The sequence below is a fragment of the Panicum virgatum genome, chromosome 9N, assembly GCF_016808335.1.
Source record: "Panicum virgatum strain AP13 chromosome 9N, P.virgatum_v5, whole genome shotgun sequence".
Taxonomy (NCBI): Eukaryota; Viridiplantae; Streptophyta; class Magnoliopsida; order Poales; family Poaceae; genus Panicum; species Panicum virgatum.
This window is the reverse complement of record NC_053153.1, coordinates 46,692,614-46,764,702: the sequence shown is the minus strand read 5'-3', so window position 1 is coordinate 46,764,702 and position 72,089 is coordinate 46,692,614. Positions and strand designations below refer to the sequence as shown.

Sequence of the window (72,089 nt, the reverse complement as noted above, 5' to 3'; positions counted from 1 at the left end):
CGAGAGTGTTGAACCGGATTCTTGGCAATTTTTACGGCACTTTCATTATCACAAAGGAGTGGGATCCTATCTAGTTTCACACCAAAGTCCAAAAGGGTTTGCTTCATATATAGGATTTGGGCACAACATGCACCGCCCGCTATATATTCTACTTCTGCGGTGGACAAAGCCACGGAATTTTGCTTCTTACTCGACCAAGAAACTAGAGAACGCCCAAGCAAGTGGCAACCCCCGGAGGTACTCTTGCGATCCACACGGCTTCCGGCAAAATCCGAATCCGAGTATCCCAAGAGATCTAAGCTAGCGTCTTTGGGGTACCACAAGCCTATGCTAGGGGTGTGCTTGAGATACCAAAGAATCCTATTCACAGCCAAGAGGTGTGATTCCTTTGGGTTTGCTTGAAAACGGGCACACAAGCACACACTAAACATTATATTAGGCCTAGATGCGGTAAGGTAAAGCAAAGACCCTATCATTGAACGATAGAGGGATTGATCAATCGATTTACCGTCCACATCCAAGTCGAGATGCCCATTGGTAGCCATGGGTGTCTTGATTGGCTTGCACTCATCCATCTTAAACTTCTTCAAGATATCTTTAGTATATTTTCTTGATGGATGAATGTCCCTTCCTTCAATTGCTTGACTTGAAAACCAAGGAAGAAGGTCAATTCGCCAATCATGGACATCTCGAATTCCCTAGACATCATGGTAGCAAACTCATGGCTTAGTAAATCATTAGTTGAGCTAAAGATAATATCGTCAACATAAATTTGACAAATGAAAAGATCCCCGTTGACGTCTTTTGTGAACAACGTGGTGTCCACCCTCCCGATCTTGAAGCCTTGCATGATTAGGAAGTCACGAAGCCTCTCATACCAAGCCCTTGGAGCTTGTTTGAGCCCATAGAGTGCCTTGTGCAACCTATAAACATGATTATGATTCCTCGGATCTTCAAACCCGGGAGGTTGCTCAACATAAACAAGTTCGTTAATAACGCCATTTAAGAATGCACTTTTCACAGCCATTTGATACAACTTAATGTTATGATGTGAAGAGTAAGCAAGAAGGATGCGGATAGCTTCAAGTCTTGTGACCGGAGCAAAAGTTTCACCAAAATCCAAACCTTCGACTTGAGAAAACCCTTTTGCCACAAGTCTAGCTTTGTTGCGTATCACCACCCCATGTTCATCTTGCTTGTTTCGAAAGACCCACTTGGTGCCGATGATGTTCTTGTCTTTCGGAGGAGCTTCGAGGACCCAAACTTCATTGCGGGTGAAGTTATTCAATTCTTCTTGCATGGCCATCACCCAATCCGAGTCCTCAAGCACTTCCTCTATGCTAGTGGGTTCAATACAAGAAACAAACGAGTAATATTCGCAAAATGAAGCATGCTTGGAGCGAGTTCTTACTCCCTTGGAAGGACTACCAATGATTTGACCAATTGGATGATCCTTGGAGATGCGACCATGCTTCACTAGCGGTGCTTGCGTGGATGCTTGTTGGGGTGGATCGTGGGTGACTTATGCTTGTGGTGGAACACTTTGCTCTTCTTGTTCTTGGACTTGGGGTGTTGGCGTTGGCACATCTTCTTGAGGTTGTGTATCATCTTTGTCTTGATATTCATCCACTTGGGGTGCCATGGAGGTGCTTGGTGTAGATGAGGAAGGTCCTCCCACTTGATCATTGCCTTCATGCACCTCTTCCGGCTTGATATCCCCAATGGACATTTTCTTCAAAGCTTCATCAATCTCCTCATCACCTACATTTTCATAGCCAACAACCTCCTCTTGGGAGCCATTAGATTCATCAAACTCCACATCACATGTTTCTTCAACTAACCCGGAGGTTTGATTGAATACTCTATATGCTTTGGAGTTTGATGCATAACCAAGAAAGAAACCCTCATCACATCTACTTTCAAACTTACCGAGCCTTTTCTTCTTATAGATGAAGAATTTGCAACCAAAGACTCGAAAGTAGGATATATTTGGTTTCTTCCCGGTGATGAGCTCATATGGAGTTTTCTTGAGGAGTCGGTGGGGATACACTCGGTTGGATGCATGACACGCCGTATTGATTGCTTCCGCCCAAAACTTCTCGGACGTGCCATAATCATCCAACATTGCTCTTGCTAGAGTGATGAGTGTCTTGTTCTTTCTTTCCACCACTCCATTTTGTTGAGGCGTGTAGGTGGCGGAGAACTCATGCTTGATGCCCTCTTCATTGCACCATTCTTCAATCTTCATATTCTTGAATTCGGTGCCGTTGTCACTCCGGATCTTCACTATTGGGGAGTTGTACTCCCTTTGAGCTCTTCTTGCAAATGTCTTGAAGATTTCCGGAGTTTCACCCTTATCGCCTAGAAACATGACCCAAGTGTAACGTGAAAAATCATCAACAATTACTAGGCAATAGAGGTTACCACCAATGCTCTTGTATGTAGTTGGACCAAAGAGATCCATGTGAAGTAGCTCGAGCGGCTTGGAGGTAGACAACATCGTCTTGATGGGATGATGTGTTGCAACTTGCTTCCCGGCTTGACATGCTTTGCATAATTTGTTCTTGTCAAAGGTAACGTCCTTCAAGCCGGTGATCATCCCTCTCTTGTGGGCTTTCTTGAGGTTGCTCATGCCGATATGAGCAATTCTTCTATGCCAAAGCCACCCAAGAGACGACTTGGTGAAGAGGCATGTCATGGTGCTTGTTTGGTTTGAAGAGAAATCCACCAAGTAAATGTTGCCATGCCTAAACCCCGTGAATACCAATGACTTGTCTTTTTCATGAGTTACTACAACACCATTCTTGTCAAAGGTACACGTTAGTCCAAGATCACACAATTGAGCAATAGAAATGAGATTAAAACTAAGTGCTTCTACAAACAAGACATTAGAAATAGATAAATCTTTAGAAATTGCTATTCTACCCAAACCTAAAACTTTTCCCCTTGAATTATCACCATAGGTGACATGTTCATGATCTCCGGGGTCTTCAAGAGTGGTGAACATGCTATCATTGCCGGTCATGTGTTGAGAGCAACCGCTATCAAGTACCCAATGTTTTCCACCGGCTTTGTAGTTCACCTACACACATGAGAATTCACTTTTGAGTTTTAGGAACCCAAACAAGCTTTGGGCCTTGCACATGTGTGACAAGAGCTTTTGGGACCCAAAGTTGCTTGGGGAGCTTCTTCTTTGACTCCTTAGCAATTTTGCCAATGAATTTGGCCTTCACCTTGCCCTTCACTTTACTCAAGAGAAAATGGTTATTTTGAAACATTGATGAGTAATTCTTGGGTAAATTAGGAAGAGGACGTGATGGTAAAGTGCACTCCCTAGTGTGGTGCCCGGTGACTTGGCAATGTTGGCAATATGAACCAACTTCCTTGATGAAGCTAATCTTGATCTCCGGAGAAGGAGTAGTAGCTATGTTTGGCTCCGGAAATGAACCAAGACCTCTCTTGCCATAGTCACGGGCATTGTTGAAGAGAATCTCCTTGTGGATGTATTCTCCTCTTGAGAGCTTCTCCACACTACTCTTGAGGCTTGCTACTTGATCCATCAATTCCTTTTCCCTAGAAGGAGCAAGCTCGGGCACAATATTAGTGGTATTTGCATTAATGAGTAGGTCATCACATGAAGTAGAAGCATTGACCTTTTCAATAGTTTCATGAGTAAAGTTCTCAAGACTTGGGTCAATTGCTTCATAGGCAAATTCAAGTTCTTGATATTTGTGAGCCAACTCCCTATGCTCTTGTTTAAGCTTTTTGTGGCTCTCTTCAACTTGCTTAGCAAGTACAAGTGACTCATTGTGCTCTTTGAGCAAGTCATTGTACTTGCCAAGCAAGTCGGAGTGGGCAAGCTCTAACTTGGCATGAGTGCTCTCAAGAATTTTGACTTTGCCCTTTTCCCTCTTGATGACGGATGTATACTCATTAATGAGATTAGTGAATTCATAAGGGTCAAGCTCTTCATCACTATCATCTTCACTTTCCACCTCACATACCTTGGTGTTACCTTTTGCCACGAGGCACATAGGAGGCGGAGGTAGTGGTGGTTCTTCATTTGTGAGGGCGATGGTGACGATGTCTTCTTCATCACTTGAATCTTCGTTTGATGAGACATCGGTCACCCACTCTTGTTTTTCCACCAAGAAGCTTCTCTTGGTGTGCCCTTTCTTCTTTGGAAAGAGTTTGGTCTTCTTGTCATGGCTCTTCTTCTTCCCAACCTTCTTGTTCTTGTTCTTCTTCTCATCCTCTTCATCATCGCTTGAATCATGGCGATGTTTCCCTTTGTTGTCCTTCTTTCTCTTGTCCGGCTTAGGGCAATCGTGAGAGATGTGACCTTTTCTCCACAATTGTAGCATGTTTTGTACTTGACATCTTCCCTAGGCCGGAACATCCTTCTTTTGGGGTCAAAGTTGTAACCCTTCTTGTTTATCTTGTCGCTCAAGCGTGTGAACTTTCTCATCATGAGAGCAAGTTCCCCATCTTCATCATCATCGGATGAGCTCTCATGATGATCTTCTTCTTCATTGCTTGAGCTAGATTCTTGCTTGACCATCTTGAGCTTGCGGTGCTTGTTGGCCTTGGTTTTGAGAGCAATTGACTTGCTTGTTGTTGGCTCTTCGGATATACCAAGGATACCCATTTCATGAGCGCGAATTTTGCCCACAATCTCTCCTACTTTCATTGTATCAAGATTCTCCTTTTGAAGCATAGCATTGATAATGTTGTACTTGGGCTTCGGAAGGAGCATGAGAATTTTGCGGTTGATGGAGCCACTGTCAATTTTAGAAACTTCAAGAGCATTAATGTCCTTGACAATGACACTCAAGCGAGAATACATATCATTGCAATTTTCATGAGCAACCATCTTAAAAGAATCATACTTTGCTCTAAACAAGTGATATTTTTGTTCACGGATTTTTGTGGAGCCTTCATGAATTTCAATTAGCTCTTTCTATATATCACTTGCTAAGTCCATGCCATTTACTCTAGCAAAAACTTCCTCACTAATGGCTTCGAAAATTGCATTTCTAGCCTTAGCATTCCACTTTAGTTGTTCGGTGGTGGGAGTTCCGGTGAACCCGGTCTTAGTTGCCAACCACACTTCGGGGGCAATCGCATCAAGGTATGCGGCCATGCGAACTTTCCAATAAGCAAAGTTCTTGCCCTCGAAGTGAGGCGGCGAACCACCCATCTTGGCCATAGCTCTAGGCGGTGAAGCCTAATGATCCAAATGAGCAACGAGGCTCTGATACCAATTGTAAGGATCGATGGACCAAGAGGGGGGTGAATTGGGCCTTTTTCAAATTTCTAAGATAGTTAAAACAACCTTAACCTATGCAATGCTAGTAAGGCTCAATTCACCAACCCGCTAAACAAAGCAAACTACACAAGCTAACAAAGATATGAAACTAAGCAAGGTAGAGCTAAGCTATGATCTCTAAGGTCAAGCACATGAAAGATTGCATGAAAGTAAGTGCTTGAAATGAGAGAGAGTGCAAGAGACAACCGGATTTTTTCCCGTGGTATCGATGTGTTGGCGCACACCCCTAATCCACGTTTTGACACTCACTAAGAGTCTTGTCACCTCCCATGTCACCGAGACTTGGGCGCTCACTAAGAGTCTCCGTTCACCATCCCGGCGTGGTGGAGCTCAAGCCACGTACAATCTTCTTCTCCGGGCTCCCACAATCCTTGGCAAGCTCCGCGAGAAACACCTCGATCACCAAGATCGCCTAGGTGATGCCATTCACCAAGAGTAACAAGCTAAGGCCTTCACTTGAGCAAGAACCAATCACCAAGAACGGATGCACACAAGCTTCTCTCTACTCAAGTCCTTAATCTTGCTTCTTGATTGATTGAATGAGCAAGTATGTGAAAGATGAAGCTCAAGGTGGTTCTTGACTATAGTATGAGTGTATGGATGTTGCCTGGTGTCAAGAAGTGGCAAAATGACCCATTGGTGGGGTATATATAGGCAGCTCACACGAACAGAGCCGTTGGAGAAAAGCTGCCAGAAAACTGCGTAGCGCCGGTTAATCCGACGATCCTCCAATAGCCAGCATCGGTTTAACCGATGAATGTAAACTGCCCCTTCTGAAAACTAGCCGTTACAACTTGGGCAGATTAACCTACGTATCATCGGTTTAACCGGTTAGTGTAGTTGTCCACTGATCAACTGAAAAACCAAGTCTCTGGACAACTGCACCGACGTTAACTCAAAACCATCGTCGGTTTAACCGGTGAGTACAACTTCAGAAATCCTTGGAAAAAACCATCTCACTGGTCAATTGCACCGACGTCTCAATTCAAACATCGTCGGTTTAACCGGTGTATAGAACCTTGAAATACCCTGGAAAAACCAACTCTGGACTAATGCACCGACGTTCAATTCAAACGCGTCAGTTTAACCGGTGTATTGACTTGTCCAGACTCTGCTGACTTCGTTTAACTGACGTATAGAAAAATGTGAGCGTCGGTTAAACCGGTGTTAAAGACTTTTTCTGATTTTGCCTTTTCTGATTTGAGTCTTGAATGAAATCCAAATATTCTTGACATATAAGTTGAGAACCACTTATTTGAACTTCTAGGAACCTGAGTGACCATAGTGTGCATCCATTTTTGATTGACCATGTCCATGCTCAAGTTACTTGGCCTTAACCCCTCTTAATAGTGCGATTACTACAAAACTATAAAACCTATACTAACCTAAGTGTCCTTCTCAACCTTATGACACTTAGGACTAGAAAGATCCTTAGTCTTGACATATAATTGAGTTGAAAACCGAGATCGCCTTTTTGAATAATGAAATTGAGGGGCCTCTTTTGACATATGACCAAATGAGCGATAATGATCTATTAAGCTGCACAAACTCATTAGTCACAATAATGGTTGTCATTAATCACCGAAACATACCTTGAGGGCCTAGATGCTTACACCCTGCCGAGCAGCTAGCTGAGCCAAGAGCTCACAGGGGTCCGGATAGGCACGTGGAGGTCCCGGACCCACCTGCGGGGGTCAGGGTCCGCGGCCACAGGTGCTGAGCATTTCCACCTCTGGGACACGTGGTGACACCGGACCCGCTTCCCGCCGGTGAGATGGAGTTGGACCCCAGGGGCCCGGCTGCTCAGCTCCTTAGGACGTAGTTATGGATAACTATGCGAGTCTTAACACAGCAAGAGGGGGTACCCTAGTCCAGAGATACCGACAAACTGGAAATGTTCCATTGTGACAGAGCATACTTGTTTGCTATCAGAAGTTCTTCCCTCGCATCGCAATATATCATGCAACTTTGTTGCAAAGCAAATATATGGGTTGATTATGGACAACCTAAATTATGAGTCAAAAATGATTGTTCGACACATTGAGCAGACTTATCAATACACCATTAGTTATTTGAAGGCATGGCGGGCTAAACAAAGGGTGTTCGAGATGCGGTTCGGCACATACGAGGCATCATATGATAACCTACCTCGTATGTTATCCCAGGTTGCTGATAGAAATCCTGGAAGCTTTTATGACACATACCTCGTACCAGCCGTAACTAGAGGGCAAAACATTCTGCAACGAGCCTTCTTTTGCATAGGTGCTTGTGTTAGAGCATTTCAGTGTTGTCTTCCGATGATCTGCATTGATGGCACATTTCTAACTGGAAGGTATAAATGTCAGATACTCACCGCAATCGGGGTATTGGTTCCGCTCGCATTTGCATTTGTTGAGAATGAGAACTTAGACAGTTGGTATTGGTTTCTTGAACGAGTGAAGGTTCATGTTGTTGCTGCACGTCCAGATGTGTGCCTTATTAGTGATAGGCATGCAGGTCTGCTGCAATCAATACTGAAATTGCATCGTGGAACTGCGACAACGCCTCCATTATGGCCCGATGTCCAAAACAGGTGGTGCATTAGGCATATGGGTGCAAACTTCTATGACCACTTCAAGAACAAGGATCTTAAGAACATGTTTAAGAGGTTGTGCACCGAAAATCAACAGAGAAAATTCAATGCATTATGGCAGATGCTTAATCAGTTGACTGCAGAGCTAGTGAAGGTAAGGAGAGGCTAGGGATTCAATTGAGAAGCCATTTTCACACTGGATTCGAGGTGAACCTAAGTTGAAATGGTCATTCCTTTATGATACCATCGGAATACGGTATGGTATTCAGACAACGAACCATGCAGAGTGTTTCAATATGGTTATGCGTTCTTGTCGTGCCTTTCCTCTTGTGGGAATTGTTGAGTTCATCAAGTATGGGTGCATGAAGTATTTCAGAGAGCGTTACATGGCTGCAAGCATAAACATCAGCAAGTCCCAAATTCAGTTTTGCACAAGAGTGACACAATATATGCAAGAGAAGATTGAAAATGCCAAACTGCACCGCGTCATATCGACAGGTACAATGGAGCATAGATTTGAGGTTCTATTCAAGGATAGAACTGGTCGTGGTATCCGTAGAGATAGGGTGGTACATGAGAGTTTGATTATAGTAGATGGCAAAGCCTTCTGCTCCTGCATGAAGCCTAAGTTATTGCATTTGCCATGCTCGCATCTCATTGCGGCATGTGTAGAGTCTGGGTTGCAGCCAGGAGTATTTGTTTCACCTTACTTCAGCAAGGAAGCAGCTGTATCCACCTGGGGACATGAGATATACGGGATTGGAATAGTGGGGCCTTTCATTCAGGATAATGAGAATAAGATGTTTATTCCTGATCCAGCCACTAAGAAAGGCAAAGGCCGCCGTCAGACACGTCGTATTCGGAATGGTATGGATGAGTCCGAAGCAAGCAAGGCACAAAAGCGTTGCAGCTAATGTGGAGCATTGGGTCACAACTACAAGAAGTGTCCTCGGAATGCACTTCACGATGCTGCTGACGTCGGTCCTTCCGAAAATCCCAGAGATGGAGCACCTCCTACGTTCAGACGACCATCGGCGAGAATTGCTAGTGGAAGGCATTCAGTTTCATGATCCACAATTGTATCGAACATATCTGTAATATGTAGTAATCGTGCGTCTAGTTTATATGGAACATATCTGTAATGTATAAATATCGTGCGTGGAGTTTGTATCGAACCTATCTGTAATATGTAGTAATCGTGCATGGAGTTTGTATCGAACCTATCTGTAATGTATAAATATTACGCGTCCAATTTGTATGAAACATATATATATACCTATGTGTTCTCATATATTTTTGAATGCAGGTATGGAGATGGACTCCTTGATAGACCCAGTTATCGACTCGAGCCACAGGTCTTACTTTGCAGCAGTTGAGCACCGAGCCCTAGAGGTGCTATGTCCTCGTCCACCCGGGGAGGCGATCTCTATACACCACGATTGGTGTGACAGGTATGTAATGAAATATTATTGTTTATCACTTATGTATTCGTCGGTATTCCTTTGTTTCGACAATTTTATTTATTGCAGGTTATGTGAGGCCGATCTACTGACTCTGGGCCGTCTTGTCGAGGGTGGGCCTATTCAGCTCGACCGATCCCTCCTGACGGCGCTCGTTGACAGATGGAGGCCGGAGACACACACGTTCCACCTCCCGTGTGGGGAGATGACTCCTACACTGTAGGACGTGGCCTACCTCCTCGGCCTCCCTGTCGTCGGGGAGGCTGTAGGTCCGCGTGTGGTTGCAGCCTCGTGGAAGGATGACCTGGAGGCCCGTTTTGCCCTGGTTGACCGCGTGGAAGAAGCAGGTCCGATCAACCCTCACCCGCGAGCAGTAGGTCCTTCGAAGACCTGGTTCCTACAGTTTACAGTATGTATTCATTGCATATTTAAATTTAATTGTTACAATTCACATGTCGCATTGTCAGTTGAAACCATTAATCTTAATTGTTTATGCAGCCTGCCCTGTTGGCTGCGGATGCCGACGAGTACAGTGTGACCAGATCGCTGGAGGCGTACCTACTTTGGTTGTTTGGTTACATCATGTTCAACAACACTCATGGCAACTCGGTCGATAGGATTCTCCTTCCGTATGCACGGGAGATTGCGGTTGGAGACGAGGACGTACCGGCCTACAGCTGGGGCGAGGCGGTACTTGCAGCCACTTACCGTGGACTCTGCAACGGCTGCATGAAGACACATGGTAACACTATCCTGGCAGGGTGCCCACTACTGCTACAGTTTTGGTCGTACGAGAGGCTGGCCGTTGGTCGGCCCATGGTCAGCCACGAGCCTTACCATGGGGCCATGTACGGCGACGATGAGGACGACAGGCCCACTATGGGAACTATCTGGATGTGGCGTCAGGTACGTCCGCAACAAATCTAATTTTGTTATTCATTGTTACATGATGCATTAGCGCACTTTTAATTTTACTTATTCGGAATGCAGAGGTTCTGGGCGCATGCGCAGGTTAGACGCGCATATCCTGAGTTTGTTTCGGAGCTCGACATGCTGATGCCCGAGGACGTTGTCTGGGAGCCTTACAGCCCAGAGGCTGTGGCTACCCGTGCACCAGCAGGCCTGTCTTCGCACTGCTCCGTGAATGCGAGCCTGTGGCTTACTACAGCCATCCTGGTTTATGACATCGCAGTTGAGGCATATTGCCCTTGGAAAGTTAGGAGACAGTTTGGGCAGCGCCAGGAGTTTCCGGTGCCCACCGAGTTGGAGCGTGTCAGTCGCCAGGACCACAGGTAATTATGAATGAACTTGGCTCATACATTCGAGTCGAATCTAACGATTCTTCGTGGTCCACTTTTGTAGGTTGTCAAGGAGTGGCTTGTCGTGCTCTGATGATTGGCTCACCAAGATGCAGCCATGGGTGGACCAATGGGAACAGGCAGACGAGCACTTGGTCCATCCAACAGGACCACACACAGACAGCTCCTTTAGGGCTTACCTCACCTGGTACTTACCCCGGACTCGGGCTCGTCTGGTTTATGTTGACACTCACCCACAGCCACACCAGGCGAGGCCTCAGGATAGCTATGCCCGGCACCACGTGGAGGCACTAGCTGGCGCGGTGAGTCTCTTGATCATATTTGCATATATATATTAATATTCATAAGATAATTCATGTGTTTCTAACTGTTCCTTCACTGAATTGATACAGTTTCGCCTTTGCAACATGATGGAGACGGACTGCTCGACTTACCTGATGAGGTACGTGCCGGATCCCCAATGACCCAGTTTGAGCAGACAATGGCATGGTCGAGGCAGCGTGACCAGTTGCGTCAGGTAATGCACAACTTGGGAAGCCGTGTGCAGTATGAAGACAGCCACGGGTCGTCCCAGGCCTCGTAGTCATTCCTGTGTCCGTCGACCGTGCACGGGCCGACGTCGCAGTTCTTTACAAGTGCAGGTAACGTAGATATCTCTTTAAAATTAGATCAAGTATTCCTACATATTTACTAATATCATAAACAGGATACGATCCAGCTACTGCGTTCGGCCATACTGGAATGTTTAGAGGGACAGCACCAGTTGACGAACCGTATCTAGGGATGGTACTGGGGCCACAGATACCGGCCTACACAGGTTAGTTTATGTTTCGTATTTTGGTTTCTACATGTCATGACGAAAGACACGAGCGTACGCTAACATCCGCATTTTATGCGTAGGATTCTACCCCGATGCGGTCACCGGACCTTCTTCTTCCTCCTTTCGACCTAGTACATAACACTCTCTCAATGCACTCACTAATTTACCACGCAACATATGTTGGTTTACGTTTATATGTTACGCAGGGTTTGTTTCGAGTACGTTCGTTGCAGATAACGAGGGTTTCACCTTAGACGAACTCGACAGCCTGACTCCAGACTCACCTGGCGCGCACGGTGACCCCGATGTCTTGGGGTATTCACAGCTAGGAGGAGCACCACTTGGGTTCTCTCAGCAGCAGACACCGCAGCCCCTTTTGAGTCCTGAGCAACAGGTGAGGTCTCCGGATCATCACACCTACTCTGAGGGTCATGTCCGTGCCCAGCAGAGGGCTAAGAGGGTCCGACGCCCTAGGGGTGGTTAGATATATCTGATGTTTATATCTCTGATGTTTATTTGTAATGAGATAGCTGTGGACCGTTTATTTATATCCGATGTTTATGATTGTGTTAGTTTACTTGTCATTTGTTTCTCTAGATACTATTGATGTGAACTTGTTATGTTTGTGGGTTCCATAATGCTCGTGAAATAAGGAAAGTTCTTGCGAATTTTTTCCGTGATTTAATAATGGACAAGTTAGGTGCGGTAGGAGTTAGTGGCCGAGATTCCGCCGACGATGATGACGACTACCGCATACAGTGTAAACTTTGTGACACGCTCGAATAGCTCAAAATAGGAACCATAGTGTATCTAGCTGCGAGTACGAGATCACAGGTTGCCACTGCTCAGCACGGCGATCACGGGTTTCCCAAATGTCGCATTCTTTGCCCAGACATACGTGATAAAAGACGGCAACCAATAGCAGTGTCCTTCCACCATTTCAAAAAGATGTGACAACACGGCAACCACACCAGCTCACCTTCAAAGCAGTCCCTCTGGCGAGGACGACGGACCTGTCATTCTACAGTGAAGGTCTGCGGCGTGTAGTGGGGAAGGTGGCATCTAGGCGCGATCGACCGAGCGGCAGCAATGCAGTGCTGTGAGTCTGCATGCACTTAGATGCTCTACATGCACAGAGATGCATCGAGTAGTCATTTCGAGAATCGAATCTAGCCTTTTCAGTGTTAGGTCAGCTAGCCCCTTCACTGTATTGTCATGTAGGCTTTTTAGGTGCATTTACACTCCACACTCCAGGTATCAGACTTTTGTGCGCCTATAAATACTCCGAAGTTTGTGAACTCCCAGCAGCACTCAAACACCAAAGCTCATTGTATACCCAATGTCTGGAGGTGGGTCTAGCGGGAAGAATTACTACGGTTTTGGGAAAGAAAAAGGGGGAAGAAAGGGAGACCCCATAATATGGGAGGGGCCTCTTGGACCTGATTCCTTTCCGGAACTAGTGTTTGAGTTTCCGCCACAGCACAAGAGTGAATTCACCAATGAAACTCCTCTTCGACAATACGATAATCGTAAAGAACCGTGGCCAAAATGCAGACATGGTGAGGACTGCTTAGTGCAGATGTGCACCGACGGGATGGATGACGGTCGACGTTTCTTTAAATGTCCACACGCATGGGTAATACTCGATTGTTTCATTTCTTTATCATCAATGAGACACCTTACATGAAATTTGTTTTGCCGTCTCCCGATGCTCCAAAAAACTGTGGTTTTACAAGGTGGGTCGATCCTGCACCAATTGATTCTGTTCAGGAGTTCATCGAGTACCTCCAGATAAAGATCTTTGATCTGGAATGCAAGGTGAACCATTATGAGGAAGTGAGCGAGGGTAACAAAGACGAGGAAGATGATGATACCAGCAATGCTGCCGGTTCACAGGATGAACCATGCACTATTCCTTACTGCAACTGCCCTTGTCACAAGAAGAAGGGCCCTGCGCCTCCGGCACCACTGCCTGCACCACCTGCAATGGGTGGATACTGCGAAGAAGGCTCAACGCAGTTTGTTACGTGGGGGTACGGCTACTAGGACTACCCTAGTGCTAGTGACATGCTGCATCGTTGTGTTTGTTGTGTGTTGTTTTTTAAATTACCTAAGGCATGTTAGGTTAGTCCAGAATCTGTTTACCGTAGTTTGCAACGGGTTCTGCCATGCCACTGCATGTGTGATATGTGTTTCATTACCATTGTATTATGATGTAAACTTGATGGTTCACATTATGTAATGCATTTCTTAGTTTTTATTTCTTATCGTTATATTAATTAAATGTGTGCTTTTTAGTATTCTAGTGATATGAAAAGCTCCGAAAATATTAAGGACAAGTTCAAAGATTTCATAGATTCCCGGCTACAACTGTAAATTAATGGTAAAAGTTACAACACATAGAGTCAAGCTCTCAACTGAAAACATAAACAACTAATTGCAGTGGCATGTGCACGCGACAAGGTAATTTCTTGTTGCATCTAAACCTACCATGTCTTATGGAATGTAAAATGCCGAGATTATATGGTACTACTCTACCGAGTGCACCGGGGATATTTGCCCTTCCTAATTGCTTCGGGCCCGGCTTCCTTCGCACGGCGTGCCCTCTCTCGCTTTCTCTCCCTGTCAGCTTCACGTTCCGCCGCCACCTTACGATCCACCTCCTCCATCCTCTTGCGGATCTCTTCTTACTCTTTCTTGCGCTTCTCCTCTTACTGTTCCTCGTGCTTCATTCGGCGCCAACGTTCTGCAGCCCACCTTGCTTGTTGTTCCACAAAGTCCTTTGCCTTCTGCGACTGCACGGTGTCGAACCACTGCATAAAATCACAAAGAGGCGGAGGAGACTTTGTCCAACAAAAGTTAGAATCATAACTCAATGTTAGGTCACAAAGAAAAATAGCGTATGTTGTCCTGCTACCTTGGCCCGGTCTTTGCCGTATCGCTTAGGTGGATCATATTCGTAGTTCTCACACATAAAGAACCTCATGCCGTAGTCATCTCCTAAAACCTCAGATAGCATGAACTTGCATAACGAATCGCAGAAGCACATTGGCACATCAATTCTTTCAGGTACGGTGGCTTCACACTTGCTCCACAGAATGTAGGTTGATCCTGACGAAGACATTGACGCTATAGTGTGCTGCGCCAAATGGCGAACAATGATTTCAATAATGCACATATCGTATACTAAATCGATGCGTGAAAATATAGGTACTGTCATAATTCTATTGTCTTATGCTGCAATATCAATAAGGTACTGTCATAATTCTATTCTAATTCATAATTAATTTAAAAACAAGTCTGTAGTAGTACTCAAATTGTAATACTAAACGAGTGTTCTAAAGCACCAAATCTAATTCAGCTAATCCGCTAGTTACATTAAATTGTTATACAATATCAACGGATTCATACGGAAGTTACCGGTAGATCACAAGTGCGGAATTCGGCAGAGCTTCGCCACTTTTCTTCTCCTCACCCCTCTCTTTTTTTCTGAATTTTTAGGCTCAAATGAAAAGGGAATGGCGGCCAGGGCTTATATAGGGCGACAGGCCCCTGTCGCCCCTGGGGTGGGCGACAGGCCCCCTCCCCCGGGCCAGGGACCTCTTTGCAAATTCCAAAAAAAATTACATTAGGGTCCTGTCGCCCGTGGCTTGGGCGACAGGACCTCTGTCGCCCCCCATAGGGCGACCGGGGGTATTTTTGAAATATTTCAAAAAGGACATATATTTTTGAAATTTTAATTTTTTTTAAATATAAAAAAGAAAAAAGCGCGATAATCCCTAGCTTCTTTTCCCTTCGAGAAAACATTACGGAGGTTACTGAGGATGTGTGGCTGGGCTGCATTAATGGGCCATATGAGGAGGTTACAGGTTTGATTCCTTACCTCCTCAATTTTTTTTCATTTTTTAACGTATTTTCTTTCTTTCCTGAATTTTCTATTATTTTTCTTGTTTTCCTATTTTTTCCACATTTTTTATTTTTTCCTGAATTTTCTATTGTTATTTTTCTATTTTTTGCATACCCAATGTGAAGTTACATTACCATTTGTTCTTTAATCTTAAATTGAAAATATCATTAAATTGTCTTCTATTTTTCCCATAGAGAACATTGACATTTTTATTTTGTTTTCTGTGATAAATTTGCTTAAATGTCATTGTTTGGGTCGAACTGTGATAAAACATCATGGTTTTTAGATTTGGTAACCATAACAGCAAATCCATGACGTTCCCAACAAATGTCATGAAAAATTCATCATAGATTGCATCTGTTCGTTTGGCTTGTAAGTCAACCAGCCAATAGCACTGTTCTCTCAGACTAAATCAGCACTAGCCACCAGCTACTAGCCAGTCAGCAATACTGTTCTCTCATAACAAATCATTTGCTAGAACGATGTGGTATACTACTGTCTTTTAATCAGTTGACATCATTCTGCTACGAACATGGAGAGTTGGTGCAACAAATGGAAATCTAGGCCAGCTGGCTAAAGCTTTTAGGGAAAATAAAGATTGAGTTTAAGGCCATGTTTAGTTCCCAAAATTTTTCAAGATTCTCCGTTACATCAAATTTTTGGACACATGCATAGAGCATTAAATATAGTTAAAGAAAATAACTAATTACACAGTTTAGCTGTAAATGATGAGATGAATCTTTTGAGCCTAATTAATCCATAATTGGACACTAATTGCTAAATACAAACGAAAGTGCTACAGTAGCCGAATCCAAAAAATTTCACCAGCTGAACACACCCTAAGAGTCTCTGCTTGAAGCTTATGCCATGAACGAACAACTAATGTCAAGACAAGCATAGCAGCAGATTCTATGCAACAAATATCTAGGGACTAAGCCCTTGGTGCAAGTCCAGTGGAAGAGCGGAAATTCTCATTTCTAGGCAAGTTCAATGAAAGTCAAGAGAGAGTTCCGTAAATTTGGAACATTCCACATAAAAAACGGGTCACATGTGAGATTTTGGAAGGATACTTGGCTTGGTAATAAACCTCTACGACATCAATATCCTCAATTGTATAACATAATTAGGAAAAAATTGTATAACATAATTAGGAAAAAACAAGATACGGTGGTTGAGGTGCTTAGTACACCAAATCCCAATCTAACCTGTCGTAGAGATCTAATAGGCAGTAAGTTAGTTATGTGGAACAATCTGGCTTCGCGTCTTGCAACGATTGCTCTTACTCACGAAGATGATGAATTTAGGAGGAACCTAGATTTGACGGGTGTTTTTTTTTGTGAAATCACATTATCGGGGTCTAATCAATGAGAATATTTCAAATGTGAATACAGGTCTTTGGAAGTTGAAAATCCCACTCAAAATTAAAATTTTCCTTTGGTACCTTAAGCGCGGTGTAATTCTCACAAAGAATAATCTTACAAAATAAAACTGGCAAGGCAATTAACAGTGTTGTCTCTGTCATGAAAATAAAACGATACAACACATGTTGTTGACTGTCGGTGACGGAGGTAGATATAGGTACCTCCGTGCCGAGTAAGGTCCCCGTATCTGGGTGGCTACCATGCTCGGTGACTCGGCATCAACTACCCGGCACACAGTGACTCGGCTGCCTGACGAAAGGGTCCTCTACGGATCAGGATGGAGACTCCAACAAGGTGCTTGCGTAGTCAGAGATCTTAACCGACCTACTTCTTTGTAACAACCTTAGTAGATCAGATTTCTTACTTGTACCTCACGGCTCCTGGCCTATATAAAGGAGGCGTGGGTAGACGCATAGGCAAATCATCCAAACTCTCTCTCTTTTTCCATGTTCATTGTAAACTCCAAAAACCCTAATTCCACACCAAACACAGGACGTAAGGTGTTACACTCATTGCGGCCTGAACCTGTCTAAACTCTTGCATCTTCGTGTTACCATCAAGCTCTTGGTTCTGAGATCCCCTCTCCTAAAACTCTACCGCCAGGTACACCCTGGTGGACTTGCCGGATAAGCAATGGTGTATGCAGCATTTTAAATATGCGATGGCTTGGCCTATGGTGTATGCAGCATTTTAAATACCGCCAGGTACACCCTGGGGAGATGCGATGGCTTGGCCTACGGTGTATGCAGCATGGGGCCTCTCCAAATCTCGCAATATTTTAAATATGTTTGGAAGCGAGGGGGAGACTCGAGACGGAGGAGAGAGCGATGGGAAAAAATAGAATGCGAACCGGTATCCTCTCGTAATCGGTGGCAGGTGGGTAATTTTTTATCTAAAAGCCAATGAAAGAAGGGGGGAGAGGTGTTTTTGATTTGTACTATAGTAAAAACTGCTTTTGGGGAAAAGCACAATTGCCTCTTAAGCCCTTTGAGTTTTGGCTTTTGGATGCAAAAGCTATAGCCAAAAGCTCAACCAAAGGCACCTATATCCTTTTGGGTTTCAGACTATTTTAGATTGGGTGCTGTTTGGCATAGGTCGGAAAAGATTCAAATTGTTGTATCACCTTAATGTAACTTCTTGAAATCAATAAAGTTTCTTTTTTTTCAAAAAGAAAAAACGAACGAACAAACTGCAACGCTGGGGCGGCTGGCTGGCCTCTGAAACGTGAGCCATAAAATGGGTGTCGGAAAGTTAGGTATTCTATAACAGTCTTGTTAGCGCCCGGACGTTTTGCTGTTTTCCCTCTTGTTGTTCTGCTCTTCCTGAATTCCTTGATTGTTCAGAGTTCTCCGATTTGTTCTTACCGCTGCATCAGATTTGTTACAACAGTTTAATTTAAAATCAAATGGTAAGAAGATTAATGGCATCGATATGCAACGCAGAACGTTCTCACTTCAAAAATCAGTCCGTCATCGACACAGTACAGAGAAACAATGTACAGATAAGAGAGCATTCTACATCCACGTCACTAGTCAGCTCCTCTGGTGTGGCAAGCAGGAACGTACAGCTACATGCGTCGTCACCATGATATCATCAGTCGCAAGCTCCAGGAACCTCTGGTGCTGGTTCAGTAGACGGCGGCTGGGCGTCGTCGTCGAGCTCCCTGAGCATGGTGACCACCTGCAGCATGTTGGGGCGCTTGGACGGGAAGTCGTCGACGCACTGCAGCGCCAGCTCCAGGAACCTCGCCATCTCCCTCTCCTCGCCGTCCACGGCGGCGGCCACGAGCTCCGGGTCGACGACCTCCCTGCCGGCGCCGTCCCTGACCTTCATCTTGACCCAGCCGACGAGGTTGGTGTCCCCGAAGTCCTCCTTGTCGGTGGGCCTCCTCCCCGTGAGGAGCTCCAGGAGCACGACGCCGAGGGAGTAGACGTCGCCCTTGGCGGTGCACCGGAAGCTCTGGTAGTACTCCGGCGGCACGTACCCTGGCGTCCCGGCCAGCGTGCTCACGCTCAGGTGCGTGTCGAGCGCGCTGATGAGGCGCGCCATGCCGAAGTCGGCGACGCGGGCCTCCATGTCGCCGTCGAGGAGCACGTTGCTGGACTTCATGTCGCGGTGGATGATGTGCGGGATGCAGTTGTGGTGGAGGAAGCAGAGGCCCCTGGCGGCGCCACGCGCCACCCGCTTCCGGCGCGGCCAGGGCAGCCGGAGGGCGCGGCCGTGGAGCGCGTCCTCGAGGCTGCCGTGGCTCATATACTCGTAGACCAGCAGCCGCTCCTCGCCGATCTTGCAGTAGCCCAGCAGCGGCACCAGGTTCCGGTGCTTGATCTTGCCCAGCGTCTCCATCTCCGCCGTGAACTCGCGGTCGCCCTGGTAGCTCAGGTGGATGAGCTTCTTGATGGCCACGCACGACCCGTCCCGGAGCGTCGCCTTGAACACCTCGCCGAACCCGCCGGAGCCCACCAGGCTGCCGGCGGAGAACCCGTTCGTCGCCTCGATCAGCTGCGTGAACGTCAGCCGCCGGAGCTGCCGCTGGAACGTGGCCACGTTGATGCTCAGGGCCTCCTTCTCCGCCTTGCCCAGCTTCCAGATGGTCGCCGTCCGCGTCCCGTCCTGCAGGCTGCTCAGCATCCGCGCCTCGCGCGCCTCCCTGCGCCGCGCGCGCGCCACCACGACGCACGCCGCCGCCAGGCCGCACGCCGCCACGCCGGCGACCAGGGCGCCCAGGATCGCGCTCCACAGGGCACGCCGCCTGCCGGAACGGCTGCCGTCGTCGGGCCCCGCCAGCGCGGAGGATGTCGCCCTCAGCGGCGGCCCGCACGGCAGCAGCGGCATGCCGCACAGGCCCGGGTTGCCCGCGTACTGGCTCGCCGGCAGCGTGCTCAGCTGCCCGCGCTGCGGGATCTCGCCGCTGAGCTTGTTGTCCGAGACGTCGATCTGCACCAGGAACGAGAGGTTGGAGAAGGTGTCCGGGATGCCGCCGGACAGCGCGTTGTGCGACACGTCGAACACGCCGAGGTTGCTCAGCCGCCCGAGCGACGCCGGGATCTCGCCGGTGAGGTTGTTCCGCGCCAGGTCCAGCACCTGGAGCACCACCATGTCGCCGAACTCCTCGGGGATGCCGCCGGAGAGCGCGTTGTACGACAGGTCCAGGTACTCCAGCGTCTGGTACCTTGTCCAGCCGCTTACCGCCGCGCCGGAGTAGAGCCGCGTGAAGTCGCAGCTCTTGAGAGTCGGTATCTGCAGCAGCCGCTCCGGCCGGATGCCGGCGAACTCCAGCAGCCCGCCTACGCCCTTGCACGAGTTCCCCACGTTGCGCACGAACGCCAGCGTGTTGCCGGACAGGATCCCGCTCAGCGGCGTCGACCCGAGCTGCCGGCCGAGCCGCCGCGGGATCTCGCCGGTGAGCCGGTTGCTGTTCAGGTCCAGCCACATGAGGCTGCTGCAGTTGCCGAGCTCCTTGGGGATCACGCCCTCCAGGCTGTTGTTCGCGAGCTGCAGCACGGCGAGCCGGTACAGCCGCCCGAACTCCGGACGGATGGTGCCGGTGATCCTGTTGCTCGTCAGCGACACCCACTCGAGGCCGGTGCAGTTGAACAGCTCGATGGGGATGTCGCCGCCGATGAAGTTGTTGTTGAGGATCAGAGTCCGGAGGCCCCGGCATTGCCCCAGCTCTGCCGGGATCCGACCTTCTAGGCCGTTGAACCACATCACCAGCTTCTCGAGGCCGCGGAGCTGGCCGAGCTCCGGCGGGATCGAGCCGCGCAGGTAGTTGATGCTCAAGTCGATCACCCTCAGCAGCGAGCAGCTGGCCAGCCCCGGCGGGATCGTGCCGGTGACCATGTTGTCCGGCATCCGGAGCTCCTCAAGCGCCGCGCCAGGCGAGCAGAGCTCCAACGGCAGCGCGCCGGAGATCTTGTTGCTGCTGAGGTCGGCGACCCTGAGGTTGGTGCAGGAGGTGATCGTGCCAGGGAGAGAGCCCGAGATGAAGTTGTTGCTGAGCAGAAGGCTCTCGAGCGACGTCAGGTTGCCGAGCACGGCGGCCGGGATGGCGCCGGTGAGCTTGTTGTTTGCGGCGTCGAGCAGCCGCAGCGCGTGGCACGACGACAGCGACTCCGGGATCGGTCCCGAGATGTTGTTGATGGACACCTTCAGAATCTGCAGCGAAGCGCACGCGTTGCCGATGCTGTCCGGGATCTCGCCGGTGAGGTGGTTCGACGAGACGTCGAACACCTCGAGCCCGGCGATGCCGGCGACCGACTCCGGTATCGGCCCCGTGAGGCCATTGTACGACAGGTTGAGCGTCCTGAGACCAGCGCAGCGCGACAGCGCCGCCGGGATCGCGCCGCCGAAGCGGTTCTCGGACAGGTCGAGCAGCGTCAGCGTCCCGGCGAGCGACATCCTGGAGATGTCACCGGACAGGTTGTTGCCCGACACGTCGAACGACTGGATGCTCGGCGCGCCGGCGAGGAGCGACTCCGGGAACACGCCGGTGAGGTTGTTCCGCGCCAGGCGGATGTCGGTGAGGTTCGGGTAGCCCGCGAGCAGGTCCGCCGGAAGGACGCCGCCGAGGCCGCCGTAGGAGAAGTCCAGCGTCCGCAGCGCGTGGGGAAGGCTGAGCAGGTCGGCGGCGTCGGCGCGGAGCGCGCCGTTGACGGACAGGTTGAGGTGCTGGAGCGTGTCGATCGCGGACAGCGCGGCGAACGACGCGCGCCCGGCCACGAGGCTGCTGCCGGCGAGGTCGAGCCGCGTCACCCTCCCGTCGTCGCAGCCCACGCCGCGCCAGCTGCATGGGCCGTCGTTCCCGCTCTGCTGCCAAGATGAAAGGGCTCCTCCAGGGTCTTTCTGGATGGAGGCCTTGAACCGGAGGAGCGCCTCCGCGTCCGTCGCCGCCACCGCCACTGGCGTAAACACCGACGGCGACACGTAGATTGAGGATAGGAGGAGCAAGACGTGGAGCATGTCCATTGTTGGGATGGCAGCTGGGCGACAATGGTGGGGAGATCAGAGGCGACAGATCAAGTTTGGTCTGTGCTTAGCAGCATCAAAGGTACATGGTACAAAAGGAGTGAGAAAGGGACACACACACACACACACACACACAGAGAGAGAGAGAGAGAGAGAGAGAGAGAGAGAGAGAGAGAGAGAGAGAGAGATGGCGAAAAGCAATTGTTTAGTTTGGGGATCAGTAGAATCACCAATCGCTGATGGATGCTTTAATCTGTTCTCTCTTTAGCTTATGTTGGTGAGTTGGCGTTGGAGCTCCTTTCACTTGGTCAAGGAAACATGCCTTCTCAGTGCCAATAACACAGCCAGGCAACATGACAAACCAGGTGCAGGCTCATGATACAATGGCTATCTTTGTCTCAACAATATCTATGGCCCAAAATTATTTAGGCGTAGAACAGGTAAATACCAGTCGTCTTTCCAAGAGACTACCAGTAGGTACCGGTATTGTCCCAATTTTGATGTACTGTGTAAACAACAATCCGGTAATTCGTAGAGGAAATTGAACTCTAGCTTGTCAATCTTGTATGTTACCTAAGAAACTTCCAATAATACTAAATGCTTATAATTTTTTGGCTTTACAAAGAAGAATAGATGCTATTTCCATCCGAATAACATGCAAGTGTATTTGTATTGTGATGTACAAGTACAAGAACAAAGGATCTCCGCTAAAGGCTTATTTTCAAATATTTTTGTGACGCCAAAACTGCTTTGTTTGCATTGGGATCAACAACCACAGGGAGTAATCATGTGTGTGCATGAGGAAGGGAAAAGGAGGGGCCTGTGTGCTCCATGCACTTGACAAAGTGAAAAGCAGCAAATTCAGTGGTCCACACCACCGAAACAAAAGGGGAGAAAATGTTGGCGATGATAATGCCTGCTCTGTGCTGCTGGTCCTCACATATAAGTTAATCACCACCCATTTTTCTTAGTTAGGGCCTTTTGATCAATCATAATGCATATTTTCTTGCATTTGTAAGCTCGTAAGTATATTTCATTACTAGGTGATTTCCCGCGTTGCTGTGGAATTTGAGAGAGATTTTTGAAAAACTATAATAAAAATATAATAATTCTTTGAATAAAACGCTATAGAGAGCAAGTAGTAAGACAAATAAGTACTCAGATTGAGTTTGCTAAAAAACAAAAATATGATAATTTTTTATAAAGAAATCTCTTATAAATGGTGCATTTGTAGAGATTACGTTGAAAACCATATGAGAAATCTATTGGATGAAAAATAATAGATTTTTGAGTTATTCTTTGGTTAGAGAAGAAAAAAATGAATAAGATATGCATTTCATGGATATAAGACGTGCACGAAGTTGATTGGATGGTTACAATAATAATGAAGGTGATGTGGATGATTCAAAGAACAGAGAAATAGTTATAAATCCTTATGGATCTCAATAGTGATATGTTGACGTGGCTGAATGAAGTAATTATATATATTCTAATTACTTTTATACATAAATAAATTATTATAAATTAATGCTAGTGGATTGCATGACATGTTGATGTGGATAATAAAATGATAGTTTTGTGGGTTTTAATTGCATGTGATAGTGCATTGCTGAGTTGGATAGCTTACATGTTAAGAGAAATCTCTAGTGGGGACCAACTATATGGGTTTTATAGATTACTGGAGTAGTGGACACCCCCCTGATTTGGTTTACAAACTGTGAAAACTAGTGTTAAGTGTGGTAATGCATTCCTTAATACTGCATATGAGACCATATGTACTAGGCCCCATTTACTACACATGAACATTACTAGTAAAGCCTTTCATGAATCATATTAATATCCCCTAATCCTAAATGGAGTGTTAGTAATTTTTTTATCAAGTTAATTTAGGACAAAGTGAGTCCAATATCAAGCTGCGGATTTACAAGCTCGCTTACTTATTAATAATATTCATAATAAAATTTACTTGTTCTTGTATTATTTCTATTACATATTGGGAAATATTATGCTTAAGTACAATTTCCTTACTTGAAAAAATAGTTTAGAATTTAATGATTTTCAGTAATTTTAGTCGTCCCGCAACGACAAAACCATTATCAAGGCATGTCAACATCATTCGGTGCCACAGTCCTATGTAGTGCATATATCATTGATCAATGTGGGTAGTGATGCAGCAACGGCATATGTTCTTTCATGGTGGGTATGATGGTGGTGTAGATAAATCTAGGATGAAAATGCTACAAACTACAATAATCCACCTGGACGTGCATGTGTAATATTGTACACTTGACATGTTCCTAATTGTACTATAAAGTAGATATAGCTAGAGGATTTGTGTCTCCACGAGTGCTCAAGGTCATTTTCAGCCTTTCGCGCGCCCCACGTGTAATCATAATTATCGCCACAACCATTAGCGTTGGCAAATCCAATTTCCAATGTGGGATTGCAAACTTTATTTGTGATGATTTGATGCTGGGGCTGATTGATGATGGGGAAGAAACACACCTATAATTTTTGAGTTGATATCTGCGTCACCCTTTAGCAAACATGAGCACTGATCTAATACCAAATTAAATACTGGGGTTTATTGCACCCCTACAAAATAATACCAAATTAAATACTGCTGGTATCTTATTGCTATATTTTTATGTAAATTATGCTGGTACTTTTTTATATGCTGCCATCGATCTGATGGTGGAGGCATCCCAAATCGGCTGCTTTACAGTGCAAATGTATCATTACGAGTGAAACTTACATCCTTGCAATAATATTCAACTGGAGACTGATCTTTTATTTATAAGGGTGCTGCCGTGGTGGGGTGGCGCCGTGCTGGGGTGAACCAAAACCCCCCCAAAAAGGTCCATTATTAGATATGCATCCCTAGAATTATAATTTGTTGAAGAGATTAATTAATTAGTACCACATCTTATAACAAGGCAAGAAAAGACCTATACGCAAAGTAAGTCTTCCACATGGGTGAAATGAAAACAGCATCACACAAGAAGCTCCTACGAAGCTCTAAAACGGCTTACACTAAAATTGAGGAGCCGAAAAAAGTGGCTTCTCCGGCTTCTTCTCCCTCCCCAAGTATTAATTGTCTATAGAATTATCTAATTTACCACCGAGGAACCATTTTACCAAACATTTTGAGAAATGGCTTCAGCTTCTCAATAAAAATTGCTTCACAATTGAAGCTGAAACTGAAGCCATTTTAGGAGGAGCAAAGACCCTACCAAACAAGCTCTTCATTTCAAAGATATCTGAATCTTTTTTTAAAAGAGAATTTTTTATGTTCTTTTTGGCAGAAAATTTTTAAGAAACACTACGCCTCTTAGTATTTCCCTGTGAGTTTTACGGAAACCGACAAGGAAATTTCAATTTTCCTATGAGTGTAGGAAACCGACAAGGAAATTAGCATTTCCCTGTGAGCCTTCGCGGTCCCGTCAATAAAATTTCTCTTCACACAGAGAAACTTCGGTTTCTAGTAGTGATTAGGTATTATTACATTTAATTTGACGAAAATTCCCCTAAGTGATGACGATTGATAACAAAATGAAAGTGGAATCACTTTTAGGTCATAGAAGAGAACAATATTTCTGAGATGCAATATATATCGAAATGACATGGAAGGTTAATGATGGATCCCTTCTCCGCATGCATGCCTGATGGGCTCACACTTCGCACATTCTCCTTTTTCCGATGCTCTCTAGTGAAAATAGCCACAAGATGCCCTTAACTTTTTATGAGCCTGCATAGTTTACTGCTGCCACTCATGCTAACCTTTTCGATTGATTATAAATGGCTAAAACACCTTTGAACTCAGCATCTGTCCACCCTGGCATGTGCAGGTTGATGCTTTCGTTCCAATGCAGATATTTCTGTTACTTTTATATATGTGACCGTGATGAAAGGGACCTGCTCAAGTCTATGAGTTGAACAGAGTGCCTTTTTAGGACAGTTTACACGAAGTTGTTACATATTTACAGTCATGTTTAAACATCAAGTACTAGAAAAAACACATTGTGTCACAATGTATACTCGATTATTGCACGCTTGGATGTACATGCTACGAGTAGAATAGATTACCAAAAGCAAAAAGGAAGCATTTGCTTTATTACCTTGCTGGCTATGGTCAAACAACACTATCATAATTTCTTTTACAAAGCTAACCCTTTGCCTCAAGGTTTGTTCCTCCTATAAGCTACATTACCTTTTTTTTCCAACTTTTTAGCTAACTAGCTTGGCATCTCAAAAGTTCCAATCTTAACCTGCCTTAGTTATACTATGGCCCTCGAGACAACCATTTTTTACCTATATCATGTCTAATGTGTTGTAAGTTGTAACATGCAACAATGGATTATTGGATTATTGCTTACTTGGTCGACAGCAAACTTAATTTGATAGCGTGACCTCTGTATGTCGTTGATAAAAGTATAGATTGTAAACATCTTTTCTAACTTAAAAATTAAAATACGATAGACAAACATGCAAAGCCTTCTAAATTTCGATCTGTACAGAGATCACTGGCACTGGCTCATATCCAATGTGCTTGCTTAATTTGGCCATCAGACAAGATGGATCTGTTCCCTAAAGAGATTGAAAGTGAACCTGCCACTAGCTATATACATTATACAATTACACTTTGCCTGATGTGATGCGTAGTAGTAAATTTTGGGGACCATGATTTGTGTCTACAAACCCATCATTTCTCTGGGAGAAGCATGATTTGGATCTTGAAATGTCGGTTTGAAGTTCCAGTTGACAAATTGCGTATAGTGGCCAGGATGAAAGGAATCGAGTGCTCCTAACCTAAGAGAGGCCTAAGAGAGGAAGGGGTGAATTAGGCAACTTAAAACTTGAGCAACTACAATAGTTCCATATTTCTCTTCCCCATCCTTGTTCTTTTGGAGAAAGGAAAAAAAAACCCTCTCCAATAGTTCCCTATTCTGATTCCTCGTCTCCTAACAATTGACCTATTCCCCATCTTTGTGCTCAAAAATAGGCACCACATTGTGACTCCCAATCCCTTTTCCAAGTTAAGTATAGGAAACTCTTGGAGATGGTCTATTTTTTTTCCTCCCCATACTATTTTGGGAGTTGGTAAAAACCATGATTTGGGGAATAAAAAATGGGTAACTCTTGGAGATGCTCTCCAACTAATTTGCTATTTGCATTGTATCCTCAGGCAAAGCACATTAGCTAAGGTTTCATCGGATTGCTACACGGCTTAACAGAAATAACGGAACACCCCTCCAAACAGATCGAATTGCACTAGAGCTATTCCTAGACCTAGCGATAGAGACGAGCTAGAGCGTTAATACAAATCATCAATTGAAGCAAAGGATTTTCCCCAGGACTAGTACGCTAACGAGCTCACATAAATTTAAATTAAAGAAAGCTCGGGCGGCCGGAGCGGCGGCGGCGAGGGTGGGCCATCCGTGGCGAGATCCGGCCGCCATGCGCGGGATAGGGCGTGGAGTGGCCATGGAGCAGCAGCGGGCGGAGGACGCGGGTCGGCGTCGGTGTCGGTGTAGGGATATGGGTAGGGAAACAAAAAATTTCTACCGCATAAACCTGGATTACTGCAGTTATTGATCACAAAATTACCACTAGACGCGCTGGTGTGGAACTTTTGTAGCGCGTCGATGTAGTCGAACAGATCCTCGTCGGAGTGTCACTCATCCTTGTGCCGCAGGTGCAGCACCTCCACGGTATCCACGCTTACGGGAAGAAGCGTCACACTCCGGACTGCTAGGTCCTCGAGGGCAACCGCAGGCATAGGCACGAGAGGAGGGCGGCCAGCAGGGAGGGGCGGCGGCCAGGAACAGGCTAGGGTTAGCCTTGGGTGCCTCACCCCTTTGCTTATTTAGCCCATTGGGGCGCCCCCTAAGTGGGCTCCCCTTGGGCCTCCTCTTGGGCGCCCCCTAAGTGGGCTCCCCTTGGGCCTCCTCTTGGGCGCCCCCTTGATGGACTTTTCTAAGGCCCATTAGTGCACCTAAGCCCAGTCTAATTTGAATCTCATCCTTATTAGGCTTATTTCCCTTAAGTGTGTGACCCTATGGACTCACGCGTGAATAGACGTGACCCGAGTACTCTTACTCGCCCCAATAGCAGACAACGGCCTCTAGCAAGACATGTCAACTCCTATGCGCACACAAAGATCATATCAGATGAGCCGACACAATGTGATATATATACTGTTTCTTTTGCCTCACGATATTTGGTCTAGCTCTAAGCTGACCTCTCTTTCTCGATGCCATGATTTAGATCCTTGATTAACACTTAACCCTAGCATGGCCATGCACTTCTTGATCTGACTCACTCGAGAGGCCCAGAGATATTTCTCTTTGGTAGAGAGGGGCAAATCCCATATTGATTAACCATGCCTCACAACATGCTTCCCAACAAACCTAAAAGCTACCTTTTTGATTGCCCAGTTACGGAAAAATGTTTGATAGCCCCTAGGTAAGTCGATTCACATCTTGAGAACATGCGTCAATCTCAGGTCTAAGGACAAAGCATACACGTTGCACTTGTTGGCTCAGTCCTGCCACATGTCTCACATGTGCCCACATTGTTGGTTTGACATCTCCATGTCCATGACTTGTGAAACCTAGTCATCAACCAATACATGTACTAGTCTAATGTTCATGTGTGTCCTCACATGAACTCCGACCAGAGACACCTTTTATAATAACTATACAAGTAAAGAGGCTCACAAACAATTCACATAATTGTTATTCAATACAAGTAACCAATGTTGGATATTCAATGAACACAATACAAATCATGGATATTATGGAATAAAATCATCTCTATGGTTGCCTCTAGGGCATATCTCCAACAGTCGGCAGCCGCGGCCCGGCGCCTGATGGGCTCGACAGGCTGCTTTTTTTGTTTTTTGTACTCTATTAATAGAGGCAGGCACGAAACTGCCTCTGAAAATGCGTCATTAACAGTGACATTTGCTCAGAGGCGGTTGGCTCTGCCCGCCTCTAAAAATCAATTTCAAATGCCTCTGAAAAGATTTATGTAGTAGTGCAAGGAACTCTCTATACAAGTTTCTTATCAAAACTGTCGCCATTGTTCACTTTGAAGTATTAAGCAAGGGTCGTCAAATTAGAACCAGGGCGCGTCACAACATCCTCCAGGTTCTCAGACTCCTCATAAGGAACAAATTGCGTGCCCGGCAAGTGCAGTTGGAGCTGCAATACAGATGGGTAAACACCAAAAAGTGGGAAACCAAAAATCCTATGCACAGCCTCGGGTGGTGATATATATCTCGCATCCTTGTATTGATGAATCTCATTGATTACTCCATATTGCTCTTGTTGATTGGCCTCAACTGAGAATGAAGCACGGTCATGTTCTTTATACACATACTTATACATATACATAACAACTTTGATGTTTGAGCAAGCTTCCACATTAACGTGGCAGTTATATCTCATTAGCAGTCCAGGATTGTATGGCACAACCCACCTGTTATCCAACTCTGCACCCCTAATCCTGATGCGGCGTCCATCATCTCTCCTCCTGTATAAAGGCTATGAGTCGGTACCTTACTGTGTTGCATCTTGAAATTGCCTAGGATAGTGAAAGCGGCACTCCCCATCCACCATACAAGGGTATTTCCTATTTAGAACGCGACATGGTCCATGCAGCATATGCTTGATGACTAGACCATGCAACACCGGGTACTTGTCCTTATGTGGTATCTCGACCGAAATAACTTCATCATATGTTTCTGGTAATTAATTTGCTACCACGCCTCATGATCAATAGAAAGTGTTCAAGCGGTAACCCTCTTTTTTTGAATTCAGTAACATGACAATATGTTGCAACTTATCCAAAATAATGTTTCTTGATAAATAAATCTTTGAAGTCCCGTAACTTTGCCTTGTAAACTCATGACACCAGGTCTAGCCGATCTTGTGGTGTCTAGCCAGGTTCAAGATTGGTCATTATCTCGTCCCAATAAGGATTGCAAGTCATTGTGAAGAATTAATCAGGCTTCCCAAAGCACTGCACAATAGCCATGGCATTCAAAAATCTTTGTTGCATATCGCAATCGCAACCCGAAAATGTTCTTGGAAGAACGATTCTCTTACCAACCTTAGAACCTTATGTCTCTCCAGCATGAATTACATCAACCAATCCCTCCAATGGAATAAACCCTAGCATGAGTTCCTATTCTTTCTTCTAGTGTAGTGTGTAATTATTCAAAAAATAGTAACCATTGCAAAATCAATTATGATTTTCTCATCTAGTATAGTTTTGCCCTTATGAGTTTTTGGTGTTTGGGACTAGAATATCAATCAAGTCTCATGGACTACATCTTAACATATATGTCAACTATCCATTGTTGGAAAAGGCGACCTCCAAACAACAGGACGTTCAAAATACCCCTTCTAATCTACAGTTTGAACACACACCACTCCGTCAGGGTCACATATCTGGGTTGTTGAGTTGCCTCAGCAACCCTACTAATGGATTCTGCTTCCTGTATGTCATCGTCAGCCTCATCTAATTGATTATCAGCAACATTTACATTGTCTGCAAAATTACAAAATAATATTCACTACATTTCCCGATTGTTACAGAACAAAGAAGTAGCATAAAATTTTGCATACCATGATCTACTTCAGTGGTGTCATCCATGGGTTGCACATGAGCATCATCTGGTGTCTGTATCGTAGGTGATTCACCGTATTGCATGAATTTGTTCCACCCGGTTCCCCTCTTGGGTGGTATATAGGGTAGGACAATGGGTCATAGCAACCATAATATGCTTTGATATACCGTGGCATGTCTCCTCAGGAGTATACAAGCACACTCCTATCAAAACTTCTTTGTGGATCATTCCCTTCCATCTAGATAGCAGCAACTTGTGATGCAATTGGTGCATTATACCTTCGTTGGTAGGTGTGATATCCGTGTTTAGTTAAATACAGTAGTTATCCAAGTTTGGAAAAGCACCTACTCTATTGAAAGTCTGAACATATGGATTATCTTGTAGTATGCACAGTATATTGCGGATGATGTTGATATCCAGGTCAGGGGACCATTTTGCTCTATGTGCCAATGTCCGATCTTCTGTATCATAAAAGTACAGCTACAAATGTATTGGACCATGGGAACCTAGCACCAAGTGATCCAGTCGATGGTACAACCCTCCTTGAACTCGAAATGTGTAAATGCCCATCCTTGTTACAGTGCTAACCCGCCGATCAAGTGTTACTCCAAGACTTGTGAAGGAGAAATGAGAGTTGAAGTACCATATATGTTTTCAGAAATACTTTGCATCATCATGCACTTGACTTGTGAACAATCTTTTTAGTTCGGCAGGGACCTTCGGTATATGTATGTTTACCTTGCCTTTTCTACAACACAATCCTGGAGGCTCATTGTCGGCGATCGATCTCGATGGTTTTCACCGCCAACATTTCACCTGATTTCATGAAAGATAGGCCATAATCATGTCAAATTTACTAACTCCAATCAGTTCCAAAAGTTTGGGTGCATATTTGAATGCAATAACAACATATCAAAAATCGAGCCAAAACGGGTAGTTTCCAGGCCGGCCGACCTGAGCATCGTCGACCAGCATATCAATTGTGGAATTTCGACATGAAACTCTACCAGAGTGATCTTGAGGATAATTCCAAGCCAGCCCAATAGGAATTTACTCAAAATTCACAAGTTAAGACCAGAAGGCTTGAGTCCCAAAGCACAAGGGAAAGACAGGCCCACAATCAGTGACACAAGCAGTTTTAAGCCCGAAACCGCCTTCAGGGAGAACATGCAACTGTTGATGAGCGTGATGGTGCAACGGAGGGCCCAGGCCACCCAGCCTCAAACCACGTGCAAAACGGCCAATCCTTTTACATCAACATCCTAAGAGGAATCCAAGCCATGTACCAAAAGGTCGGTGCCAAGTGGCACAATCCCCAGGCCGCTCGGCCTAGGAGAGGATGCCCGACCCCACAAGTCAGCCTCTGACGATCATCTTTCACGTGGAAAATAAGCAGCCGACCTGCTTCACGTACAAGTGAAGCTTGGGGCAAGAGCCGACCTCTAAGCACTATAAAAAGAGCTCCACTCCTCATTTGCAAGACATCACATCTTGGAGAAGAAGAGTCTAAAGTTTAGTTCACTTCCTAGAGTAGAATAGGGAGAGTGTGAGGTGAGAGCTCTTGGTGGAAGCCGAGCTAAAGGAGCATAGTCGAGTTCTCTCGACCTTACTCCACTTTTGTAAGCCACCTCAGAGGAATATATTTTTCCGAGTAAGTTCCTCGTTTATCTTCAGTGTCTTGCTAGTTTTACTTTTTACTTAAGTTACTTGTTCAGTTACTTTCTTTGATCTGCGGGATCCTGAGTCTGCGCAAGTAGCAAGTTCTACTTATCTGAGGTTACTTTCTGCCTAAGTACACGGTAGGAGTAAGTAGCTCGATAGTTATAGGCATGGTGCCTAAGCTTAGTTAGCTATCTCAGGATGTGTTCCATCCCACGACACCACAGTGGTTGGTGGCAAGTGGTGACAGCCTTGTCCATCTCTCATAGTCCACCACGTTCTTGTTTTTTTATAGTAGTAGTTGTCGACTGACGCCGGACTCCCTTCTCACCCCTTTCCGAGTCCTTCTCTGAGACTACCGAAGTAGATCAAGTTAGTAGTCTAGCAGGATAGCTGAGTATTAGGTAGTCTATCTGAAGTTAAACCCACTACCGTTGTACCTCTTCTTCCTTGCCGGGTCCGACTGAATCGTTCTAGACTACTAGTCGCGTTTATCGTTCCTTGGATTCGATATCTAGGTATATTCCCTGGTGAAAGCTACAATAGGTCTCTGTGTGCTTGCGGAGTAATTTGTTTAGGCAAAGGAGTGCCAACAAGCTTTTTGGCGCTGTTGCCGGGGAACGGTAGCAACACTAGTACTAGGACTTCTCAGTTGTACACTTATCCATCCGATCACATGGATTTTTCTCCTAGTTTTCTGACAGTTCCATATCACGAGTATATGAAACTGCCTCCATCTTGTCACCCCATTCTATTTGATGGTTACGAGATCTGTCCTTGTCTCATAGCCACAGTTCGCACAAAGTCCTTCTCTGGTAGAATGGACGAATGTCTCTATGCTCACCTCCAGGAATTCGAGGAGAACTGTGCTCTTCTGACCATACCCCGTATGAATCGAAACACTTTATGGTGAAAGCTTTTCCTAATCTCTCTGACGGGGAATGCGAAAATTTGGTACAACTGGAAGGCAGGGAGAGTAGGAGATTGGATACAATTGAAGGATGAGGTTTGCCTTTTTTTTCCTGTCTCCAAAGTGATCCCACATCGTATGCAACTGCTATAATTCAAGCAAGGTGATGATGAAACACTTGGAGCAGCGTGGACACGATTCATGCAGTTAGCAACTTCCGGACCACTCCATAATGTCCAAGAAGAGATGCTGATGCAACACTTCATTCATAGTCTCAACCCAGAGAGCGTGCATTTCATGAATCTCGCCTCCAAGGGATCTGTCATGAACAAGATAGTGGCTGAAGTAAGGGCTATCCTAGAGAATGTCCTCGACAGCACTCAGTTCATGGGAGTTTTTGACGATCCACCTGAGCTAGATGATCAGCCCAAAGAGAAGCAGCAACTACACATTCTATCAGCTGCATCCTCTCCACCTCCACCACACATAGAGGAAATCACCGAACCATCCAAGTCCCTAGATCATGAGCCACTCATCAAAGATATGCCAATGTTCATACTTGACCTCTTCACAGAAGAAGAGTACATGGAACTTGGCAGTTTTTCGACCATGCTAAAGGAGCACAAGTGCATATGCTCAAGATCTGAGGCGTTCATTCTGGAAGCCACGTCGCAGGTTGAGGGTCTTTCTACGATCATGAGCAAGGAATGGGCAGAAAAAGTGGAATCCAACAGTAGTATCATCCAGACCTACCGCGATTCTAGAATACTCTTCTGCGCTATTGGGGACGCCTTTCCGCAAGAAATCTTTTACGACCCGAAGGTCGGGGTGAATGTGATGTCCAAAGCTTTGGTGGATCACATATAACCTGAGCAACCCCTGACCCTCTCTCATAAGCACCTGAAGTGGATCAACAGACAGATAGTGGAAAGTAAGGTAATTCTCCAAGTTATTCCCCTCATGATGAGAAATAACAAAGTCTTCCTGGATTTTCACATCTTCAATGTCACAGAAGGTGAGAAGTTCATCTTGATCGGAAGGCCAATAGAGCCACTTGTCAACCCCAACAGAGACCGAGCAACTCTCGAGGTTAAGGTTGGCAAAGAAACCATCCTGGTTAGCCTAGTACGTTCATGCAACACAATTGCAGAAGCCAGGCTGGAGCAAGACCCAGTGGAAGAGGCCGTGTGCACAATTCAAGAGGGACAGGCAGCCCATTCTTGAAGAAGATGCCACCTACTTCACCCAGCAAACATATTCGGACAGCCAGAGTAAGCTCGATGAAGAGGAGAAACCGCAACCTTCCCTTCCCGAGATGAAGCCGCTACCTCCTGGTTTGAAGTATGCCTTCACAACAACAGAGTTACGCTAGTCGTCATCAGTGATAAACTGACAAAGAGTGAGACTCAATGGCTCGTTGCAGTCCTAGAGAAATACCGATCCGTCATTGGGTACTCTCTACAAGACTTAAGGGGGTCAGCCCCAACTTAGCTCTGTCCTTAATTTTAATTTTTAAACCTCCAAACTTGGAGAATCGACACCATACTTCGCGACATGATCTTAATTTTTAATCTTAATCGCATGGCTGTCTTCTTGTGTGGTGTTGCGGTCACCCACAACACTGCTTGTTGTGTTGCGGGCCTCAACATGTACCAGACACTGCACCTCCTATGCATTGGTACTGCTTATTTGTTGCTTCTTCAGATGAACATGGTGATTGAGGCCCAGTTGTTTGTCGGTAATAAGAGAGCTTGGATAAGCGAGAAATTTTCTATTTCGCCATCATCAAAATTGGATTTGCTGGAATGCCATCACTCAAATGGATTTCACCAGAATGTCATTATAACACTAGAATCTCCTGCTACAATACCTTTTCGCTCCCTCTGACAGTTGATAATCTAGTGATGCCATGGTGCAATCTTGCACTAGCTAGTACAGGAATAAAGTCGGTCAAAAATAACAACGAATTTAGAATACAGTTGATACAATTTATTAAGAACTATCGCTACAGTTGTGGGCTCTAAAACAAACTGTTGAAATGTATTTGTACAGTCCATTCTTAATTACAAATAATCCACTCTACAAAAAGACAGATTTTCACCATTGGTCTCTAATACGAGAACATGAAATCGCTTATGTGCATTGTACAGTCGGTTCTAGGTTTAGAACCATCACTGCAAATAGATCTAATCCAAATTTGCAGGTTTACCTTTAAAATTCATAATTTTTTCACACTATGTAAGAAAATCTTATAGGAGACGGAGGTTAACTCACATAGAAGACGCGTTTTTTGTGTCTCCAAATTTACATATCTGATATGAAGTCATAGGCGACGGAGACACGGGAGAACCGTGTCTCTTAAGTTCTTTAACACTTGTCTTTCATATCCAACATTGGAGGTGCGGTCATGGATAAATCGTGTCTCCTAAGTTGTTTATTCAACATCTCCACTGAGCATTATTAGTCATGGGATGCTATATACCTGTAACAGTCCTTATCAGAGACACGACTTCTTAACCCACATCTCCTATAGTACTTGTTATCATAGACACTGCTATATGACATCTCCTAACTTGGTTATTCCACATCTCCAGTAGACAATATAGGAGATGTGGTTCATTTGACCAAACAGGTTCATCGCATCTATGCTTAGTGTAAACTGAAGACTCCTGCCACTACGTTGAACCCGTCGGGCGGCGTATATAATTGTCTATCTTCTAGCCTGCCATGTGCCAACACAAGAGCTCTGCATCCTTGCTTGATGCAAACAAGCACCTCAGGTGAGGAATTAATAGAAAATATGATGCTATACCTTATGAGGAGCTCTGTGCACCCTTTCCTCATCACCCCCGTCATTATTTCTTCTGTATCGAGTGGCTCCACACTTTGGGCATTCGGTGAGATCTGCATGGTCACCACGAAACAGGATGCAGTCATTCTTACAAGCATGAATTTTTTTCAACTTCTATTCCCAATGGGCAAATAGTCTATTTCGCCTCATAAGTTGTCATGGCTATCTCATTCTCCTCTGGAAGCATGTCGATCGGTCCAATGATGGGTGGCCTTTAGATGGAGAAGCTTAAGTGATGTGATGAGTTTTGTCCACTTTTCCATGCAACCCAGATACAGTGGGGTCTTCATATCTCTCACGATCCTTTCTAGTTTCGCAAACTCCCCAATTAGTGAACCCATCATACTGACATTGCATCATGCACCTTCTCCTCCATTTTGTCAGCTATGTTGGCATAATTTTTGCCAATATAAACAAGCTTGTCCTCACTCATCATGTCCTGTAGTCTGATTGTCACAGTCTGCTACATCATCCTAACAGGTAGGACTCTCTGGGGGCCTTTCATCGACATCCTGGCAAGCAGTTTGCTAAATGCGCCCATACGACCGTCCTGCAGGTCTCGATCATTAAACCCTCCTTTCCATGCTGGCTCCAACACAAGTAGTCATCCATGAATCCCCGAATGATCAGACGAGCGTACACATGCATCAAACTTGTGAACTTTCTCACATCTCACAATCAATGCATGGACACCAAATGGTAGACATGGGCCGGTGACTTGTCTGCCTCTACTGCAGCAATGAATGCCTTTGGACCACTTAAGTACTCTTCATGAGTACAGTTCTGAAGATACATCCACCTCTATCTGCCATCTGCATTGTTAAGAAAGAAAATTATCAATACCCAAGTAAAATGAATACAAGTTATGACAATATTGAAATACTTATAACATCACTCAAACTCATATTAGAACATGAACAAATGGGCATAAAATTGCATTTGGACCTCAATTATGAAAAGAAAAGCCTCGCCTTTCGCCTCCAGAGCAAAGCACCTGCCGTGAGGGGAGCACACACAACATGCAGACGATTGAACCACTTAAGCTTCAGAGAGTAGTGGCGGAGCCATTGCGTCCAGCCGAATGACGATGAGCTCGAGCATGCATGGTGGCCTGCTGCTGGCCAGCGGGCTTCAAAACAAGCTCAAGATATTCATCAATCCTCTGCGCACACGCGTGCACAAGGGAATTGAATTAAGCGCGCGCACACAAGGGATTTCAAGCATAACAGAGCTGTAGTTAGAGCCTCACCTTTTGGCAACCCTGCAAGACCCGACGATGGCGGACGAGGAGGCCATCCGGGATGGTGCAGTGAAGAAGCAAGCGGTGGCGCGGGCTGGGGATGATGGTGCGTGGCCGGCCTGCAGTGACACGCACGTAGCAGCCGGCCTGCAGCGGGGATGGACGAGCTGGGAAGTGCGGGCGGGAATAGCGGTCCCCGGACGAGCCTCGCCATGCCGGCGAGAAGCGAGGGCAGCGGTGCAGGCGGAGGTGTGCTGCCATCGGGCCACGCGCAGCATGCACAAGGACACCGGCGAGGACGCTTGACGGTGGAGGTGCGCACCGTACATGGAGAGAGCTGGTGAAGGAGGAGTGAAAGATCAGCTGTCCGCGTGGCTAAGGAGAGGTTATAGGAGACGCGCAATGCATGCAGCGTATCCTTTGAAGCAACTTATATGAGATGGGGATTTACAAGCCATGACGCCTTTGCCTCACATGATACAGGAGACGCGACTAACAAAACCGCGTCGCCTATTACAGGAGACATCAGAAGCCGCGTCTCCTATTACGAGATATATATAGGAGACATGTGTCTTTAACCTGCGTCTTGTATATATTACGGGAGACGCGGCTTGTATATCTGCGTATCCTACATGTGTACATAGGAGATGCGGGTCATTCTTTGGCGCTAGGAGCGCACTCATAGAAGACTCTTCTTGTGAACCCGCCATCTCCTATCTGTTATAGGAGACGTAGATTAAATCCGCATCTCCTATGAATGTATCTCCTTTGTTTGTTTCTTACATAGTGTCATTGCCGAGTCAGGGTAGACAATCGAGAGGTCCCTCGGGTATATCTTCACAAGCATGCTGGAACTATTACATACATTGGGTGGCACTCAATCTCCCATAGTGTATTCCCGACTTTTGGTCAATATAATTAAACTAAGTGAACAAAAGAGACAAAACTAGAACAAAGGTTAATAGGGAAATAAAATTTGGCGCAGAGGGTAGGCATCCTTATTAGTGTACATACAAAACATATAAGAAGCATAAAAACAAAAGCCTTAAAAACTGAAGGGCAAGTATATTTACGTACGATGATATTACGACCATTAAAAATCTGTACGATATATGCAAGCCCTAATATGCAATATTTTATATTGGCACTGCCATCTCATTTTGTACAGTGTTTTTGTGAGATCTCTTCAAACTGTGAAGCCGTTCAGCTACATCTGTCATCTCTGGCCTTCTGTCCACATCGAGCTGTAGACATTCCACTATGAGCATCGCAAGTTCATGAAAAATCCAGATATCCTTCTCCACTAAAATTTCCTTGTCGAATAGCTCAAGCACTTGTCTATCTTGTCTGTAGCCATCAAGAAAAGCTTTTGCCAGTGTTCTGTCTTCACCAAAAGTTGCCTTTTGCCTACTTAGGAGTTCTAGAAGCACCACTCCAAAACTATAAACATCACTCTTCTTTGTTAACAAACCTGATTGAAGATATATTGGATCCATGTAGCACATGTCACCTATGACACATTTGGTATGTGATTTATCTATTGCAATCAGTCTTGAGATACCGAAGTGTAACACCTCAGGTGTTAATCACTGATAATTAGGATTAAGCACAGCCATTAGTTACAAACCCATACGACCAAACTTCACAAAACCAAAGTTTTTGGTCTCAGCTCAACCGGACCGGTCTGACCGGTCGGGGCAACCGGTCTGACCGGTTGAACTAGGTTCAACTGGTTGGGCCCACAACATTTAAATCACTCTCTCTTTTCCTCCCTACCAACTCCCTCACCCTCACCAGAGCCAGCTCGAGCCCGAGCTCCCTCTCCCTCCCCTCTCACCCAAACCCTAAGTCTCAAATCCTCCCTTTCCACTTGATTCCAAGGCCAAGGAAGGATCAAACCGGCATGGGGGAGCTTCTTCACCACGATTCCCTCCCTGGGGAGCGGGGGATCCAAGTTCTTCGTGGGGGAAACACTCACCCAAGGTATTTTAGCTTGTGATGGTCGATCTCTAGTTCTAGATATTTTTAGGTGGTTCCCTCTGGTCAAAAACATCCAAATGTATCCCTGGACTAGTGCCTATAAGGGTTTAAGAATTTGTGGGCGATTTTCGCCGCGCCAAGGAATCCTAGGTTTTTGGTCTAGGTTGGACCGGTCTGACCGGTCGGAGGGACCGGTCTGACCGGTAGGGGTCCGGACAGTCCAGCCATGTGTTCGGATACTCTAGATTTATGGTAGTCTAGACATTTCGGGTTTAGGTCCGAATTCTCCAGACTTGGGAGTCCAGATACTCCGTGAATACGTCCGGATACTCCGGATTTTTGGTCTCGAGTCGCACACAGGCCAAACCGGTCTGACCGGTTTGGTATATCGGTCTGATCGGTGCTAGCAGGGCTGAGAGGGTTAAATCAGGGTTTGTTAGTGAAAATAGATATAAATTGATTTAGTTATTGGTTACTTGTAATTTTTATAAATCATGCATGCATTCTCTCATGTCATATGCATATGCATACGTGTAGCAGCCGCGGCGGAGGAAATTGTGTACGAGATGGTTGCGGATTCACAGGAGCCACAGGGGCAAGCCCTGTAGTAGGAGGATTGTGAGGAGCCGGCCCAAGGCCCAATTCACCCTAGCACTGAGCAGCAGATGCAAGGCAATGTGGCGGAACCACCCAAAACTACTGGGCCCGGGTGCACTAATCTTTGTTACTAAGCAACTCTGACCCAAATTGGCACTCACCGGTAGTTCCTCGAGTGAAGCCTCGATAAAAGCCACGCTATTCCAGGATCAGCAGACAACACTCACACGAAGGTGAGCCCAGAGATTACCACACAGAATATTTCATACATCTCAGAGTGATTGCAGCTGAAAGGAAATTTATTACAAACCATGTTCAGAGTAGCAAAGTACTACGGAGTTCCAACTACTCAATCATTCAAGTCTCATGTTCAGCGGAAGCAGTAAAAGATAACTAGCGAGATATAGTGACGCATCGATAAAGCCCGTACGAATGCGTCACTCAGCGGGAGGGCGATTAGCACCAGCTGAAGGGCCATCCCACTCAACAGACCAACCCGGAGGCAAGGTACAAGGCCAAGTAAGACTTGCAAACAGATCTTCAAAGTTAGTACCTGAAAAACAGTGCCACAAGCAAGGCTGAGTATACTAATACTCAGCAAGACTGACCCGTCTCCGGATATAACATAGTCCGATAATTAGACATGCAAGGCTTTTTGGTTGGTGGGGTTTGCTTGCCAAAAATGCCGCTAAGTGTTGATCCTTACTTTCAGGTTTTACTTATCCGGATTCTAGTGGGATTAACCATTCTAAATTTGCAACTAACTCTACACAATCATGGTAGAGCAATCATTTAATCAACCAGCAGTATTATCATCATCATGTTCCACTTGTTACTCTATGTGACCGAAATCATTAAGCAATCTCATGCCGTGAGAGGCGGACGATTCCGAATCGAATTTCAACCTGGCCAGGGGAACCTAGACCACACGTATGGGAACCAAGTCACTCACACAACATTTCCCCTTTCTTTCCAGTCCGTGGATCCGGCACACCCTCCCCGACTACAGAGTCCGACCACTCTTTACCCGTACGTCGCGACATAAAAATAAACCCTACTTCTACCAGGAGGGTGCGAGATCGTTCCACTCGCCGGTCCAATCAGGTACTTCAGCTTCCCGATTACCATATTTCTCGGTATGTGGCTAGTACTTTCAAACGCTTAACGAAATGAGCCACACACCGCGACCTTAGCCATTTTTGACTACACCAGCGGGGTATCACAACTACACAACCCCGCCCGTTGTCCTTACATTTCAACAGGAATTAAAGTCAGTACAATTCCTATTTGCTCGCGAGAGGCAGGGAACCACTCGACTTCTACCGTACCTATTTAGCATGGCAACTAGTCGATAAAAGATCCGGTATCAAACATAGGTTCCTAGGGATCATGCATCTAAGGTTTTCGATCACGCCTAGAAAACTTAAATGCAGAAAACAAAATATTACAATACATTAATAAATAGGTAGCTGAATGATAATTCGGAAAATAGTGGGATTATGCTCCGGGGCTTGCCTTCTTGGGCACTGTCAGGCAGAAAAGCTTCTGGGGCTTGGCCCAGGTCTTGAGACAAGTTAGTACAGTTCAAGGAGACCTCCTGATCCACACGAGAGTCCGCGGGCACCAACTCGTAGTCACCGTCCGCGAGATTAACCGTTTCTATATGCAATGCAAGATTATGAGTTATTCATGGATAACAATTTCTTTCCTTCACGATAAAGTTGTAGTCCAACGAAAGTTAATTTAGTGACGATTTCACATTTCATTGCATGGGCAATTGTTTATAGAGTAGTAAACATAACTATGTTTATTCATGAATGAGTGGGGGTTTTAGTTTTTATTTTTCAATTTCAACACATAGCATGCTTCCCTTATTTCTTATCAACACAACTACTAAAGAGCTAGTGATGAAACACTAAAGTAACTCAGATCCAAACTTGAACCTTCATGGCATAAATTCAGCATCTACCATAGAGCAAAAACTATAACTATTCATGCAAATGAATTACTCTAGTTACTTTATCTTTTTGTACAGAACGTTCAACATGGGTTCTGGTGCTACAAATTTTATGGGAACAACTTCAAAGCATATACTCAGCACTGAAATTTTTCCAGATTTTATTCACTTATATAACTGAGGTGATAAAAAGAACAAAAACAGCAAGCTTTTAACTAAGAGTAAATCTACAGAGAGTTTTACTGGAGATATGGCTCTCAAATTTTTACCAGAGACTAGTCATGAGTTAGACATACTCCAGAAAATTTTTCAAGATTTAACTCACTATGGTAAATTAGTTATTCAGTTAACTTAGCATGAGTTTGCATAAATTTCTTAAGGTGCATTTAACCAGTATTGCATATGAACTTTTTATTATGGGTAGAGCATACTCTAAACAAGATCATGCCCAAAAATAACGATCAGAAACATTGTAGATTACTCAAAACAAAAATAGTAAACCTAGCCCTAAGATGCTAAGCATGATTATTCGACAAAGAAAAACTCAGTATCTGCAGCTCAAAATTTTTAGACAGGAACACAGAGCTAAAAAGAGACTCCAGAAATAAATATAGTTTTTCTGAGCATAAGAACTATATATGAGGAATTAAGTTGATTACACAAGCATAAATCATGGTATATAGCAAATGAACTCTAATAAATCTTAAATTTAGGTATTAATAGTGTTTTAGTTTTACATGCACGCAGTAAAAATTTCAGAGCAAGTTCATGTGCATATTTTCCAGAATTAAATCGAGAAAGCTAACAACAGATTAGAGAATCTTGATTGTTCCAATATGATACTGCTTTGGTTGGGTACCATCTTTTTAATTTGATCTTAAAATTCCATTAGTGATAACATACCCAAAAATCAAGGTCATTTGATGGGCAGAACTTCATGAACATGCATAAGGTGGTTTTCTTATTCTTTTCCCTAGATTAAATTTGGTTGAGTTTCTGCAAATGTGAATGTTACAAAATTTGTAGATCTTGTTACAAGGAATCCAGATCTGTTGAGTTTGCATTTTTCCGATTTTTTTTGTGATTTGTTTCGCATTTTAGGAGTTCACTGGTATACACTTAAAAACTTGCAGAAACACCCTTGAACGAAGAAAAGTATTTACAACCGGGTCCTTCGCCGGCCTTCTCCGCCGTGGCATCTTGCCGGTGGTGTTCTGCGGTGCAAGGCTTACCGGGGCTGCCACGGGGAGGCGCGTGGGAGAGAAAGGATCGAGGAACACCTACCCTGGTCGACGTTCGAGCGTTTGGTGCACGGATTCGAGCTCGTCGGCGTCAATGGCGGGGTGGTTGTTCGGTTCGCCGGCGCTGGAGGTGAAGGAGGGCTCGGGGTAGGGGAACAGGGAGCGCACGAGCACGGCGTGAGCTCGTGGATGCTTCTGGGGTAGCTGTTGTGCTCGATCTCCCTCGGAGCTGGCCGGTCCGCGGTGAGCCTGAGCTCGCCGGCGGCGGCGCAAAAGGGGAACGACGTCGGGAGAAGGTTTGGGGTCGATTCCGCGCGCGTGGAGCTTAACTAGGAGGTGGCGAAGCTGTTGCGGGGGTCGGAGGGGGCAATGTGGGGCTGGGCTAGCCGGTCCGCAAGAGCTGGATCTCGGCGCCATGGCGGAGCGGCGGGAGGAGGAAGAAGGGGAAGAAGGGGCGCGACTGTGGAGTTCTGGGGTCTTTATAGGCCAAAGAGCTCCTGGGTGAGGAATGTATTGACTGGGGGAGGTCGATTTGGTCCTGGGCGATTCGACGGCGAGCGGGCGGAGCTGCAGCGGCGCTGCGCCGGCCGGGGGTGTCGTGGCGGCTCGGGAAGGGGTCTGAGCGTGTGCGCGCGAGGAGGTGCCAAGGGGCGGCCAGGTGGCGCTGAGAGACTCCCCTGGGTCCATTTGGCCGCGGGCGCGCGGTGGACAAAGTCCACCGGCGGCGTACGGCGGGCGGCGGGAAAACAGAGCACCGGGAGAGAGAGAGAGAGAGGTGAAGGTGAGGGCCTATTTGGGATTTCTGAAATTCCAGGGACCTTTCGGTAAACAAATATTTTCTCCTATTTGGAGGGCTCAAATGGAAAAGTGTTGAATACCACTTTTGCATAACTTTTCAAGATCTACAACTTTCGTGTTATGCAAATTTTCATTTGAACCCCACATTTTGAACTATTGGTACATTTGCATATTTGCACAATAGGACTTTAGTTTTATTCAGTTTTTGACTTGAATTTGGCTGAAGTTCAATTGAGCACATGTCAATTGAAACACCTCTCATGAGCCAACAAAAATTTTGTGCACATTTTTTAATTAAATTTTGAGTAGCTTTTCACTCCTTTTTCTTTTTCCTTTAATTTATTTTGTATGATTTGTCTTTTATTTGATCCTTTCTCTTTGAATTAATTTCTCAAATTTTTCTTTTAACTTTAACTAAGGTACATTGATTGCATTTAAATGTGCTAACACCTGAGGTGTCACAGGCAAGCCCAGGTGCACATCCTTCTATTTCAAATTATGACACCTATATATGTCTCTTATAATTGTGCATTAGGTTTAGGAATTGTTTGAAACCTTAGTTGCATGATCCCGAGGTTTTCCTGGGCCTCATACTAGTATGAATAGGTCGTTAGCACTGCTATGCTTAATAGGGCTCGATAGAAGTCGGGTGATAATTCTGTCACTCGCGAGATATAGGATGTCTTAAGATTACAGTATATGAATTATTACATTCAAGATGGAAGGAAAGGGATGGGAGACCGGATGGGGGAAGGTGTAGCCCCATCTGTGTTGATTAAGGACCGTTCCGTTGTCGGCTGCGCTGATCGGGTATTGAACTGTACTAATCGCATACCGGGAGTAGGAGGTAGTCGAAACCGGTTAGCCGAGTACTGCTTTGTTTCGAAAGTACAGGAACCCGCACCCAACTCCTAGGGCGAGTCGAGTAGTCGTGGAGAATTGGGATGCATATGTTTATTTTTGGTGGTCTCACGTTGAGCTCGGCTGACCATATGTCGTTGGGCTGGTTCCTATAGTTCGAGGCGGGGAGGGGAAAGGTTGGCGCGTGAGGTCCGACGGGGATTTTGCGTGCCGTGTTGGTTAGGTCCACCTTGCAAGGTTAAATCGAATCGATTCACCGTGTCTCGCGGTAACGAGGGCCTTGATCTCTTGGTAACATCGTAGAAAGGAATTGGAATAAGAACAAGATGAGATGCAATGAGGGCTGATATTATTTAATAAATGTTTGCTCACCTTGATTGTTGTAGCCTTGCAAATCCTAAATGGTTAGTCAATTTATTGATATAATTGGGAGCTAAAACATGGAAAAATAAGGACTTACTTCTAGTGCTTGTTCTGCAAAATTAACCACCAGCCAAAAGCCTCGCATGTCTAGGTATGTGGGCTAAGTTATACCCACTGGTCGGGTAAGTCTTGCTGAGTACTAGTTGCTCAGGGTTTGTTGCCACCAATTTTTGTTACAGGACACCCGGACGTTGAATTCTACCCCTGCTGCGTCAAATTCATCCGTAGAGATGCAGAGGGGTGGGAAGTGGTGGATCGAGACCCCTAGGTTAGAGGTTTGTCGGGTTGCACATCTGTGGGCAGGGTGTGCACCCTGTCAGTTTTGTTGGGACCAGTCTGACCGGTCTGTGGACCGGTCTTACCGGTATTCGCGCAGGGGTTTCTTGCAGGCCGGTCTGACCGGTTGAAGGAACCGGTCTGATCGGTTATGCTTAGGCAGAGTTGTAGAAGTAGTGAAGTGTAGACTTTTCCCCTTTCATTCAAGCTCTGGTCTCAAGGGTTGTAAAAACTTGTAATTTATGTAATCTAGTGTATGGTTGAACTCGGTTTGTAAAACTAACGTATTTGAAACCGGTTTGTGCAAAAGTTTGTATAAAACTTTTATCGTGTTGTATTTTCAAGTAATTGTCGTGCTTGTACCATCTGCGCCCGCCTTCGCGTGGGACTACCAGTGTTGTTTCGATCGGGACGTGGGTTGAGAAAGGACCGTCAAATTAAACCATTAATCTAATGCGCCCGATGTGTTCAAATGACGGCCATTAAGCTTAATTTGGAGTTTTAATTTGGCGATTCCGTCACAGCTGGTATCAGAGCTGACACGCATCGGGGGTGGTATGAGCATGTCTAATTTTCTGAGATTACAAATTAAAAATGAATTTCTGACTTAGGATGATATTGGTTTACTAATATGGGTGGAGTTATTCGTAGTAAGCCCTATATAGGTTATGTTAGCGTCATAATTAGATGTTCGTGTTTTGGTTGAGAGGTTAACGCAGGGCGTCCATGCATCATGCTATTTATGTCTTCTTTAGTTGCATATGTGAGATGACTTATGGAATCATGCATCGTATCATGCAACATGGCATCTGTTAATTTCAAAATTTCATTTGGGGATTTGTTTAAGGGGTTTAGTACATGACTTGAACTCTAGAATTTTACTTCTGGGTGGAGACTGGTCTGACCGATCTTAGCCACCGGTCTGACCGGTTGGTCCACGTGCACAGCGCCATGCAGACCATGCAGACCGGTCTGACCGGTTGAGCGCAGACAGAAGCCTACACATTGTGTTTAAATAAGTTATTCTCTGCAATTTTGTAACACCCGGTTTATAAAAGAGCATAAACCGAGCAATCATATACGTGCCAGGATCAAGTCACACGTATACACCAGAATGAACAGTATATCACAGCACATATCACGAATAAGACATAATAAATCAAAATACGAATGTTATTTATTACATAAATGACAAAAATGTCTGATACAGCGGAAGCGAAGTACAAATACGATAAAAGCTCTCCGAAGCTGAGCAGGGCGCCACAGGGACGTCGACTGGAAGACGAACGCCTAGAAGTCCTCATAGTCCTGGTAGCGCTGAGCGAACTCCCTCGTGTCGGCAGGAACTGAGCAGCAGTAGCGTAGCCAAGAGGAAAAAGTAGAGAAGAGGCAAGAGTGAGTACACAACCGTACTCAACAAGTATAACACAAACTATGAGGCTCTAAGGTTGGCTGACTGACTGCATTAGCTTTTATGTCTTGGCAAAATTTTATTAAAGCTATTTACTACGAGTTGATAAATTATCATTAACCCTGTTACATAGTAATTAATCAAAATTAATCATGTAACTACTGAGAACCAAACCACAACCATACCAAAACCCCGAGAGGCACCTTCCTCGTCGGAAGGAGACAACCCCTCTAATCAAAAGGAGGATCTGGGCTGCTCATAACCGTGAGCACGGCTAGTATACCAGTTTTACACTCTGCAGAGGTTGCACATCTTTACCCACAAGTCGTGAGCTACGCTAGAGGTTCATCACACTTTCTTAGGTGAGATGGCTAGCAACTCACTACGAGGCCGTTACAAAGAATCTCGTTGGTAAGGCGTAACCGCGAGAGTTAGGTCAGCGACGATGGGGCCCACCTCACGGGGGTACAAGCACAGGTACGCAAACCAAGCACAGACCAGCCGGAGGAGCAGGGACCATTGAAGCTTACTACTCTTGCCCCGCAGGTAAGTTACTCCAAACCAAAAAGACCTAATTAGTAAGCCAAGTCTATCCCATTCTAGCCTTGTGGTAGCACTATTGTCCCAGGTTGTCGCTCTATGAACCGGTCCTTATGGAGAGTGGTCAACCAAGCACTAAGCACCGTGCTGGCCCCCTAAACCATGTTTCTACAAAAACCATTTTTAAATGAGAAGTGAGCCACTCAAGCCACACAGAGTGCCACTCTCAGAATTAAGTTCAAGTAAACCATTAATCAAATTAATTAAAAAGGACCAGAGTGTGTTATAGCGCAGCAACCTAGCACAACTAAACAAAATGCAACCCAAAGGATATATAAAGGATATAAAGTGGCTAGGACAGTCCTTATAGGCATGCAGTATTAAATGCAGTATGAAATTGTATTTAAAGATGATAGGTTGTTCATGTTATACTTGCCTTCCTCGTACTGCTCTGACTGCTGCTCAAAGTGCTCGGATGACGGCTGCTCCGGGTACTGGTACTGGGGCTCCTCAGATGGATCAACGTCTACTCACGAACACATGGCCAAAACAATGCACAATAATAAGCATACAAGCAAACACTAATAAAAACTAAGAAACAGTACATCAATACATAAAAACAGCACCCTAAACTAGTCTAAAACTATTCTACGCGTTACAACGATCGCGTGGACATAAAGAACGCTTAAAACGGAGCTAAAACGCGTATTCTATGCTAAAAACAAGGTTCAGAGGCTTATTTGTAATAAAAACAGGGTTCCAGGGACTTTTCTGCTAAAACCGAGGGCCTAAACATAATTAAAGCATAGATCCAGGGTCTAACTCGCAAAAACGTCACGGGAGGACTGCGGGTTCTAATTCTAAAGAGCTCAGGGTCTAAAACGTAAAAGGAAGGGCAGATCTGGAATTACTTTTCACCAGAGATGGACTGCGGGTTGATATCCCTAAAGGACAGGGACTCTTATGCAAAAAGAGCGGGCCGAACTGGTATCTTCAATTCTGGGCCGTCGGATCGCGATCTGGCGGATCAGATCGGATCGGCCCAAGTTCTAATCGGGGCTGTCGTTTCAGAATCGGGCGGCTGGGGTTCAAAGGGTGAGTGGAGCGGCGGCGGAACACCGCCGGCGTGTACTCCCGCGGCGGCGCAGCGCCGGAGTTCACCAAGAGCGGTGCTCCGGGGGTCGTTTCGACCCGTGCTTGTGTCGGGTGTGTCCAGCGCGTTACGCGTGATGCACCTGGGCCAAAAACAAGGTACGGCGGGGCTCTGCTCGCCGGGCATGGCTGCCGCGGCGGCTCTGCGCGGGCAGGCTCGCCGGCGTGAGGCAGTTCGGGGTTTTCAGGGGCCACGGCTACCAAGGCTAGCGCAAAAGGAATGGGGTGCTGTGCAGGTTCTCACCGCGGAATTGAAGGGGAGGTGTTGCAGGGTAGGTCGGCCGGCGGCGAGGTCTGGCGACGGTCCCCGACGGCGTTCACGGCAGGGCAGTGTGGTGCTCCTCCGAGCTTCGGGATACCGCGGTTCGACTTGTGGGACTCCTGCAAAGCCGGATCAGGGGTCAACACGGGTCGAACGGCTCCGGCGGCTAGGAATCGAGACGGCGGGCCGAACGCACCTGGAAAGCGTCCGGGCGAAATTCCGGCGAGGTAGGGCCCGTTGTCGGTGATGGCGGCCGCGGGGAGGTTCCTGGGCGCGCGGCGGGGCTGTTGCGGTGGTTGGCGAGGGCTGGAAGGGCGCGGTGCGGCCGGTCCGTGGCGGCGCAGAGGAGCGGCGGTCCGGCGGAGCAAGATGCGCGGCGGGCTAGGGTTACGGGGGCGGCTGCGGATGGGAGGAGGAGGGGAGGCTCAGGTCCCTTTTGTAGGGTGGTGGCTGCCTTGGCGTGCGGGTCTAGCGTGGGGGGCTCGCCGTGGATCTCGGCCGGAGATCGCGGCGGAGCGTTACGAGCGCGCGGAAGGTGCGGGAGGAGGGAGACGGGGCCGACAGGCGGGCCCGGGGACTCAGCGAGAGCGACGCGCGCGCGGGGAGAGCCGACTGACGCGCGGGGCCCAGTTGGCAGACGGTGCGGGACGGAGGCGGGGAACGCGTGCGGGCGACGCGGGCTGCGGGCGCTGGCGCGTGCTGGGCCGCGCGCTGCTAGGCCGCGCGCTGCTGAAACGGAAGGCGGGGGCGCGAGCGTGGGCCGAGTGCGGGACTAGTGCGGCCTGGGCCCATGGAGGAGAGGGGGAGACCTGGGCCGCGCTGGGCCGGCTTGGGTTCTTGGGCTGGGTTGGTTTTCTATTTATCTAGGTTTTTCTCTTTTCTATTTCTAAACTTTTCTATTCCTAATTCAAACAAGGTTTGAATTCAAATACAAATTTGAATTCAACCACACTCAAATTATTGAAAGTATGCACCAGCATGAATGCAACATCAAAATTTAAACCTATGATAAAATTTTAATTACTTATAGAACAAAAATTTAGATTAAATACAAGTCTAACACAATAAACCTTAGAAATTTAATAAAGCCAATTAAATTTATTAATAAATGCTGAAATTTAAATTAGGGTGTTACAAATTTCTTCCATGATTCGGATATTAGTTGCAGTCATGATTATTTTTATGTAGTCAGAAAAAATGTAACTAATCCAATCATGGTTGAATGTAGAATGGGAGAACCACCGAACCCTCCTAATTTGGCCAAGGTCATTGCGGCCATGCTCACTGGACGTGACGAGTAGACGACACTCCTATGGGACGAGTAGACGGCACTCCTATGGGAGATTGTGGAGCAGGGCAGAGTGCAGCGGCCTGAGCATCACCACCAACCAGCTGTCCCTGGATATGAGCAGTTTCTAAGCACCCAGCTGCCGCTGTTTCACAAAGCCGATGAGCCACTGGAAGCAAATAGCTGGCTCCGGACCATAGAGTCCAAGTTCACCCTGCACCCGTATAATGATGGGGACAAGGCCGGATTTGCAGCCCAGCAGCTCAGGGGTCCCGCACGCACTTGGTGGGACAATCACGTGGCCATGTTTCCCGAGGGCACTCGATTCACCTGGGCACAGTTCAAGGAAGCTTTCAGGGCACATCATATCCCTGCAGGGGTCATTCGCAGGAAGATCACAGAGTTCTTGGCCCTAAAACAGGGTAACAATATTGTCCTACAGTATGCCCGGGCCTTCAACAATTTATCACAGTATGCGGGCTACCACGTGGACATAGATGAGAAGAAGTAGGCTTGCTTCAGGTAGGGGCTCAGCAGTAAGCTCCAAGATCGCCTGGCTATGGTCAAGTTTGACACCTTCAGTGAGATGGTCAACGGTGCTATCATTCAGGAGGATGCCCACTTGGCTCACAAGGCAGAGAAGAAGAGAAAGGTGCCGGCGGCGGGATTTTCGAGCAGCACTCCCCAGAGGTTTCACTTGATGCAATCGGGCCCACAGCGTGCCCCCTTTCAGCACCAGCCACAGCAGCAGTGGGGATACAGGCCCCCTCAGTACACTCAACCACAGGGAACAGTCAGGCCTCCTGCCCCTCAGCAGAATGAGCAGAAGGTCTGGGTGCAGCAGCCGGGGGTGCGCCCCAATTTATTTCCGTGTTACAACTATGGGCAGCCGGGTCACTTTGCACGGAACTGCCCAATGCCACCCAAGCAAGACCAGCAATCGAGCCAGCAAAGTCAGAAGCAGAGTGTGGCCCACTTCAAGCCGGGGCAAGTGCACTACACCACCGTCGAGAGTATTCCTGAGGGTGCTCCGGTGATGTCGGGTATGTTTTCAGTGAATGAATATCCTGTTACTGTCCTGTTTGATTCTGGAGCGTCTCATACTTTTATTAGCAAGGAGTGTGCTATTAGACTGGGGCTGAAGATAGAGAGTATGCCCAAACCGTACCATATTCACTCACCTGGTGGAAAGTTAATCACCAATCAATTTGTCAAACAACTACCCCTACAGTTGCAAGGAAAAAATTTTCCTACGGCCCTGATAATGTTACCAACCCAAAGGATAGATATGATATTGGGCATGAACTAGATGGAGGGTCAGGGAGTTAGTCTGGACACGACCTCATAATCTGTGCACATCGAATCTTCTATTCATGGGTGTATGACCTTACATTTGAGAGATAATATGTCTTTGACACCTACGGTGAATCAGATTGAGGGTAAGAAGCTAGCAGACATACCAGTGGTATGTGAATATCCGGATGTTTTTCCGGATGATCTGTCAGGCATGCCACCTGACCGTGATGTGGAATTTGCCATTGAATTGCAACCGGGTACGGCACCGATTTCTAGGAGGCCTTACCGGATGCCACCCAATGAACTAGCAGAGCTAAAGAAGCAATTGCATGAATTGCTTGATAAAGGCTATATCCGTCCTAGCACGTCACCTTGGGGCTGTCCTGCACTCTTTGTTAAAAAGAAGGATCAAAGCCTCAGGTTGTGTGTGGACTATAAACTTTTGAATGCCGTCACAATCAAGAATAAATACCCACTCCCCCGGATTGACATCCTATTTGACCAGCTATTCGGGGCCAAGGTATTTTCAAAAATTGATCTCTGCTCGGGTTACCATCAGATCAAAATCCGAGTAGAAGATATTCCTAAGACAGCCTTTTCTACTAGATACGGGCTTTATGAATATCTGGTTATGTCTTTCAGGCTCATGAATGCCCCTGCTCATTTCATGTATCTCATGAACACGGTGTTCATGCCTGAGTTAGATAAGTTTGTCGTGGTTTTCATTGACGACATTCTTGTATATTCCAAGAATGAAGAGGAGCATGTAGAGCATCTTCGCATTGTGCTTCAGCGCCTGCGGGAGCACAAGCTATATGCCAAATTCAGTAAATGTGATTTCTGGCTCATGGAGGTCCAATTCTTGGGCCATATCATTTCAAAAGATGGAATTTCTATTGATCCTAGCAAGATTCAGGATGTCCTGAATTGGAAGGCTCCTACCTCCATTCCAGAGATCCGGAGTTTCCTTGAGCTAGCAGGGTATTAGCGGCGGTTTGTTCCGGACTTCTCAAAAATTGCTAGGCCCATGACTGAATTACTCAAGAAAGGGGTGAGATTTAATTGGGGCGACAAATGTGAGCGGTCTTTTCAGACATTGAGAAAGCTCTTAATGTCGGCCCCTGTTTTGGTTCTGCCGAACATTACTCGGCCTTTCGATGTTTATTGTGATGCATCAGGTACGAGTTTTGGCTGCGCCCTCATCCCTGTTTTAGTTTAGCCGGTATTGCTCGCCCTTTAACACTGATGCAATGCAACAGGCACGGGGCTAGGCTGCGTCCTCGTGCAAGATCACTGGGTGATTGCTTATGCCTCCAGAGCTCTCAGGCGGCATGAGGAGAATTACGCTACACATGACTTGGAGCTAGCATCAGTAGTCCATGCGTTGAAAATCTAGCGTCATTATCTTCTGGGTGATCCTGTGCATATCTACTCCGACCATAAGAGTCTCAAGTACATCTTTACCCAGAGCGAGCTAAATTTGCACCAGAGGCGGTGGATAGAGCTAATTAAAGATTATGATCTGGAGATTCATTATCACCCGGGAAAAGCCAACGTTGTTGCAGATGCACTAAGTAGAAAAGCGAATTGCAATTGCACCTCAGCAACACCTATGCATGCAACTCTATGCCAAGAGATGAAGAAGTTGAATCTGGCTATGGTAGCTGAGGGTACTCTTGCTAACCTTACCCTCACTCCAACACTTCGAGATCATATTATTGCGGCTCAAAAAATTAATGTTGGCATGGAAAGGATTAGGCAAAGGCTCAGGGAAGGTGACTCTCGTGTGGCATGCTTCTAGTTAGACGGCGAGCGTATTTTGTGGTTTAAGAACCGGTTGGTGGTACCTATGGATTTGGAACTCCGGAAACAAATTCTTGATGACGCTCACCTTTCTAGATACTCAATCCACCCGAGCAGCAATAAAATGTACCAAGATTTGACACAGAAGTTTTGGTGGACGAGGATGAAGCGAGAAATTGCTAAATATGTGTCCGAGTGTGACACCTGCAGAAGGGTCAAAGCAAGCCATTTGAAGCCCGCCGGTATGCTTCAACCTCTGAATATTCCATCAGGAAAATGGGACGATGTCAGTATGGATTTTATTGTCGGACTACCCAACACCTCTAAAGGGTATGATTCTATTTGGGTAATAATTGATCGATTTAGAAAGGTAGCTCATTTTCTTCCGGTCAAGACCTCCTATACAGCAAGGCAGTATGCCCAGCTATACCTGGACCGTATTGTGAGTCTTCATGGGATTCCTAAAACAATTATTTCAGATCGTGGTGCATAATTCATTGCACGGTTTTGGGAACAATTCTATGCCGCTTTGGGCACACGATTGATCCGCAGTTCAGCTTATCATCCTCAGACCGATGGTCAAACTGAGAGAGTTAATTAAATTCTGGAAGATATGCTGCGGGCCTGTGTACTTTCATATAGTAAGAAATGGGATGAGTGTCTGCCGCTCGCTGAATTTCTTACAACAATAGCTATCAAGAAAGTATCAAAATGGCACCCTTTGAAGCGTTGTATGGACGGAGATGCAGGACTCCACCAAATTGGTCAGAAGCTGGTGAGCGGAATTTCTTTGGGCTCGATTTGGTTGGTGAAACAGAAGACCAGGTCCGCCTTATATAGGCAAATTTGAAAACTGCCCAGACCCGCCAAAAGAGCTATGCAGATAGGAGGCGCTGGCCTCTGATTTTTGAAGTTGGTGATCATGTTTACCTTCGGGTGTCTCCAATGAAGGGTGTGCAGTGGTTTGGCATGAGAGGTAAATTAGCACCCCATTATGTTGGGCCTTTTCCTATCACTGAGCGTTGTGGGCCGGTGGCATATCGTGTGGAACTTCCCCCGAATTTGTCGGCGGTCCACAATATCTTTCATGTGTCCCAGCTCAGAAAATGTCTTTGAGTTCGAATTGATGTTGTTGAGATGGTGAAGTTACATTTGGAGCCGGATCTCGTCTATCCAGAGCACCCGGTCAAAATTGTTGACTTCAAGACTCGAGTTACTCGAAATCAAACCAGCAAATTCTATAAGGTGCAATGGAGCAACCACTCCGAGCGAGAAGCCACATGGGAAACTGAAGAGTTTCTTAAATCTAAATATCCGGAATTGTTACAATCCTACCAAGGTACCTAATTTCCTACCTACCTCTCAATTTAACTTCTCCATTAAATCTCGGGACGAGATTTCTTTTAGGGGGAGGGATTGTAACACCTCAGGTGTTAATCACTAATAATTAGGATTAAGCACAGCCATTAGTTACAAACCCAAACGACCAAACTTCACAAAACCAAAGTTTTTGGTCTCAGCTCAGCCGGACCGGTCTGACCGATCGGGGCAACCGGTCTGACCGGTTGAACTGGGTTCAACTGGTTGGGCCCACAACATTTAAATCACTCTCTCTTTTCCTCCCCACCAACTCCCTGACCCTCACCAGAGCCAGCTCGAGCCCGAGCTCCCTCTCCCTCCCCTCTCACCCAAACCCTTAGTCCCAAATCCTCCCTTTCCACTTGATTCCAAGGCCAAGGAAGGATAAAACCGGCGTGGGTGAGCTTCTTCTCCACTATTCCCTCCCTGGGGAGCGGGGGATCCAAGTTCTTCGCGGGGGAAACACTCACCCAAGCTATTTTAGCTTGTGATGGTCGATCTCTAGTTCTAGATGTTTTTAGGTGGTTCCCTCTGGTCAAAAACATCCAAATGTATCCCTGGACTAGTGCCTATAAGGGTTTAAGAATTTGTGAGCGATTTTCACCACGCCAAGGAATCCTAGGTTTTTTGTCTGGGTAGGACCGGTCTGACCGGTAGGGGTCCGGACAGTCCGGCCATGTGTTCGGATACTCCGGATTTGTGGTAGTCTAGACATTCCGGGTTTAGGTCCGAATTCTCCAGACTTTGGAGTCTAGATACTCCGAGAATACATCCGGATACTCTGGATTTTTGGTCTCGAGTCGTACACAGGCCAGACTGGTCTGACCGGTTTGGTATACCGGTCTGACCGGTGCTAGCAGGGCTGAGAGGGTTTAATCAGGGTTTGTTAGTGAAAATAGATAGAAATTGATTTGGTTATTGGTTACTTGTAATTTTTATAAATCATGCATGCATTCTCTTATGTCATATGCATATGCATATGTGTAGCAGCCGTGGCGGAGGAAATTGTGTTCAAGGTGGTTGCGGAGCCACAGGAGCCATAGGGGCAAGCCCTGCAGTAGGAGGATCATGAGGAGCCGGCCCAAGGCCCAATTCACCCTAGCACTGAGCAGCAGACGCAAGGCAAGCCCTGGTGCACATCCTTCTATTTCAAATTTTGACACCTATATATGTCTCTAATAATTGTGCATTAGGTTTAGGAATTGTTTGAAATCTTAGTTGCATGATCCCGAGGTTTTCCTGGGCCTCATACTAGTATGAATAGGTCGTTAGCACTGCTATGCTTAATAGGGCTCGATAGAAGTCGAGTGTTAATTCTGTCACTCGCGAGATATAGGATGTCTTTAGATTACAGTATATGAATTATTACATTCAAGATGGAAGGAAAGGGATGGGAGACTGGATGGGGGAAGGTGTAGCCCCATCTGTGTTGATTAAGGACAGTTCCGTTGTCGGCGGTGCTGATCGGGGATTGAACTGTACTAACCACATACCGGGAGTAGGAGGTAGTCAAAACTGGTAAGCCGCGTGCTTCTTTGTTTCGAAAGTACAGGAACCCGCACCCAACTCCTGGGGCGAGTCGAGTAGTCGCGGAGAATTGGGATGCATATGTTTACTTTTGGTGGTCTCACGTTGAGCTCGGCTGACCATATGTCGTTGGGCTGGTTCCTGTGGTTCGAGGCGGGGAGGGGAAAGGTTGGCGCGTGAGGTCCGACGGGGCTTTTTCATGCCGTGTTGGTTAGGTCCACCTTGCAAGATTAAATCGAATCGATTCTCCATGTCTCGCGGTTATGAGGGCCTTGATTTCTTGGTCACATCGTACAAAGGAATTGGAATAAGAACGAGATGAGATGCAAGGAGGGCTGATATTATTTAATAAATGTTTGTTCACCTTGATTGTTGTAGCCTTGCAAATCCTAGATGGTTAGTCAATTTATTGATATAATTGGGAGCTAAAACTTGGAAAATAAGGACTTACTTCTAGTGCTTGTTCTGCAAAATTAACCACCAGCCAAAAGCCTCGCATGTCTAGGTATGTGGGCTAAGTTATACCCACTGGTCGGGTAAGTCTTGCTGAGTACTAGTTGCTCAGAGTTTGTTGCCACCAATTTTTGTTACGGGACACCCAGACGTTGATTTCTGCCCCTGCTGCGTCAAATTCATCCTCAGAGATGCAGAGGAGTGGGAAGTGGTGGATCGAGACCCCTAGGTTAGAGGTTTGTCGGGTTGCACACCTGTGGGCAGGGTGTGCACCCTGTCAATTTTGTTTGGACCGATCTGACCGGTTGAAGGAACCGGTCTGACCGGTTATGCTTAGGCAGAGGTGTAGAAGTAGTGAAGTGTAGTCTTTTTCCCTTTCATTCAAGCTCTGGTCTCAAGGGTTGTAAAAACTTGTAATTTATGTAAGCTAGTGTATGGTTGAACTCGGTTTGTAAAACTAACGTATTTGAAACCGGTTTGTGCAAAAGTTTGTATAAAACTTTTATCGTGTTGTATTTTCAAGTAATTGTCGTGCTTGTACCATCTGTGCCCGACTTCGCGTGGTACTACCAGTGTTGTTTTGATCGGGATGTGGGTTGAGAAAGGACCGTCAAATTAAACCATTAAGTTAATGCGCCTGATGTGTTCAAATGACGGCCATTAAACTTAATTTAGAGTTTTAATTTGGCAGTTCCGTCACACGAAGTCTGAGATTTTGGGATCAAAGTTGTCATCCAAAAGGATATTGCCAGGATTGATATCGCCATGCAAAATAGTTGTAGAGGTCTTTGAATGCATATAAGACAACCCTTTAGCTGCTCCCGCAGCAATGTTTAGACGTGTTCCCAAGCTGAGGCTCATCTTCTTGCTTCCATGTAGAATATCATGGAGGCTTCCTTGTGGAACAAACTCATAGACCAACATTGGGATGTCAACCTCTAGACAACATTCATAACCACATACAACTCCATGTAATCATATTCCTAATCAGGTTAAAGATCTTTGGTATCCAAGCACCAGGGACTGGAATATACCTTTGGTTCAAGAATTGTTTGATCTAAATTTTCAGGAATTTATTTTCCAAACACCCATAGTACACCTGCACGAAACTGATAAACTTATATGGAAGCCAGCAAGAATAGGTATATGCTCTTCCAAGGAAGCCTACAACTTCATTTCAAGATTGAACAATCATCAATTGCCGGATCAAGGGTCAAGAAGTATTTCTGCTCCAGCTCTAGACCTTATCAATAGAATATGGAAGATTAAAAAGGTACAACCAAAACTCAAAGCTTTTATGTGGAGACTTATCAGAAATGATGTTACTACAGCTGAAAGAGCCTCAAGATACTCTACAAATATAAACAATCTTTGCAATTACTGTGGCCAAAAGGAAAATGACATGCATCTTTTCTTTCATTGTTCTCTGCCTAGAGCAGTTTGGTTTTCTGCTAACCCCTCCTTAAGAGCTGATCTTCTTCCAAATATTGAACATGGGTTGTAGGATATTTTACCTTATATTTTTCCTCCTCATACAGATGACAGTCACTTGATCAGTGTCATCACAACCTTGTGGTACATTTGGAGAGCCAGAAATGATAATCGTTTTAATAATAGAACTTGGACAGTCCAACAAGTCCACTTTAATATTCAAGCTGAAATCTCTGTGATCACTAACAGTCTTTCAGAAAAGTCCTCAATGAATGATGACCACAACCACTTGTCCAACCAGGATGATACAGGAGAAGGAAGTCCACAAGGGGAACAACAGGATACAACTACTCCTTCAAACACTAACAATATTTCTTGCTATGTTGATGCTGCTATTCCACCTGAACATTTAATTGTAGGAACAACGCCAGCACGGATAGGAATCTATATCACAGGGGATGATCAAGCAACAAGACTTAACATAAAGATACAAGCACAAATACAGGATGGAGTTAACCCTTTGATGGCTGAAGGTTTGGCAATGGAACTAGCTACAAAGATCACAACTATCATGGGTTTGCAATCCTATTCTATTTTCACAGATTCTCAAATCTTGGTTGAAGCTTTGAATCCAGGATCAGGGAAGGCAAAACCTCCTCCATGGAGACTCAAACCTACTTTATCTACCATTCAAAATCAGGTTCAAGGTCATCAAGTCTCTTTTTCCAAAATCAAGAGAACTTTGAATGTTGAAGCTCATAAACTGGCTAGGAAAGCTAGGCAATCTTTTCAGCAGCAGGTTTTTACAAGATGATCTAACTATTTTCATAACTGTCCCTCTGAGCTCTTGCATTTGCTCTGTACCCAGTCTTGGGGAAACTTTAGGCTCTTGTATGTTTCATGTGAATAATCAATAAAGAGCCTTGACTTGATCAAAAAAAAACCTCTAGACAACACCCTATGAGCTTGACAATGTTCTTGTGGATGACTTGTGATTGGATGATAATCTCATTTGCAAATTGCTTCTCTTGTGACTTGTCCACATTAATGGACTTCTTGATTGACACTAGCTGGTTTTGAAGAAGCCCTTTATACACTTCCCCAAATCCACATTTTCCTATTACATTACACGGTTCAATGATTGCTTTGAGCTCTTCTTTCTTAAATATCTTAATATTGTTAACCTTTTCCAGTATGGGACCACCATTCTTTATGAAAAAGTCTTTGTCTTTCTCTTCTCCTTGAAAAGAAGTTTAAACAAAACTACAATAACCGCAATGAACGTGACACCAACTATGCCTGCATGATAGTTAAAAAAAAGGATCAGTAACTGTGTCTCAACTGACTTTTATAGAAATAAGCAAATATGTACAACAATTATGAAACATAAAAAACAAAAAATTCCACCTATTAGAGGTATCAGGGAAAACTAATTGAGGCTTATTTACTGTATCTTTGTTATTTGATATGAACAGATGTTGGTTGTCAATAATGGCACATTACAAGCACTCGATCGCTAATAATTTCAAGAATATATATTGGATTTATATATAGTTATTTAAGAAATTTAGTTATCAATTTGTATAGTTTTAATGTCTGCTTTTAAAGGTCACTTACTAAACTCCTGACACAACATTCTAATCAACTGGAAAACAAATATCTTAAAAATAAATATCAGCCAACATATACTCTTATACATGGTACACAAACTAAATACCATGAAACAAAAATCTACTAGTGAGTGTCAGGAGTTTAAATATTTTTTCCTATTGGTTGTTAACGTTCTCCGAATAATTGAATTAGTATCTATTCTTAATATAAAGTATAGAAAACTAGATTCCATATTCTTAAGATTTTACCTAGGTTACTTGATCTAACACTAGTAATTGAAGTGGGAAGATAATGCATGCATTATATGCTAACAACATGAGAACATAATATCAAGTAGCTGGGATAATAATTAGGAAGTCTCAGCCTAGCTAACACTGATTTAATTGTAGCGTTTCCTAAGTTTTCATTGGTGTTGTACGTGTGTTTTCTAAATAGGTTACCACAACTAAAATGATAGGGCCAATATATACTGTCAGACCCGGGGCAGCGGGACTGCTCATAGGCATAGAATGTTCTAGAGTAAAGGATAGCACATGGATGTACCTTACCTTTTTTGTAACTACCCGAATAGGCGCAGAACTAGCTGTAGTACAAGAAAACTACCCGATCGGGTTGTAGAAAGACTCCAACTGTACTCGGCTAGGACTTTCCATGTAACCCTGTCACCCCAGAGTATATAAGTGCGGGCAGGGACCCCCTTAAAAGACATCAACACCTAAGGCAATACAAGCAACCACACAGGACGTAGGGCATTATGCATCTCGCAGCCCGAACCTGTCTAAATCCTTGTGTTCCTTGCACCATCGAGTTCCAGAGCTAGTCGATCCCTTGCCTACAATCCTACTGCTAAGGGTATCTCTGAGCAGGCTTGGCGGCTAAACACCGACATATACACCATGTATCCAGGTCAAAACTGTAGCACCCCAGGTTTTCCCAGGTACATAGGCTACTAAAGAACATGTAAAAATGTATGTCTAGAAAGTATTCAGAATTTCAGTAGTCCCCTGTACGTGCGAAACAAATAAAACAACATTATCCGCAAAATAACATATAAGTAATGAGTAATCATCACTTCGCATCTCAACAAATGAATCAAAGAGAGACTGTCTCAACCGCAACAAAGGGCAAATGAAGCAAATAACTAGTTCCGGTCTTAAGGCACTCTCCCTCTGGTTTGAAATACAAGGTATTTTGGTTTGTCATAAGTCAAATTTATCTAAGTTAGAGGTAAATGGGAATAATTAGATCCATTATGAAATATATTTTTATACTTTTCTTATTTAATATTTTTCTTTACAAATTTAGTCAAATTTAAACTACTTTAACTTACAACAAACTAAAATGCCTTATATTTCAGAATGGATGAAGTAAACGGAATGAACTAAGCATGTGTAAAATTAAATGTGCGTGAGGAAAGCTACTCCTATTAAAAATGTAACGAGTTAAATGCAGTTCCTTTAACGTTGGATGATTCGTTCATTGGGACGGGATGTGATGTTTACTTTTTGCTCATATGTTATTTTTGTGGATATATATGATTGGCATGTTTTGTATTTCAAGTTTATAGGGGAGACTTAGTTGAAATTTGTAGTAAATTCTAGTCTTGTGTTTGTTGATGTTTTCGGTACATAGCCTCCAGGTTCGAGGAAAAATCCAAGGTGTTAAAAAAACACATATTACTACATTCACCCATATGGTAATACAAAAATGGCAAACTGGTAACTATTTGAAACTACAAAAACATCTCACTTAAAAGGATATCCATTTTGCACAGCTGGTAGTAACAAATGTGCGAGTTGCATACCGAGTATAGCCACCAATGCTGGGATGGGAAACACCGGTGTGCATGTTTCATTTTTGCCATGCCTTTTCATTCCAAATTTGCATTGGCAATCATATCCCCCAATTTTGTTCTTGCAGATACCAAGGCAAGGGTATAAATCACGTAGCTCAGGTTGCGTTTGTCGAAGGGCACATTCATCAATATCTACAAATTACATCAGTTACTTAATGTTAAAAACTGGAGAAATAAAAAAAATAATGTAGGGTATCACGGACATGAAAATCATATACTAGATGCTATAATTGCGGTAATAAGGAGGGAACATATTAGATGCAAACCAATTTTTTTCATGTAAACCGTGCAAACTTCAATCTGGGGCCACCAGATCAACATCCAAGGGGCATGAAGGGATTGGGTAATTTTACAATTAACCGCACCCCCTTGGATGTTGATCCGGTGGCCCAGATTGAAATTTGCACGGTTTGCACGAAGATGTTGATTTGCACCTGATACGTTTACAATAAGCAGATGATGTTTTCTTTTAATTACAGTAATGTGTGTACAGTACCTGGCATCCATCAGGGATGTATGGGTTGCCGTCGAACCCGTCCTTGCACTTGCAGAGGTAACCGTAGCCGCTGGTCGCGTTGACGCAGCGGCTGTTGTCGCTGCGGCAAGCCATGGGCAACGGCTCGCCTTCCGCCGAACAAGAACCATTCCTGATGGCCCAGTCCAGCACGACCGGGGCGCCCTCGGCGAATCTCTTGTCCAAGGCCCTGTAGCCGTAGAGGTCTTGCAACGAGAACTTGTACCACGACCTGTCCGCCACCATGGAATAGGTGCACGGGAATGGCTTCCACATGCCGTTGCTCTGGTGGTACATGCCGGGCGTGACGTCGACGAGCCCCGGCGCAAGCTCCGCCTGGCAGCAGCCGAGCCCCGCGCACAGCCCGTCCCGCACCACCGCCGGCGTGTCGAACAGGGAATTGCAGGCGGCCGAGTAGTTGGTCCCGCTGGTGTCGCCGTCGACCCGGGCCCGGACGCTCTGGCCGACGCCCACCAGCACGTTCCGCGCCGCCGACAAGAGGAACGTCGTCGAGAAGTTGAGCGACATGGTGGCGATGTTGAGCTCGTGGTAGCTCTCGTTCACGCTGCAGTCGGAGCTGACCGGCATGGACACCCGCGCCTCGCCCCGCGCGACGTCGACGTCGACGAGGTCGACCGTCCACCAGGACCTGCTGGTCCTGACGCCGACCGGGTTGGCCTGGTCTCCGAAGTAGTAGCCGCTCCCCTTGAGCGTGAGCAGGTCGTTGAGGGTCGCGGGGGGCGTTGTGGACAGGTTGCAGGTGACGGAGAAGGTGTCGTCGAAGTAGCAGCCGGCTTTGGTGCCGAACGGGTAGGGGATGCTGATGTTCCCGCACTTGTCCGGGCATCCGGGAAGTGTGATTGGCCGCCGTTGATCGGCGGCCGCCGTCGCGCAAGACATGCTCAAGACGACGGCAACGGCGGCGAGGTGGAGGTGAAGGTGAAGCATGCGGGGTATTTGCATCGTGGCCTAGCTAGGTGATCAAGCTGCTCATATGCTTAATGCTTTGTCTGGCAGGAATTTGAACGGTAGATATATAATAAGCGTACAAATACGATGGTCGGTGCCAACAAACAGGAATCGAGGCAATAAAATAAGAAATATTGAGTACTCTATCCTACCTGTGATGAGTGAATTGTCAATCGTGCGGTGTGATCGTGCGCTTGGTCTTTGGTTGCAGGTACACGGGCGTCGAGTGTCGACGGAGAGCTGCCGTGTAGGAGCTCAGGCCGGGCGGCAGCTGTGGCATCCACTCCTGGATCGAGGGCGCAAGCGGCGACGGAAGGCGGGTTTCTTAGTTTGCGCCACAAAACCAAGCAGGCGGACGGCGGTTGAAGACGCCAAGTCGTGGAGGCACGGGCATCGATCTCGGAACTGACGGGCGTCGACGGCGTCTAGGGCCTCGCTGCGGGCGAGGAGGTGACGGGCGTCGGGCGGCGTCTAGGGCCGTCAGAAGGCTGAGGCGGGAACGGCGTCTAGGGCCACGGCGTGGAGGCGGGAAATTTCCCACGCGAAGAGTTTTGGCGGTTTTCTCAAAACCGGCCATCTACCCGGGTTTCACGGACCTTCCAAAACCGTGGACCAGATCTTCATCAAGATGGCGGCATCGTGGAGAAGATTTCGTTCCGAAGAAAGAACCTCAGCCGTCAGATGAGATCGTGTACATGGGGATGCTGCAGACCAACCGGTCTGACCGGTCCATGAAATCGGTCTGACCGGTCTCCGCGGGTATAAATACCACTTCACTTGTATTAGGTTCCGTGTGGCTTTTGTATTCCGTCCAAGGATTGTTCTGTTCCTTCCAGGCCGCCGCCTCTATGTCTCTCTCCCCGTTCTTCTCTTTAGAGTAGGATTTGATTATGGATTTGTGAGACTTTGTATTGGATTTGATTGGGAAAGGAGGCCCTATCCTCCTTGTGCCCTCTGGGCTTTTGAATCAATCCAACCCCGTCCCTCTTGTGCTCTTTTGTGATGGATTTTCGTTTCGTTTTTGGTGCACATAATCGCGACGGTTCGTAGAGCTCTTTGTAGTGATTCCCGTACCCCTAGCCTCGTGCCAAACCTTCTGGAATCACGAGTTCCTACAAATTAATGTTTTTGAGTTCTTGAGAAAACCCCAATCCTTCTTGATCTTCTCTTAAATTCTCAAGTTTCTTTGATCTTTTGGGAAAGAACTCTTGGAGATATGTTCGCAGATTAGTTGCGGAGGTGTCCTCCAAGTTTCGCTGGATTTGGACTTCGTTTGCTCGAGATTCTTCTCTTGAAGTCTTGTCAACGGGTTTTTCTAGGTGCCACCGGTCAGACCGGACGGCAAGACCGGTCAAGACCTGTTCAGGCTACCACGACCGGTCAGACCGGTTCGTTGCACCGGTCAGACCGGTCCAGGCAGACAGTTCTGCGATTTGTCTCGTTTTGCTTCCGCGAAGTTTCCTAGGGTGTGCTGCTGTGAGATAGCTAGTCCATAGCTATTCTCTTATACCTTAGGTTGAGGGCTTGCGGTGATTTTTGGGAAATAGGCCGACGGATCGATTTCGGAAGAAGTTTTGATGGGCTCTCATTCACCCCCCTCTGATCGCCGGCTTCGGTCGCTCATAAAAGATAAGCGTGTTTATTTAAATTGCATCCCACCTTAGCAGCTGTTGACTTTGATTTGTGATGCGCCGCTCGTCTTTGATCTGGTATTCTTTTAGTACTATGTGGTCGGGCCTTGTCTGTTATAATAATTCATATGTGATGCACCTGAGTATTTCTCTGCTTTTCCCGTCTTCTGCACCCAGTTGTTTCTTTTACTCAATCTTCACCCTCTAATGGTTGCCAGCTTCTACTAGCTTATGAAATTGTTCTTTGGCTTTGTAAGTGGTTAGTGGTACTTGCACCAAAAAAAAAGTGGTTAGTGATACACAGTTTGACTTGATTTTTGAGCTGGTAACAAGCTGTAAGATGATGATTAGGAAGAAAAATATGAAATTGCTAGTAGACATGTATGTAGGCTAAACTAGCGCAAATAAAAATGTTCGAACCAATTCATTCAAGAAACTGCACCATATTCAAGACAGCTTGCGGCGATGATTGAAGTAGTACATTTAGTCAACTCCTCGCACTGCTAAGTCGCATCGGCTCTGGGCTCATATCAAATGAATCTTGATGTATATATATACATATATAACACACACACACACCGAGATTCGTTTGTCTAGCAATACCAACCAACATCACAAAAGATCGATGCTGGACAGCGTCGAGGAGGAGGCACCATACGATAGTGGTTCGTACATCGCATACCTCCAATGGTACATGCCTCGCACTCACACCCGGCTCGCCCGCGTCAGCCAGCAATAGGAAGATAATCTTATTTTCATAAACCTCAGAAGATTAATGTTTCCACTAGTACTGATTTTGGATTTTTGGCACAACCATTTGTTTTACAATTTGCTCTCCAGGCAGCTTCTTTTCCCGCTGGTACTGATTGGCATCGCCTTCACTTGGTGTTGGTTCACCTTCACCGGTGGTCGTGCCCTCCTGCTCTACGCTGTTTCTTTCTCTATGCTTCTTCACAGAAGCCTTGCCACCGGCACCTTGTTCATCATGCGCAAGAAGAGGAGCATCGATGACAGCGGTGGAACTAGAAAGAAATTTAAAGGGGGGCCGAGATTGAACAAACTTTGACAATATTTATAGGTACAAAAATTTGACAATTTGCATTAATTTTTATTGACTATATATGCTAATATGTACTAGCTAGTCACGGTATATATTATTTAATCATCCAATGACAATTCACAAAGCAAAAATGGAGCGGGAGTCAATACATCTTGTTCATTTTAGTTTTGCCTTGTTTCCTACAAAGATTAGGCTTAATTTAAAAAATTCTATTATGCGATACAAAATCAACAATGCTACCGTGTCAACAATAATATATTTATATATGGTTAAATTGAACAAGTATAGACAGAAGCCATAGCTTTGATGCTAATGCGATCGCATTATTGGAGCAGGTGTGTTTGTTGTTGCCATCCATCTTAGCTGTGGCAGCCTGCCTGCTTGCCATCGGCGATGTATCGTGCATACGTGCGATGCCAGTCGACGTGAGTCCGCAGGCACCCTCCACTGACACACTTGACACACTGATGAGCTGTGACTAGCGAGCAACCACATACGGAGAACGGAGAGAACTTCCGAAGCTAGAGATCAGAGTGCATTGTGGACTTCCGAGGAACTGAATGATATTGTGGGTTTTGTTGCGAGCTGAAGTGCGTTAAGATTAAAAGGTACTTAAAAACTTGAGCTAAGATTAAAGGATACTTAAAAAATCTAAGCTAAAATTAAGATAAAATTATAGAGTACTTAACAAAAATTATTTTGTTAGGGGGGCCATGGCTCCTGCCAGCCCCCCCCCCCCCCCCCCTAGTTCGGCCACTGATTGATGAGCTACCATACCAGCAGCGACAGGCAGCTGGTGTCGCCGTACCATTCTTGCAGTTGTCATCTCGGAAACCATAACGCTTCTCCAGTGGTGGAGGCAGGAACGACCGGTAGGAGGGGCTGCTTCCTCTTCTACCTCCTTCTGCCTCTCCTCTCTTTTCTCCTCAAATTTGTAGGGGAGCTCCATGGGAATCACTCCAGCCCCAGCCCCACCCCCACCGTTGGATTTCTCTGCATTGTCGTCTTCGCTTGGCTGCGGGAGGATGGAAGGAAGTTCCTCCTCGTCGCCTACCTGTGAGGCCATAGCTGGGCTGTCTATCTTGGCCTTCTTTTTTTTTTAAAGGATATCTTGGCCTTATGTTTGATTGGCTCCTACACTGGCATTAATGGGCATTAGAAGACGAGTGCTATGATTCCACCAGCAGGAGCTCGATCATGTCGGTTCTGATGATGGGCTACTACTTATCATGTGGACGTCATGTATCTAGCTCTACCTTACTGAGGGGATCCTGCTTTGAATCTCTCTTATGCTATCTGTTTGGACATGCTGGATCAAGCTGCAGGGCACTGTTGGCGAGGAACTGAAAAATGCCAATAGGATTTTTTTTTTGTCGATCATGGATGAAGATGCAGGATATATTGATTCTTGGGAAGACCCAAAATTCTGCTGCATTAACCATGTACAATCCATAAATCAGTACAATTTGCCACACATGACCTCTCTTTATATAATATCCTGTGGTGATTTCCCATGTAGTTTTCATCAAAATCAATGCAGAAATGTATATACTAATTGAAGAGAAAATAAATTTGTTGAATGCTAATACTTGCCTAAGCATTTAATTTCCTGGCAGATAGCTGTCAAATAGATTTCAGGACATTTCATTTGCTCTAAAAAATTAGCAAATTCATATTGCCAATATCCTTAAAATGCTATAGGCGTTGCTGATTTGGTGGAGCATTTTTCTCTCCATTATGCTCCCTGCTTCATTCTGTTGACAACAATATTTAGCACCTTCTAATTTGGTGGCTCGTTTTTCTAGCAAGTATTGATGGGTAATAATTTAGCATCAAGCTAAACACTGGCTTTTATCTTGGCCACAAATTAGCAGCCCATAAAACCTTGCCTAAACTTGTTTGGCGCCAAATTTGTTCCATGCCACCAATAATATTTATCACCTTCTAATTTGGTGGCCCATTTTAATAGCAAGTATTGATGGGTAATAATTTAGCATAGAGCTAAACACTGGCTTAGCTTGGGCACAAATTAGCAGCCCATAAAACCGTGCCTCAACTTGTTTGACGCCAAATTAGCAGCCCATAAGGCAGGTATTCTTAAAAAGGCCGGCACAAGCATAACAGTTCCCAAGTCTCGGCATGGATTACCATGCAAATTATTGAGCACTGTAATATACTATAAATAGCTTGTTCGCGAGAAAGGTTTCCCAAACGCTTGTCATCACAGGAGCTTTAACGAGGAAAGAATGACTCAAGCAACAAGCTCCCCCTCCGTTGTTTTGTTGTTGCTCGCACTGGCATTTGCGGTATTGATTCCTATGTTTACTGTTTATAAGTTATTTCTATGTCTTCCATTGTTTAAAAGACCACCGGTTTTGAACATTTTTTTTACTTTCCTTGATTGGCTTTTGCAAAGCCCTTTTACCTTCTTAATCAAATGATTTATTTTTTTCCTGACTACGATTCGAATGTGGTTCTTGTTGCTTCCGTATAATTGTGTTCATTTTTTTTTCAGGTTGAGGTTTCTGCTGGAAGCACAAATGGAGGGTTTTACAAACCTGTAAGTCTGTAGCAAAGCACCAGATTTTCGCGTCCAATGGATTATTTTCGTATTATTTCATTGAGCTGACGTATAAATTTGATAAACAGGCTGGTGCTGAAGGCTCTGTGCCAATCGAACGTAAGGATTTTTTTTGTGCTCTCTACACAACCTTCTGTGTATCCAAGTACCCAACCCACCTTAGATTTCTACTGAAAAAGTTTAAGAGCAGACTACAAATTGCTTTCTTAAAAGAAAGGCATCACTACAGCGTCTATTAAGCCATCTATGAATGTCAAAAATATCATTCTGCTTCTAAAATCTCATCATGTTCTTCTCTTATGCATGTACAGAATGCCCAGACAAATGTGACTACCGTTGCTCAGCAACATCACACAGGAAGCCATGTCTTTTCTTCTGCAACTATTGCTGCCAGAAGTGCCTATGTGTTCCATCTGGCACGTACGGCAACAAGGAAGAGTGCCCATGCTACGACAACATGAAGAACAAGGAAGGCGGCCCCAAGTGCCCTTGAAATTATTACAACAATTGGAAATATCATGTACTATCTGATATACGACAGCTTCCCTAACAGAGAATTGGTTGCATGGTATAAACATTGATCACATATCTATTTGTTTGTTATGTTTGAGAAAGATTATTGATTAATTTTGATATTGTTGACAAGAAATTCGGTCAAACAAACTCGGATACATTAGAACGTGCGAAAAATCGTCAAAACGATCAACACCGGCGAGATCTTGTTTAGACCAGTCAGACCGGTGGGCAAACCGGTCAGACCAATTATGCAGAATCTCGCGTCGACCTACCACCTCGAGCTCGGGAGGAATCCCGTGGGAGCTCAAGGAACTAGGGTTGCTCTGAGATTGGTCAAACCACTCAGAATGCCTTCAAATGGCGCTGGGACACAGGAAGAAACAGCAATTAGAGTTTGAAAAAGAGCTAAGATTTGGTATTAAAAAAGTAGAAGTAAATTGTATTGAATCGATTGGGATTACTCTCGATCGACCTTAGCCTTCATATATATGGCTCAAGAAGTTGTGCCTCGCTCTCTACAACTATTGCTGCAAGAGGTGCCTTTGTGTTCCATTTGTGTGACACCCCGGCCCAGAGCTTAATAGGATTAATAGGATACTCATACCAATAAGTTGCAACTTCTTTTCCGGAAGCCGGTCTCCAAAGAACTTCGAGGTTAAGCGTGCTTGGCCCGGAGAAATTTGGGGATGGGTGACCGACCGGGAAGTTCTTCTCGGGTGCGCACGAGTGAGGACAAAGTGTGCAGAAAAGATTGGTGTTGATCTATGAGGACAGTCTATGTCCTATAAAGCAGCCAGATGTAAGCGGGCCTGGCCTCGGGGAGGCGGGATGTTACAGAGTGGTATCAGAGCCGTATCGACTGTAGGATGAAAGCCTAGATAGAACTGGTCGAGTTTTAAGTCTTCTTCTTCTCTCAGCCTTGTCTGCTGAAACTATTTTGCTATTATATTCCTTGAATTCCAAGATTCTTACTCGTCTTGTCTTGATTTCTCTCTATAGAATAATTTCCGTAGATTCTGGCCTGGAGTAAGTCGTCTGACCATCATAGGTGTAAGCTAAATGACCCTTTATAATATCACGATAGAATGTTCTGCGACGCGTTGTGTTAGTCGAGTTGTGTGTTAAACTCGGCTAAAGTATAAAATTGTATGCTTGTGATTATGCAAATGTTTGATTTGGATCTTTGGTTGATTGCATAGCTTAATAGTTAAATTGTTTAATGAAAATCAGTCATAAGTTAAAGTTAATTAATTAATAAAATGAGTTAGATCGTTGGGGTAAAACCATCCACTCTATCCTCTCTACCTTATCCTGCCTTAGGCTTCTGTCTTGCTTGTTGAGAAGAAGGATAGCGCGAAGATGAGGTGATATCCAAAGATTCACCGACGAGGACGTCGGTTTCTGTAAGGGGGTAGGGATGTGATACCCCGGCCTACAGATAGTACAAGAGAATTTGAAAATCTCTCAGACGAAGCAGAAGAGTTATGTTTTTTCGGGTTTATGTGACATCTATCTGGAGTTAGCAGCAGAGATACCTGCGCAGTGTTGTCTAAATAAGATAGAACCTTAAATAATGGAGTTTTTCTCTCTTCCTTGACCTTACCTGTGTTTCCTCTTTACCCAGCTCAGATGTCAACAGAACAAAAAGGCCTTGGAGACAGTGCAATGGGTGATGGTGTTCATGCAACAGTTTACGTGAAGCAGCCGATGACGTTACAAGATCAGTCCTCGCAAACAACATACCACCCGAAGAATGGTGAGAAAGCTTGCCCGTGTTGCCAATTCTATGGCGTTCCTTGTCGTCAAGTTTGTGCGACTGAAGATGAAGCTACAACTAGGAGGAACCAGAGGTTGTTCTCCGGTGCAAAGAGGAAGAGGTCTCATCAAGAGCAGCTAGCAGAGGATTCCCTTTTCCTTGACTATCCATCGGTCGACGAGCTACAGACCATCCAGAAGAGAAAGGATCCTGAGTGCTCTATACATACACAGGTCAAAAACCAAGCACTCTATGATTATGTTGATGGGTTAACTATCACTATGAATGTGATTCAACCAAGTAGCGCCATTCACCACAACCGCAAGTGCTACAAATGCGGGCAAAAAGGTCATTATGCCAAAAGTTGTCCACAGAAAAGCCTGTCACCGGTAGCACAGCATGCCAGAATGATCAGGATCAGCAGCAGGTGATACCAGTGTGCAGTGATCGTACAAAGCGTGAGCAATCCAAGAAGGGACCAAAAGAGTACCTCCAGGGTAGAGTTCACCATGTGTCAGCAGAAAGCATTCGGGATGATAGTCCAGTCATCCTTGGTATGCTTCTAGCCAACTCATTTCCAGCCTCAGTGTTAATAGATCCTCGTGCTACACATTCATTCATCAGCACGCAGTTTGCTGCTAAGCATGAGATATTGAAGCTTCCCATGAAGAAGAGAATGGTCGTCAAATCATTAGGAAAAGAGAAGATCTCTAGTTACATGTCCTCGAGTCAGCATAAGGATATGCGAGGCAACCTTCCCTGAGAACCTTATTGTGATGGAGTCAACAGGAATCGACATTATTCTTGGTCAAGACTAGTCAGCTCGAAACAAACTTGTGATGCAGCCTACCAAAAGAGTGGTAAAGGTCCAGACCTCGTCAGGAGAGCAAATTGAGCATGAGGTTCAACATACTTCCAACTCAAGACATGTGGGTATGAGATCCCGACTCAGGAGTGAGTAGAACTTAATCCCATCCTTGTTTCTCTTTGCTAGCCGGCCCAGAATCTCGGGACGAGATTCCTGTAAGGGGGTAGGATTTGTAACACCCTAATTCAAATTTCAGTATTTAATAATAAATTTAATTGGTTTTATTTAATTTTCTAGAATTTAATTGGTTAGCCTTGCATTTATAATTTATTTTTGCTTCATAAAGTAATTAAAATTTATTTTTAGGTTCAACATGTTTGTGCATTCATGCTGGTGCATAGTTTTATTTGATTGAGTGTGGTTTGAATTCAAATTCAAACTTGAATTCAAATAGTATTAGTTTGGTTTGAATTAGGAAAAAGAAATAGAAAAGGTGAAACCCAATCCCATCAGCCCAAACCGGCCCAGCCCAGGCCCCGTATGGCCCAGGCCGTCCCCCCTCCTTTCCCTACCGTATGGCCCAGCACGGCCCAGCTTCTTCCCCTCTCCCCAGCTCCCTGCGCTCAGCCCAGCTCCCTGCGCTCAGCCCAGCTCGGCCGCGCAGCGCGTCCTCCCACCGACAGCCCGGGCCTGCCTGTCAGCGACTCCACCGCAGCGCCGCACGTCGCCCGTTTCCGCCTCCCTCTCGCTGACGCCCCATGGCCCACCCGTCAGCACCTCACTCAAACCTCGCGCGCGCTCCTTCCACTGAACGCTCGGTCCACATGTCATCCTCCCCCGCTTAAACGCCGTGCACCCACCTGTGGGCGCCTTACCGTCGTTGCGCACCCGACCCCACACGTCAGGGCTTCCTTCCTCCTTCAGCTCGCCCGCAACGACCGCGCTGAGATCACAGCCGTGATCTCTGGCGACTCCCTGCCATAAACCCCCTCCGAGATCCTCGGCACCTCTCCTTTAAACGCCCCGGCCTTCCTCTTGCGCC

At 45.7% G+C, this 72,089-nt stretch overlaps 2 protein-coding genes and 1 pseudogene across 2 annotated transcripts; 1 reads left to right on the top strand and 2 right to left on the bottom strand.

The window, feature by feature from the left end:
* Positions 1-18,258: 18,258 nt before the first annotated feature.
* Positions 18,259-21,907, bottom strand: LOC120687240 (brassinosteroid LRR receptor kinase BRL2-like). The gene has a single exon (XM_039969230.1). It carries the CDS (start codon positions 21,794-21,796, stop codon positions 18,422-18,424), a length of 3,375 nt encoding a protein of 1,124 aa, XP_039825164.1. The 5' UTR covers positions 21,797-21,907; the 3' UTR covers positions 18,259-18,421.
* Positions 21,908-38,227: 16,320 nt separating this feature from the next.
* LOC120689051 lies at positions 38,228-62,689 on the bottom strand (annotated as a pseudogene).
* Positions 62,690-64,951: 2,262 nt separating this feature from the next.
* On the top strand, positions 64,952-68,460 carry LOC120689050 (gibberellin-regulated protein 12-like). Its single transcript, XM_039971396.1, has 5 exons — positions 64,952-65,016; positions 65,167-65,257; positions 67,902-67,946; positions 68,036-68,066; positions 68,279-68,460. The coding sequence occupies exons 1-5, from the start codon at positions 64,952-64,954 to the stop codon at positions 68,458-68,460; spliced, it is 414 nt and encodes a 137-aa protein (XP_039827330.1).
* The last annotated feature ends 3,629 nt before the right edge of the window (positions 68,461-72,089 follow it).

Excerpts from the sequence above, each read along its gene's own strand:
- LOC120687240 (XM_039969230.1), bottom strand. The coding sequence starts at position 21,796 with ATGGACATGCTCCACGTCTTGCTCCTCCTATCCTCAATCTACGTGTCG.
- LOC120689050 (XM_039971396.1), top strand. The coding sequence starts at position 64,952 with ATGCTGGACAGCGTCGAGGAGGAGGCACCATACGATAGTGGTTCGTAC. Across the intron at positions 65,017-65,166 it reads TACATCGCATACCTCCAATG|GCAGCTTCTTTTCCCGCTGG; the intron begins GTACATGCCTCG and ends TTTGCTCTCCAG. Across the intron at positions 65,258-67,901 it reads GTGCCCTCCTGCTCTACGCT|GTTGAGGTTTCTGCTGGAAG; the intron begins GTTTCTTTCTCT and ends TTTTTTTTTCAG.